Genomic DNA, 69,917 nt, shown 5'->3' on the forward strand with positions numbered 1-69,917 from the left:
GAGATCTTTATTGAGAATATCTTTGATAGACCACGAAAATACTCTATCGACCAGACTTGTTTTCTCGTTCTGGTCCATGACCCTTCGCCTTTCTATAAGATTATTCATCGAAGCGACAGCAAGAACTAACCTGAGTTATGTTGGAAATAACCTAAATACGTATCTTGGTTTAGAAGGCACGAAAATAGATTGGCAAGTAGAAAGTAAATCTTTATAGAGGATTCAACAAAGACGAAGAAGAGAAATCTGAAGTGAACTCTCACTATGATCAGTTTGGTCTACTTAAAAGGGAAGACGAAGACGAAAGGTCCAAACAAACTTTGAAAATGATGTCAATTTTTCAACAGTTTCCAAGAAAATCTTGTTAACATAATTCGATTTTCTTTATTTATTTATTTGAAATTTAAATATGTAATGACCAATGAACGGAATTTGCATGCATAAAGTCTACATTCATAGTTATTATACTTACATGCATGCATTTCAAATCATTACACTTTTTTTTTCTTTTTTTCATTTTTTTCTCAAAATGATGCATATATATTATAAAATTTAAGAAAATACATAAACATTTACATAGGCAAACCTGTTTGTAAAAAAAAAAAACTAGCTATTAGAACGAAAAGTGGTGATAAAAAATAAGAATACAACATATATGGTAGAAAGACACAAATCTAAAAGAATGGATCCAATTTTCTAAAAAGACACAACTGTAAGACGTAAGCTTAGAGAGGACTGAACCTTTGTGTTTTTAAATCATTCTAAAATATATATTTTACGAAGGGTTAAGATAAAATGACACAACGGTAGAACCTATTTATGAGGATTACCCTTCAATCTTGGGCCATCTCTTTAAAAAGAAGTTGCCGTTTTAAAATTAGTTTAGAGACAACTAGTCTCAGTTCGTGTCAAAGTGTTTCCCTTCTACCAGACGATTAGTTAGTAGTGATTTAAAAATAACTACTTAATCATTGCAGTAATGTTAATTTTAAAATTAAGTAATTAAATTTTCTTTCTAATAATAATTTAAAATTACAAAATAATTACAAAAATAGTTAGCAAAAAATCAAGCAAAAACATTTATGGTTCACAATTTAATATCTTTTTTAGGCACCAAAAACATTTTTCTTTTATTTTATGTTGCCGCTTCAAGTTGCATTCTTCGTTGTCATAATTATATACCATTATATCAGAGCTTTTTATTGATAACAATTAATAAGTGAACAAGTGATAAACAAATAACCTTTCTTTTTTCTTTTTCTAAGATTTCTTAAAATTCATCTTCAAATAATATAAATTAAATATCTTTTGAAATACCCATCAAAGTCAATCAACAATATTTTGTTGAATGTAAGTTCATAAAAACATTAATTAAGAAGTTTCTTTTTACTTTAACACGGAACACCTCATCTTTCTTTGATGAATCTTTTTCTCTTTACATGTTTCAAGATTTCGGCTGAGTTTTGTGTAAAACTAATTAGGGTATCTGAATATATATGTTCATAACATTTCCAAAAAAAATAGGCTTTCTGATTAATTACAAGATAATCTTTGATGAAAAATTATTAAGAGATCTGAAAACACGTTATTTTTCTCCAGAAACTTGACTAAGAGATCTGAAATTTTTTCTCTAGAAGATCTAACTTTCACAAAAGAGAAAAAAGAAAAAATTCAAATATAACCATGCTATGTTATAACTTCAAAGATACATCATCAATGGGATTTAGATTTCAATGTTAAATGGCTTAAATGCCAAAATATATACCTAATGTATAGAATTTTTTAAAATATTTTGTAGTTTATCGCTCTTTGTACTAATGTCTCAAGAAAAGATCTGGAGATGAATGATCTAGGACTACTGGATAGGCTGAAGAAGATGGTTATTATCATTATTGTTAAATATCTCTTAAAACATATAAGGGGAGAAACTATTACAAAATAGCTCTTTGTGCTAATGTCTCAAGAAAAGATCTGGAGATGAATTAATGATCTAGGACTACTGGATAGGCTGAAGAAGATAGTTATTATCATTATTGTTAAAACATTTCTTAAAACATATAAGGGGAGAAACTATTACAAAATAGTAAATGTCACAAATTATTAAGAAAAAAAAAAGTGTTACATAACGAAAGAATAGAAAACAATACTAGAATAACTTAATTAATATGAGTTATTTGTTTTTTTTTGCAGATCTTGTAACAAATACATAAATGTAACAAAAACTTTTATGTGTTAGTGTTTATGCATAAATGGCATATATTTATATCTTGAAATTATTTTAGCATTAAATATTTTTAAATGTTAAAAAATAAAATAAAAAAATGTACGAAAATGTGTATTTGATATAATTTTTATATAATATTATAATTAAATTTAGTCAAAATATACTATACTGTAAATATTTGGATTTGAGAAAAAAGAAAACACATGTCCAAAGGAGAGACAAATGGTGGCTTCTCAAAATTTGTGTTTAAGAAAAACTTTACTTTATTATATAAGATTTAGCTAAAACCATTACAAATTTTAATTGGTTCATATTTATGTTTAAATTTAGCTAAAACCATAAACGAGTATTTAATAATTAAAGGAAAAAAACACATCTTCCACATAAGAGAATTATAAATACTACATGTTGATGTTGTTCTTACTCCAATAATAGTTTTAGATCCAAAAATGAATCATCCCATATTTTTAATGTTACTTACCATATTTTTAATGTTAGTTTTTATTACGTGTTTTGGGCTAAATCAAGCTTGCATCAAAAATCGTGTAGTGATTCTTAACCTACTCGCTCCTGGTCGTATTCTCGAATATCATTGTTATTCCAATGTTGATGATCTAGGCGTGAAAAGATTAGACTTCAATGCCACTCCATTTATAATTGAATTCCATGATGAAATACCCAATTTAACAAAATGGAATTGTATTTTTAGGCAAGGACCTAACAATAACATGGAGTATTCATATGACGTTCAAGTATACAAAGCAGGACCAAGACTTATTCCTCGATGTGGTCAATTACGCGTATGGGCTGCCAGTATTGATGGGATATACTTTGCAAGAAAGTATAATATACCATTGGTACGCGTTTTATTTTGGAACAAATAATTAGTGGCTTCGTGTTTTCTTAAAACTAACAAATGTTTATGTAAATGACATTTATTACGTCTTATAAACTAAGCCTAATTTTGTTTATAATATATTGCACAATTATTATAACAAAATATGAGTTCATTTGATATCCATGTATATTGTATTAATGTTTTACATTGTAAGACAATATCTTTTTTTTTTTTTTTTGGTAGGAAGAGGGGAGCCAATGTCTCCCCCAATTTATTAATAAAATGTATAACAACTACATAGGAACATTTCGAGGTTGCGCAAACCCGTTCATGTCCTCCAAAACAATCGAAGAAATTAAAGCCGGACTAGAATCCAAAGCATGAAAACCCAACAGTAAAGAAAACGCATAGTTAGCTAACCCGTCGGCTAGACGGTTAGCCTCCCTATACACATGAGAAATACGGACTATCCAGTCCCTTGAAAAGAAGCCGTAGCACAAACATACTAGGAATGACAGGGGATGTTGCTCGCTTATCCCTGTCTTTAAAAAACCCACCACAATCTCCGAATCTACCTCAAGTTCCAGCCGCGTAATTCCTCTCTCCCACGCGATGTACAACCCGTAGTAGACCCCCCACAATTCCGCTAAAGGCGCTGAGCAAATGCCTATGTTTAGCGCGAAACCTCCAACCCAATTACCCTCCCCATCCCTCAATACTCCTCCAGCGGCTGCAATCCCCAGATTACCCTTAGACGCACCATCAGTATTCAGCTTCATCCAACCCATACATGGTGACTTAATATACTAAACATACATTATTTTATAACTATATATATATATATATATTGAAATATGTTTAGCTACTTTTAAAATAATTTTTATATATTTAATATTAAAAAACAATTATTGTTACAAGTAAATAATATCTAGAACTTCAAAACTAAACACTTTAATTAGAATTCTCGACGTGTAATATGAAAGATAGTTTTTTCTGTATTAGAATTAAATCTGAGTTTAAGGACACAAAATTATTTTTCTTTGTTATATTAATTATTTATTTCATTAATCGACATTAGTTATGTAAATGTGTTCTCTTTTATAATATGAGTAGCTTAAAAATACTGAAATGTGTTTTTGTAAGAATATCATTGACATTATATTTGTTCTTATTGTGATTTCTCATGATAAAATATATTATTATATTATCAAATCATTTATAGATTTTATATTTTTTTACCATAATACATAGAACTTATGTGTCATTAAGTTGAATATACATAGTATTTTATTTGAAAAGCAAAAGTTTTGCTTATGATGTAAGAGATATATATATCATTAATGGAAAAGGTTTTGTGTGGATTACAATAATACATATGGCTTATGTGTCACTAAGTTGTTGATTAATTCTATATTAATTTATTTGGATGTGTATTTAAAAATAATTTTGTTATTACATGATATGTAAAATTTGAATATCTATATGTAGTTTTTGACTTTTTCATAGAAAATGGTACCCTTTTGATGTAATATTGTTATTAACATATTAAAAATAAACTCCAAAATGTAAATATATATATATATATATATATATATATATATATATATATATATATTATTCTTCGTGTTTGGAAGAAGAACCATTCAGAATGGTTCGAAACGACCCCGGTTATTTTTTTATTATGTTAACTATAAAAGTAAATTCCAGTGTCATATGAGGTAAATTGAAAATCATAAGTACCAAAGAACATATCATAAATCTCATACGCAGTTTTAAAAGGAAACAAAAACATGATCCGATAAAATTCAAAAACAAGTACCAAGTATTTCTTCTCCCAATACTATTTCTGATCGAAAGAGATCCAAAACTCGAAGATACATGCTCAAGCAAAAGATAAACTTGGTGATTACATGATTCATGAACATAATCGAACAAAAAATAAAAGCAAGCTAAAGGCTACAACATTATATCAAGCATAAAATAAAGATAGATGCACAAATTTAAGGAAACTTGAGCTGTAGAACTGTAGAAATGACCTAACTCGAGCAAGCCTGAAAACTAAGCAGTCCTCAACCCGCATTGATCAACTACCTTTAGATTAGTCATCATAACAAGTGACTTTGAGACAAAATCCATAACCCTGGTTTGCATCAAAGTGTTTTTCGTTGTCTTTATCAAAAAATTAATGAGTAGTGATTTAAAAATAACCACCTAATCATTGTAGTAATGTTAATTTTAAAATTACGTTATTAAATTTCCTTTCTAGTAATAATTTAAAACTACAAAATATATACATAAATAGTTAGCATAAAAAACAAGAAAAAAAAACATTTATGTCAACAATTTAACACCTTTCTCATGCTGAAAAAAAAATAATTTTATTTTATTTTATGTTGTCGTTTTAAGTTGCATCTTCGTTGTCGTAATTGTATATCATTATATTAGGGCTTATTATCAATAAAAATAAACAAGTGATAAACCAATAACACTAACTTTTGTTTTATTTTCTTAAGATTTCTTAAAATTCACCTTCAAATAAGATAATTCAAACTTTTTTTCTAAATACCCATTAAAGTCAATCAATAACATTTTGTTGAATGTTAGTTTATAAAAAATAGTCATTAAGTAGTTTGTTTTTACTCTAACACGGAACCCCTCATCTTTCTATTGATGAATCTTTTTCTTTTTACATGTTACAAGATTTTGGTTGAGTTTTTTGTAAAACTCATTAGTGTATCTGAATATATATAAGTTCATAATATTTCAAAAAAATTTAGGCTTTCAGAAAAAAAGATAATCTCTTATGAAACTTATGAAAAGATCTGAAATCAAGCTTTATTTTTTTCCAGCAAACTGAGTAAGAGATCTGAAAAATTTTCTCTAGAGGTTCTAACTTTCACAAAAGAGATTAAAAAATAGATATAATCTTGCTATGTTATTACTTTAAAGATTCATTATCAAAGGGATTTAGATTGCAACGTTAAATGGTTGGAATGCCAAATATATATCTAACGTATAGAAAATTTTGCAAGATTTTGTAGTCTATCGTTATTTGTGGTAATGTCTCTAAGAAATATCTGAAGATGAAAGATATGAGACTAGTGGATAGGTTGAAGAAAGTTGTCATTTGTATGTCATTGGTTTCTCCAAGCTTTTGTTTGCATCTTTAGACACAAAATGACAATCTTCTTCAGCCTACCACTTGTCCCACAAAGATGTTAGGCAATATCTACGATATCGATTGAATTGGGTTTTTTGCTACTTTCTATGAGATAGAAATGGAGTTTTTTCTAATCATAACAATGTGTGTGTGTGTGTGAGAGAGAGAGAGAGAGAGAGAGAGAGAGAGAGAGAGAGAGAGAGAGAGATTGGTGAAACTTCTTATTAATGTGAGACAATGTATTTATATTACATTTATGAGTTAGAAAATTAAAAGAGAATATCTTATCCAATTAACATCAACTATTATGTATGTTAAAGACATTTGTGTTTCTCTAAAAGTATTCATTAATAATAATAGATTTTTTGAATTACCGTTGATTTCGTAGGAATTACCATTTATTTTTCAGAAAATACCGTTGACACGAAGTTTTGTATCTTTTAAATGTTTATCTCTATTCATTTCCTAGTTACAAAATTTTAGAATTTTTTGTTAAATTTTGAATTGCTATTTGTTTTATAGGAATATCAATAACTTTAGTTTTTTATTGAGATTTCTCATAATAAAATATATTATTATATTATCAAATTATTCATAAATTTTATATTTGCTACAATAATACATATGACTTAGGTGTCACTACATTGTTGATTAATTCTATATTTTATTTGGATGTATATTTAAAAATAATGTTGTTAATATATGAAATGTAAAATTTGAATATCTATATGTAGTTATTTAATAGGAAAGGTTTTGCTTTTGAAGTAATATTGTTATTAATACATTAAAGATAAACTCCAAATTGTAAACATATATTATTCTTTGTGTTTTATGATTTTTATTTCCACTTTTATATTTGGTCAACATATATAGCCAATAATACATATATGGATTCTATATTTCTACTTTTATATAAATATATCTAAAATAGTCAAGAATTAATTTATTTATATTTTTATAATTGGTCAACAATCTCTTTCTACTTATGGATTTGATATATCCTGGAACCTTTAATATATACAACAATATAACAACAAAAATAAAATGGTGGATAAACTTCCAAACATAGCACATTCAACTAGATTAGCAAATTATTTATAGATTTTATTAGTGTTACCATAATATGATTTGAACAGAAAACCTAATCATTGAAGTAATAGTTATATAGTAATTTTACTTAATAATGAAGTTATTAAACATCTTTATAATAATAATAATAATAATTTAAAATTACAAAATATACAAACATAATTTTCTTAGAAAGTGACATGTCATGGTTTTATGGTTTTTAACCATAATATAAGTCTTATTTATAGAGTCTTTTTAGAATTTTAAGAGTAACTTTGTGAGCTTAGGTACATATGCAGCTTATTTGGGCGTATTGGAGTAATTTGGAGCCAAACAGTTGTTTCACCAACCTTGTCTCGCACGAGATTTTAAAAATTAATGAACAATTGCAGATTTGCCCCAAAAATTTTATCTATTTGCAATTAAGCCTTTTCATGTTTTGGATAAATAGGATTTTAAAGTCATTGTTTTTACTACGCTTTATTTTTTAGAACGATTTGTATGAGAGCTGAGAGACAAGAATCAGAACTCCCTTAGAGAATATTCTGAACTCCTTTACTTCTTCTATTGATTTCTTTGATACACTCTTTTTTATTCACGATGTTTGTTTCATTCACCATGTTTTAGTTTTTATCTTTTTAGGTTTAGGGTTTTCAAAGGTAGAAGATGAATTGCTAGGTTGATGGTTATTTAGGATTGAATAAATAGAGTTTTTTCAGCTAGATTGTGTTTATTACTGTAACTAGATTCATGACCTAGAATCTTATCTTAGGTTGATTAGCTTTCACGATAGTGTAATTGATTACTTAAACTATCTTAGATAAGCAAAATAACTATTCACAAAGAAATTTGGTTTAGGTATTTTGTGAACAATTTAATATGGAATTAAAGCTTGTTTGAATTGAGGAATGTAGCAAAGAGATTTGGAATTCTAGATTTAGACATAGATAATCTTTGCAACGAGAGTTGATTGATTTTACCATAGTATTTCGAGTTCGAGAACGGATCTTAATAACGATCTTGATAATATCTTTAATCTGCAATTCTGAATTACCTAAGAATTTCCCTAAACATAGCTCTTTTCCTATTGATTTTACCACCCGATTTAATTGCTATCTTATTTTAATTACAATCTTTACTCTTTAGCTTAATTTGAAACCAATAATCTATTTTGTGAACTTGAGAACTTTGTGGAATTTGATCTTAACTATTACATTCGATCTCTTAATTTGAGTGAATAGTTCAAAGGATAAATTTAAAAATATAAAAAAGTAAGAAGAAAATATTTATGTTTGTCATTTCAAACTGCATTGTCATAATTATGTACCATTATATCGTGGTTTTTTTATTGATAACAAATGAACAAGTATGTCAAATATGATAAGCCAATAACACTAATATTTATTATATAAAGATTTTCTAATACTTATCTTTCGATAACATAACTAAAATATTTTATTTAAAATTACACATTAAACTCAGTCAACAACATTTTGTTGAATATAAGTTCTTGAAAATAGTCATTAAGAATTTTTTTTGTGTTTCGATTAGATAATCTTATATAATAAAGTAAGGTTACCTTTCAAACCAAGTTCTAAGAGGATAACACATGACATCTTTCTTTTTGACATGTGTCTTTTCTCTCAAATCCAAATAAATTATTTTCTACATTTGTTTTTCCATCATTTAAAGTTAAAAAATCAAGACCAAATTACTTTATGCTCAACCAAATAGTATTATTTTATTTTACGCCAAAAAATATTATTTTATTATAATTTAAAGTTAAAAATAAAGACCAAATTACGTTTTACTAAAAAGAAATTATAATATTTATTCTATAATTTTTGAGCAAAAAAATAATTTAATTAATTATGAAATAAGTTTAAAATATGCAAAAATATGCTATTTGTTTTCTATTTTTTGAAACATATAGAATTTTTTCTATAATGTATTTATATGTTCTCTTTGGTGTAGTACACTCACATAACATTATTATTATAGTATTTATTATGTTATTTTTAATGAAAAATATATTATCTTGCCTTAGTCTTTTTAAATACTGTTCATTTACATATTTATGTATATCAATATAAATTAAATATAGACTAGATATTGGAAATTTTTTTGATAATTTTTAAACAACTTATGGTGAAATAAGGTTAAATTCAGGAAAAAAACCTTAAATAAAATATTTTAAAATTCTAAAAAAACCGTACAAATTGATTTTTAAACAGATTCATTTTAAGAAAATTCAAATGCATAAGAAAACCTTAAATATCATAAGTAGAAATAAATATATCTTCAAACAATTTCACTCGAAATACATATCCTATGACTAGGTACTCATTTTGCACCTACGACATTCACGTGTCCAACTTAATTCAACACAATGAATCAACATACGATTCAAATCCAATGCCAATAAAAAAACATTTGATTCCATAAGTTCATCTTAAAGGTATCACATGAATCTAACTTAAGAGCATTTAAAAATTATAGAGAACCCATGTAGATATTTTCCATGTAATTAACATAAAATTTTTAAAAGAAAGCATGACCTTCATTAATTAGGCCCAACTAAACATTCAAATTAAAACTCAAAACAGAGTTGGTTGTAAAACGAAGAAGACACAAAACATAATTTTTCCAAAGTACATAGAGCGCTATCTAAAACCAATCAAACCCGATAATTCACTTATTCTTCTTCTTAGGTGGCCATTTTGGATATGCTCCTCAATCTGGCATCTTGTCCCAAGCCCACTCGATATTTCCAGTGTGTGTAAATTTTTCATTTGTCTTGCCGAATATGGCTAAGAACATGATGTATCGTTTTTCTTTTAAAACTCCATAGAAAGCTTAAAATCAACATCTTTCGAAACTGGAAGGATGAATCTTAGCGGTGAACCCTCGAGTACGTGGCGTTGGAGGCCTTGGAGGATCATACGATTAGCTACCTCCCTAACATGCTCATAATAATCTCTAAATTCCCTCTTTTCGCCACCCTTACACAGAGCACTTAAGACCGTATTAACGGAATTCTTCATATCAAAATGCATTTTACGAAGCTTCTGTTTATTATATCTAACCAACTCCAGACTTTTATTATCATTAATTTTTATTTGAAATCAAACAAAATTAATATATATTCGAGTGGTAAAAGAGTTGTTGGTTGTTGTTAGGTTCCGCATGCGTGATCCAAAACATGATTAAACTAAAGTTAATAAGTAAAATTTGTTCATTGCATACCCAAATGTATGTTGAATAACTGAGTGATGATAAAGGTAAAATATAAATATTCATTATATGTCACGATCATGACGTGTTTATATCTTAGTGAAACTGTGCTCTTGTCGTGCCAATAACATTTTCAAAACTATTAAATTTTATATTCTTTAATTTTAACTTTGGCACCTTCTTTCGCGTTCAAACTTTTGTCTTATAGAAGATAGACGCGGTAAAAACCGCTAGTCACATACTGCACACCCAAATTGTCATGGAATTTAAAATATAAATAATATGATAAATAAATTAAAATTATAATAAACATTATATTCAACGTCCTCTTAACCAATTATATTACATTATGAACAAACCAAACATTTATCTATAATGATTCATTTGAATTTGAATTTTAAGTAAAATTTGTAATCAAGAGATTCAAAATTCTTGTAGTTGTTTTTAACAGCCGCATCTGTGACAAATATTTTATTGCATACGTTAATTACATACCTATATACTACATGAAAATAATTTTAGTGAGACATAATATTTCATCACAATAATAAATTTGATCACGTATCAATCTTATTACTCTTTACTATAGTCTAAATCATCAATGTTAATGAATAATAAAAATGTCACTTCCCCATAATAATGACCGATTAAAGATTTGTCTCAAATCAATCATTTTATTACTAAACAACGTCTTAATGTCGTAACTTATTATGAAAAAACTATACTCTTAAATCGTCACAAGTGATGACAAAAAAATCACAACTATCCTTCATAAATACTAACTAAAAATATTTTCAAGACCATCATATTTTACTCCCACTATAATGATTCATCTTTTACTCATTATGATAGGCTTATAGTCTCAAAATTGTCACAAAGATTGACAAGAAGTCGTCATCTATCTTGATTTGAAGTCTTAAAGTTGGCTCTTTTTTAATTAAATTATTGTCACTATGCTTTAATACATTTTAGCTGTAGGTAGGTTTTAGTGAGTCCAACCATTACAAATATTAATTACACAACCATTAAAACCAATAAAAGTTATAACATTATTACATAACAAAAAACACAGAGTTCCTATAAATAGGAAGACGCACATTCTACTATTCATCATATTTTAATTAATAAATACAATATAATTTTGTGAATTCTATAACAATTTGTTTAATACAGCTAATAGAGTTCTAAAATCAAAAATATTATATATTATTTTAATTTCACAGTTTCAATTATGTAACAAGTTTTTTAAAAGTTTTTTAATGGGGGACAACATCACAATACAAAGTGCTTCTGAGTTTTACTTCGAGTTCGAAGTTTTTACAGTATCATATCAAACACTAATAATTAACTATTATAATGGATATAATTAATATTATTTTTCTTAAAAATATACAATTTGAGTTATGGAGGATATCTTTTATATTTAGTATCTCATTAAGTTATTATCATGTATGTGTCATGGTAGATTTCTATGTTATTTTCTATGTTTAATTATACATCATTTTTATTTTAAATCATATGTTTCAAGAATGGAGTGGCGGAAGAAATCATGTCGAAAAAGATCCAATAGTGAGGTTGGTCAAGCATTTCAAATTATTAACATTTATTGTGTTTGATTATTTACTTAATAGAAAATTCAAAATTTGTATATATATATATATATATATATATATATATATTTAGTGAATTTATCTATGTTATAGCATTTCAATAAATAGGTGGTGGAGTATTTCTAATGACAAATTAAGGTTGAAATGATATTAATTGTGTATGTTAGTAATATATTCAATATAACTATTTTTTTGTAGGGGATTAAGAGATTTCAATAGAATTATTTGTGTTATGGAAAACATCACATTACATAGTGCTATTTGAATATTATTTTAAGTAATTAGGTTATTTTCTCATTTTACAATAACACATTTATATTTACTTTCATTACTAATATCATGTAGTATTAGCCTTTTCTTATATAACTAGGGGAAATCCGGGCTACGCCCGGCATATATATTTGGCAGTTGTTACTTTTAAAATTAGTTTTTTTTCCTCTAGATTTATTATTTATTGCAAATTATGAGAAATGTTACATAGACGATTCTACAACTGACAATTCCTTCCGACCCTTATTAGATCCACGACAGACGTCACCTCTTTCACCTCCTTCATGCTCACCTCCTTCACCTCCTTCTTCATGCTCTTGATGGACACTTCACTCTCTGCTTAGAATCCTGGCGAACGGCTAAAATTGTACATCGCTGGAGATCTCATGCACACTTGCCTCCAATAATCTGCAAATATATTAATAAATCGCAGTATCTGGGCATCGAACCTCAGACCTCTGGGTGTAGAAGCATTAATTAACCTTTGATCAACCAATGGACCAAGAGGGCTTCCACTTTTAAAATTAGTTTACTCTTTTAAAAAATTAATTTATTTCATATACATCAGAAAAATCATGGTGTATTAAACATTTTAATGGAAAGAAAAACTATATTGTACAATTTATTTGGTTATGTACTATTATTTTGATTAATTTTAGCCCTTGATCCTCGTTTTGGTTCCTAATTCTATTATATCGATTGAGTTTATGAACCTAGCGCTGCCTCCAATTTTCACCCTCACAGATTTGGCTGCTCTTCAATGTACAATTTGGTGAAGGTCAATGTCCATCATCATTTGCGTTGTAAATATCCGTAGACAAATTCCTTTACGGAGGTGATAAAATTCTGCGATTCCAAAAAATCATTGACCATGAGTGAGTTTAGAGAAGAGAGTGTGAGACCTTTAATTTAGAAAGTCAATAACTTTTAAGACAGAAGCTGGATTTCACGGAAGAATATCAATATCATATGCATTCAATTTTTTTTTTTTGTTATGTTCCCTTTTGTCTTCAAGTTCATAGCCTGGCTGGAAAAATGTGAGAAAATTAAAAAGATATCAGCCAAGAACCTTTACAGAGTTGCAACTAAAAAATATGTAGTGTGTTGAAAAATTAGGGAACATGATAGCTAGACGACCCATATAGCAACGAAGGTAGTACTTAAGTCATAGTTAAATCATTGTTGCAGCAAATGTGTTGATAACATAAGAAACATGTGTGTATCTATACATGTATGCATATTTGAATCAACTTTAAAACACAAGATATGAAACTATAGGAGAATTACCCATGTCAATTCTTATTGTTCTGTTTCTACTTCAACACTCTCGTTATTAGCTTAAGCCAAGTGTAAGCTGATAATTAAGCTGCAATGTGTTGTACCATAAGCATTTGATTCTTAATTGCGGAGCTATACTATAATACTGATTAAAGAACCAGTTAGTGTAGTATTTAAAATGTCATATAGCAAAGTTCGAGTAATTGTGGTAAGTGGTAAGGACAAGAAAGAGTTGAAAGATGCATAAAAGTGAGAGAAAATGAATTTAAATTCTAAACCTGATCAAGTAGGAGAGGTTTTATGGTTATTTTCTTTTTAGCTAAGCTTGCTGCAAATTCCTCAACTGTCATAGGCTCCAACAATGCATTCGGATGAAGCTCTGATATTGGGCTCACAGATGTTGGCTGTGATAGCAAACATAAATAAACAATTCACTAACAGAGAAGCTTAACAAAGAAAAGCAACTTAAGAGTTATGCATTTATACATTAGCTAGAAGTCGAACTTTGGCCAATCTCCTCTTATCAGTAATGGAAAGCTCCAGACCATCATCAAGCTGTATACAAAATCATAACTCATTGAAGCACATTTTCGGGTTCGCGATCAGTTAAAAACTTAAAATTTTCTCAACCTGGACTAAGAACTTTGAATACTTAGATGGCCACTCCTCTGAGACCTTTACAGCAGACCTATATAAAAAATGTAATACAAATCAATCTTGTTCTATGAATTTTATACTGACCAAAGCAAATGTAATAATCGTGCTTCATAAACCGCACCTCTTATACTTAGTGACAGCGACGCCTTTGATATAAATAGCATCAGCCATACCTGAGGAAGAACACACATAAACCAAAATCAAAATTAAATAAAGCCAAACACTTTCACTCCTTCTTTACGAATGAAAGCAAAAAGGTCTTGCATTGAACAATGAACCGTCTTGCATTTTAACAAATCTTCGATTTTGATGTAGTTTATTCCATCAAAGGCCCTGAATTTAGATAAATTGGAGTAAGAAAAACCTTGAATTAAGTTACTTGACGAACACACATAAAACCAAAACCAAAACAAAATATAAGTTCTAACAAACAATAAATCCCACTTTCACTCCTTTGATAATGAATCAAAGCCAAAAGGTCTAGCATTGAACTGTCCTGCATTTTGTTAAATTTTCAATTTTGATGTAATTGATTCCATCAAAAGCCCTGATTTTTAAGGTAAAACGGAAATGTAAAACCATTGGCATCAGCTTGATCAAATTTCAACCAAATAATTTGGGATTCAAAAAAAGATTGCAAACGTAACCTAAACCTTATTAAAGGGAGATTACCTGAACTTAGAAGATGAAGCACTGATGGAGATAAGGCAGTCACATACTTGAATCTTTAGTCATTCTGGATTTTTAAGAGGAATCACATGACGCTTCAATTCACAATTTAAGATGCCGTTTGGATTTAGAAATATCTGAGAGAGGATACAAAGCGTTTATGGAAGAGTATCAAACGATATCGATGGTGATTGTGAAAAATATATCCATAAAAAAAATTGTAAATGGCTGATGTGGCATGATTTTAGGAACTCTTTAGATTGCTGATGTGGATTGCTTTAGAAGCCTCAATGATCTTCTTTTATTAGTAAGAGATGTCAAGTAAAAAGTTTAGGTTATTATATGGAAAACTAAATGATGATAATATTATTTAGATATTTAAAAAAAAAATTATTAACAATTTGAGTGATGGAGGATAAGCAAAACTTTTAAATCAATGAAAATTGAATCACTTAAAAAGTGTATTATATAGCTTCAATATCAAACTTTATAACATTCGGTTGAAAATTTTTTTGGGAAAAGAGTTAACTAAGTTACAGTAAAAAATTTTTTATAAATTGGCTATTGGGCCACTTGGCATCTTCTTATATTAAAATATTTTATTTTATTCTAGTTACATATTTAGAATTGAATTAATTAACACATAACTCCAAAATGAATAGTTGTATTAAAAGTATTAACATTTGCTGTGAATTAAATTTAATTAATATTCAAATTAAGAATTTAATACTCCATCCGTTTTAAAATTAGTTGTCATTTAAAATTTTTTCACACAATTTAAGAAAACATTTAAATTCTGTTTTACCCTTAGTTAATGTGTTTTTTTTTTATTTGATATCATCAATTAATCAGCTAGAACAGCAAAGATAAAATTGGAAAATCTGTCATAAATATGTATTGAAAACACAAAGCGACAACTAATTTAATATAAATTTAACTTCTAATACGACAACTAATTTAAAATAGAGGGAGTAGTAGGATGATGAAGCTTTTATAATTTATTAATTGTTTAAATTTTATTATTTACTTATTGTAAGAATTAAGTATTTACATATGATTTTTAGTGAATTTATCTATGTTAAGAGTAAAAATGAGTGGTGGAGCATTTTAAACTATCATTATGGTTGAAATGATATTAAGTGTAGGTTAGAATTTCATTATGAGTGTTTTGATTATTTTTTTCTTTTTAGAGTGACAGAATTATATATTTCTTTTTTATTTAGTATCAAGTAAAAATTTTAGATTATTGTATGGAAGATTAAATTATTTTAGCTCTAATTAACCAACATATTTAACATAAAAAAAAATACAATTTGAGTGATGGAGGATAAGCAAAGTGAAGTTAATGAAAATTAAATCATTAAATATTGAAAGGTTTAATTTGAGGAAATAGTTAACTAAATTAAAGTAAATATATATTTACACATCAGCCCATGATCCCAAACCTTCTCCAACGGTGGTTCTGGGTCGTCTATGGTATTCAATAGTTTACATTTTACAATCTGAGTTATTTATTTTTCATGGCTTGTAAATCAACTATTTTTTGTTGATTAATAATTTTATCATTTCAAAGAATATATATATATATATATATATATATATATATATATATATATATATATATATCACTATCTCACTATTGGCCTGTTTTGCATCTTCTTAACTAAAATATATTATTTTATCTGAACTCTATATATATAATTGAATTAATTTTTAATATGAAACTCATAATAAATCCTCAATTAAAAAAATACGATTTTTGTTTCTTATGCATATAATATCGAATGAAATGTTTTTACCAATCATCATATCAGATAATTTAAACTTCACCAAAAAAAACAAATATCAGATAATTTAAATACATATTCACCAATCATCTTTCTATACCATATCACTACTTTCATTTGTGTTGTCTATTTTTTTTAATCATTATTTTTTAACAAAAATGTATGATCATATGTTGCATTTGAAAATTAATTATAATAGAAATTTAAGTATTTTTCAAAAAATAATTAATATAAAAAATTAGCCTTGAAAACAACTATTCAATCTAAACAAAAAAATTGATTTAATATTAAATATATTAATGATTAAACTTTTTAAAAGTAGCAAAACATTTTTAATGTATATTTAGTCACAAAGTATTTACATATATTATTTTATTAATTTCAAATCCACTGGACACCTTCTAGTAGAATAATAATATGGAGAATTTACCATCAGGTTCTTGTTTTTGTAACGTGAGAAAATTATTAATCATTGCGTTACTTTCTCTATCTCTTAGCTTCTAGACTCTGAAAGAAACAAGGGTTGAAGGAGAAAGGTTTTGATTTTATTTCCTTTGTTCTCTCTTAACTATTACATGAGGTTTATCCTCTTATTTATACACAATGTAAAACCCTAATGCTCTTGACAGATGTCATCATGCGATAGAGAGCTGAGAGCGTCAAACTTGTTGTTTGTCTTTATCTCTGGTACAAATGCACAGCTCACTCGCTATCCTTTTGCAACGGCATTGTTATCGGCAGCTTCCTTTCTCTTGTCGTTTGTGTGAGAAGATGACTGTTGCTGACTGGGCTTCGTGGGCTCAGATGTGATTTGAATCTTGTTGGGCTTGACATCACGATCCATCGGTTTGGCTTGGGAAGACTCTGCTTGGAACAGAGGATTTGGCTTGGGAAGACTCTGCTTGGAACAGAGGATTTGGCTTGTTCTCTGTTGACTTGAGCTTCTCCTTAATAGACTCATCGTGTAAACGTTGCAAAATCTCATCTGTGGCTTTGCCTATAGCTTTAACCTCCTTCACGTATTTCTTTCCAAACAGTTTTAGCACCGGCAAGTAATCACCGGAATGATTCGCGCCGCTATACACGGCGATATCATACACGAGCATCTTGAACAGTTATGTTTCTTCCTGTTGTTAACATCTTCTCCCTACCTTTCTTACTATGTTGTTGAACGTTAGATCGGGTAAGAGCGGTTCGAGTTCGATATGAGTGAAACGGCTTGTGTCATCGAAGTGAGTGTGTGAGCATTAGCAAGATCTTAACGGATGTGGAGGAAGTTGTAGAAGCGGTGAGAAGAGAGGATTTCTATGGAGCAAAATGCGGTGGAGGTTACGACACTGATCACCGCAAGGAGCGGTTCCAATGGTTGTGTGGTTGTAGGCTGATCAATGCATACTTGGTTAATATAAGACTTTTAGTGAACACTCATATTGGGCTTCTGAGTGTTAGACAATTTATGGTGTTTAGTTTATGTTAATTATGCTTTGTTTATTAAATGGATAAGTATCAATTTTGTAGAGACTAGGATTAGTTTTTTTGTTTCTCGATTCTTATATAAAGGATCCTTGCGTTGTAGAATGGATGAGTTTTGATTATTGAATAGAGATATATATTTTAAAGAGTTTGCTTGTGTATAGTCCTGACTCTTGAGAGAAAGATTCTCAACCCTAAAAGCTTATGTGTTAACTCTCAAATCCTATTGTTTTCAACGTCAATCCGTCGTTGTTAACAAGATCAGGTCGCAAACCAAGATCCCTTAGAGATCGTGAGCTTCTTGTTCGTTAATTAAGTTTCCGCTCTCTATCATAGGCGATGTGGTTGGCGGTGAGTTGGAGGGTCCGGTTGAGAGAACAAAGTCGTTTTTGGCCGGTGAAGAATATTCTTGGGCGAGGGAAGAAGAAGATATACTACTACACGAGCCAAAACGGAGGGAGAAGATTGGTCCGTACTCTTTGGAGGACAGTGGTTAACGACTGGACGTGACAGTGGTTGCCGAGGGAGATTGAAATGGTGTGTTTTAGAGGAGAGGAATTTGTAAGCCAAAAGAAGCAATATGAGAGGGAGAAGTACGAAATAAAACATTTCGTCCTCTATCTTTTTTTCCCTAATTTTAGGGTGTTTGTGTTTCGACTTGTGAAATTGGCTTATGGTTTGGTTTACAACTCTCTATATATAGAGAAATTGGAGTACTTAATGACATAACTTGACGTACCAACGTAGAGCGAATAATCTATCTGATCGCACCAACAACATAGATTATTGTACCCAAGAAAATCTTGTTAACATAATTCGATTTTTTTATTTATTTAAAATTTGAATATGTAGTGACCAATGAACCGAATTGCATAAAGTCTACATACATAGTTATTATAGTTATAGGCATTTTTAATCCTTACTTTTATTCTTTCATGTTTTCGAGAGAGATTGATTAAACTCTAACGTTGATTTTCCAAATGGCACGGGGAAGAAGAAAGATCGGGATTTTAGGAACAAAACATTCATGGTAGTTGCACAAGTTGTCCGCTTCTAGTCGTCATAACCAAAAACTAAAAGATAAGAGAGTGTTTTCTATTTCCTATTGCATCAAGGTTTCGAAACTAAACCTAATTTATAGTCCATCGACATGCATATTACATAAACTATTTTAAAAAGTAAAGTTGATAAAATCGAGTGGTTAGTTTCATGTCAAATCATTATGTATTTTTCTGGGTACAAATGATTCAAAACTACTCCATTTTGAGGAGTCAAAACGACTCCATTTTAAATTAACACTCAAAGCTAATTTTTAACAATTTAATAAAGAAAAAGTTTAGAAAATTTCTATTTCATGAATTATTATCAGACAAGTAGTAATTTGTTTTTATTTCAATATAAAAGTGAATCGATTTTCATAATTAAATTGAAAACCATAAATACCATAAAAATACCATACATAGTTTAACAGGAAAACACATAAACATAAAACAAGATCAAACAAAACACTACCAAGCGTTTCTTTTCCCATAGCCATTCCTAATCGAAAGAGATCCAAAACTCGAAGACACATCCTCAAGCAAAGCATCACTCATGGAATCTCTTAGATTCTTCTCATCAGTAGCATCATAGAAACATCCACGTGTCCTAGACTCACTTATCAGTTTAGCCCAAATCGAACCACTTAGAGCCAAAGTTGTCTCATTACCAACCACCCATAAACAATGCCTTGCTCGAGTAAGTGCCACATTGGCTCTTTGACGGTTGTTGAGAAATCCCACTTTTCCATTACCGTTACTTCTAACGGTAGAGATGATGATAACATCTTCTTCCCCACCTTGAAACCCATCTACCGACCGAACATTCAAAGTGAAAAGCTCACCTGATAAAGAGCTGTACTTATTTTTGGTTCTCTCTTGGATTGCTCTGACTTGTCCTTTGTATGGAGAAACCACTCCAACGCTCATCTTTATTCTTCTTTCACTTGAAACTGTTTTGAAAAATAAGCAAAATTAATTTAAAAAAGAATAATGAAAAACAGATTAATATATAAAGATCAATAATACCTTTGAAAAGACTGGATATGATTTCAGAAATCACAGCAACTTCAACCATGTTTTTAGGACTATGTCCATCACCAAACTCTTCTTCTCCAAGTCCAACATTGATAAAAGAGAAAGAACCAAACATGTTCCCTTGAAGAAACCTCTTTTGATAAATGCTTTCTTGAACATTCGCAGCATCTTTGATTTTCCCACCATAGAACTCTTTATTAGGGAAACGACTAATCGAAGGATGCATTCGGTATTGAACATTAAGAAAATGCTTGTTGTGACCAAGCAGAACCAACCTCTCGAACAAACTGCTTCCGAATTTTGCCTTTTCACATATCTGCCACATTATTCCGTGATTAGAAAACTATAGTATATATAACTAGAAAATAGAAAGACACTTTTGTTTATAATAAGAGACTACCTCGTTATGAACCATTGCAGGCAACTGAAGCTCATCTCCTATAAGAACAGCATGACGAAGTCCAGAAAGTTGCAAAGCAGCAACTTGTTGAGGGAGAGATTGGGCTTTAGAAGTATAAAGGCCCAATCCAAGAAAGAAAGCCCATCAACGGGCAGGCCTTAAAGCCCATCAACGGAGCAGGCCTTAAAGCCCAAAAGCATCAAAGCCCAGACGACCTCGCCGCCTTACGGGCCTGCCACGTCACCGGACCCAAGGGGTAAAACCGGTAAAAGCTGTCAGGGTACGCCCTATTCCGCAGGGTTATAAAAGCAGGACGACTAGTCCTGTCACATCCATCGAAAAAGACGCTGACACGGCAAGGACGCGAAGAGCTCGGCAAGGATACAAAGAACTCGGCTAGGACACGAAGACCGATCTCAATCTAGAAAAGGAAAGCGACCTCAATCTTCATTCAGCTCGGAAAAGCGACCTCAATCTTCATTCAGTTCGGCCTCATCGACGACCTGGAATCCTTAATCCGAAGTCATCAATCTCGGTTCGCCTAACGCCATTTGAACTCTCGGCTCGAATTGTTTTGGGAGATTCTTTTTACTTCCCCAGAGAAACCCTATTTCGTACTTGTGTGATTCGTGCATCAACAGTTGGCGCGCCAGGTAGGGGGATAGCTCAGAGATTTCTCCAGTCAACAAAACGAGCCCGCGACAACACGATGGCAACCGATGGAAACCAGGGAACCAGTACGGGCCTCCGAGACGACAACGCATCCTCCACGGGAGGAGAGACGGTGACGCCGATCCCGTTAGGAGCACTTCCGACAAGGAAGGCCACCCATACCTCGGTAGCTATTCCCGCATCGCTACCTCAAACGCCCGAGGGGCCAGCGGAAGCAGCAAGGAACGAAACGCCCCCGGCACACCAGGAGGAAGGCGAACCGACCTCTCCCAGCAGACGACGTCCAACGAACCTCGAAGAAAACCGTGCAGAACGGCACGCTGCGGCAACAACTCCCGCCGAGCCAAACCGACTGCTCCAGAACATCCTCGACCATCTAGGTCGACAGGACGCACGAACAGATGCTCGGTTCGCATCTCTGGCCGCGGCTCAAGCGTTCTCCATGGACGAGATCAACCGTCTGCAAACGAGTCGGAGTGCAAACGCAGTCTACACTCCAGAACTCCCCGGACGTCCCCAGGCAGCTCAGCCCGTCCAAACCATGGGCAGCACCAATCCGCGAGATACGGAGATCGCCGAACTAAGACGCGCTGTCCTGGAAATGAGTTCGAAAATTCACCGTGCCACTAGCTCGGCTCCAGAACTCGACCGTGTGCTCGAGGAAACTCAGCAAACCGCTTTCACCCAAAGAATCACAAGCATCTCCGTCCGCGGATCCAAGAAAATCAAATTAGAAAGGTACAACGGAAAAGGCGACCCTAAGGAATTCCTGCAATCTTTCAGCGTCGCGATTAACCGCGCCGAGCTGACTCCAGAAAACTTCGAAGCAGGGCGGTGCCAGATCTTCATCGAACATCTCACGGGCCCGGCTCTCAACTGGTTCTCCCGCCTAAAGCCAAATACAATCAGCAGCTTCAACCAATTGTCGTCGTCTTTCCTAAAGCACTACTCACCTCTCATCGAGAACCAAACGTCCAACGCCGACCTATGGTCCCTATCGCAAGGCCCCAAGGAATCACTCCGATCGTTTATCGATCGCTTCAAGGTGGTAGTAACCAAAATCACCATCCCTGACGAAGCCGCGATAGTAGCCTTGCGCAACGCCGTCTGGTACGATTCAAAGTACAGAGACGATATCACTCTTCATGCTCCGAACACTCTCGAGGACGCACTTCATAGAGCCTCGCGGTATATCGAGCTCGAAGAAGAGCGGCTCGTTCTAGCCAAAAAGCATAATCCGCCCAAAACATCTGTAACCAAGGAGACTGCTTCGGCCATACCTAACACGGCAAACAACGCCGAGCCAAAGCAACATTCCAAAGGTAGCATCGGCCAGGCACGACGACCTACGACCTTCGTCGTTAACAGCGAGACACCATCACCAAGGCCGTGGAACAAGTACGTAAGGGACCCCGATTCCCCGGCATCGACATCAATATTCTGTGAATACCATAAGAGTAGAGCGCACGCCACTGAAGACTGCCGGTATCTACAAAGCTTGCTGATGGCAAGATATAAGAGCGGAAGCATTGCGATCGAGTGCGATCGCGCCCAAGGAGGTAGAAATCAAAAGCGTAACGAAAGCACGGCTCGTCAATACCTACAAGACCATGCGAAAGCCGAGGAAGTCGAAGATGCGAATGATTCCGCCAAAAGACCTCGGAATGGAGAGGCGCCAGCCGAAGCTCCGGTGGTCGTCAGACAGGTCCGAATGATAATGGGCGGACTGCAAAACTGCAACGATTCGGTTCGATCAATTAAACAACATCGCAAAAAAGCTGAAATGAAGGAAGTATGGCCGTCCACGAGCGCGCCATCAATTACGCCCATCGACGAACCCATATCATTTACCCAATCCGACCTGGAAGGCGTCGACACACCGCATAACGATCCTCTCGTCGTCGAACTCATTATCGGCGATAGCCGAGTAACTAGGGTGCTCATCGATACTGGAAGCTCAGTCGACCTCATCTTCAAGGACGTTTTGGCTATAATGAATGTCAGCGATCGGCTAATAAAACCCGTATCGTGCCCGTTGGCCGGATTCGATGGTGACTTCGTAATGACAATCAGAACGATCAAGTTGCCCATATTCGTCGGAGGAACGATCTCGTGGGTCAAGTTCGTCGTAGTTGACAAGCCCGCAGTTTACAACGTTATTTTGGGGACGCCCTGGATGCATCAAATGCAGGCGATCCCGTCCACATACCACCAGTGCATCAAGTTCCCAACGCATAACAGAGTATTCACCTTGAGAGGAAATCAACAGATCGCAAGAACATGTTTTCTCATCGAACACAAGAACCGCGTCACTAAGAAGTTATAGCAATTAACGACGCCAGCGTCATCGACCGTCCCGACCCTGAAAAAGTCCCTCGAAGAGCCTCAGCTGAGCAGAACAGAACAAGTGAATATTGACGAGACGGATAAGACAAGATGCGTCGCAATCGGGGCCGAGATAGTACCATCGGTTAAAGAACCACTCATCGCGTTCCTAAAAAAGAATTCTAAAACGTTCGCCTGGAGCGTAGACGACATGATAGGCATCGATCCTATGATCGTTACGCACGAGCTTAACGTCGACTCAACCTATAAACCGGTAAAGCAGAAAAGGCGAAAATTGGGAACGGAGCGAGCCAAGGCCGTAAATGACGAAGTCGAAAAACTCTTAAAGGCTGGCTCGATAACCGAGGTAAAATATCCGGAATGGCTAGCGAACCCGGTCGTTGTGAAGAAGAAGAACGGCAAATGGCGTGTTTGTGTAGACTTTACCGACCTCAATAAGGCGTGCCCAAAAGACAGCTACCCACTCCCCCATATCGACAGGATAGTTGAAGCGACCGCCGGGAACGAACTTCTGTCCTTCATGGATGCATTCTCGGGGTACAATCAAATCCTCATGCACAGAGATGATAGGGAAAAGACCTCGTTCATCACAGACCGAGGAACCTATTGCTACAAGGTGATGCCATTCGGCCTCAAGAACGCCGGTGCGACGTACCAACGTTTGGTAAATAAGATGTTCGCTGATCATCTCGGACGAACCATCGAAGTTTACATCAACGACATGCTGGTAAAATCTCTAGTAGCAGCCGACCATGTCCGACACCTAAGCCAATGCTTCGACGTACTGAACGAATACAATATGAAATTAAACCCCGCAAAATGCACGTTCGGCGTAACATCCGGCGAGTTCCTGGGGTACATGGTCACACAGAGGGGGATCGAGGCTAACCCAAAGCAAATTCGCGCAATCCTCGATCTGCCTTCTCCAAAGAATGCACGCGAGGTGCAGCGACTAACAGGACGGATCGCCGCACTCAACCGCTTCATCGCCAGATCGACGGACAAGTGCTTACCCTTCTATAACCTCTTAAAAAGGAAGGACAAGTTTGCATGGGATGAAGCGAGCGAAAATGCTTTCAACGAACTCAAACAGTACCTCACGACGCCCCCGGTTCTCGCTAAGCCAGAAAACGGTGAAACGTTATTTCTGTACATCGCGGTATCAAGCTCGGCCGTGAGCGGTGTGCTTGTTAAAAATGACCGAGGCGACCAGAAGCCGATCTTTTACGTCAGCAAGTCCCTTATCGAAGCCGAGACACGTTATCCCACAATGGAAAAAGCTGCGCTAGCGGTCGTAACATCTGCCAGGAAATTACGTCCCTATTTTCAGTCCCACACAATCGCCGTTCTCACCGACCAACCACTACGAACCGCCCTACACAGTCCGAGCCAGTCCGGGAGAATGGCTAAATGGGCAATCGAGCTCAGCGAATACGATATGGACTTCAGGACCCGACCAGCAATGAAATCGCAAGTGTTAGCCGACTTCCTTATTGAACTACCGCTCATTCCAAAAAACCTAAGCGGCGACCCCGAGCCTGGCGACCCTCAGAACGGCGTCTGGATGCTGTACGCCGACGGGTCCTCGTCATCGCATGGCTCTGGCGTCGGCATACGACTGGTCTCACCAACCGGGGAAATAATCGAGCAATCGTTTCGTCTGCGCTTTACGGTAACAAATAATGTCTCCGAATACGAAGCACTCATTGCCGGTCTACGCCTCGCCCTAGGAATGAAGATCAAACGAGTCCAAGCATACGTGGACTCACAGCTCGTCGTAAATCAATTTAGCGGCGAATACGAAGCCAAAAACGACACTATGGAAGCATACCTCAAGGTCGTCAAGAAGTTATCCTCACAGTTTACACATTTCGAACTAACCAAAATCCCGCGAGGAGATAACGCGCCGGCTGACGCTCTCGCTGCATTAGCATCCACGTCGGACCCCGACCTTCGACGTATTATCCCGGTGGAAAGCGTAGACCGACCAAGCATCGAAGCAATCGATACTGTCAATTTCGTCGGAACCAATCACGATCCGGACGCAGCCGACCCAACAGATTGGCGGGTCGAAATACGCGATTTCCTCACCGATGGAACGGTCCCAACGGATAAATGGGCAGCACGTCGATTACGCATCAAAGCCGCGAAATATACGACCTTGGAAAATCGCCTCCTAAAGCTCAGCGCAACCGGAGCATGGCTGAACTGCCTACACAGCGAGGATATCACAGAAATAATGAAGGAAACACACATGGGGGCCGGCGGCAACCATTCCGGCGGACGAGCTCTCGCATTACAAATCAAAAAGCAAGGTTTCTATTGGCCGACTATGATATCGGACTGTAAGGACTTCGCGGCCAAGTGCGACCAATGTCAAAGACACGCGCCCTCGATCCATCGACCAACCGAGCTACTCAAGGTCGGTGCGGCACCATATCCATTCATGAGGTGGGCTATGGACATCGTCGGCCCGCTACCAGCCTCCAGGCAAAAACGGTTCATCCTAATCATGACGGATTACTTTACTAAATGGGTGGAAGCCGAATCGTATGCGGCAATACGAGCCAAAGATGTCCAGAACTTCGTTTGAAAATATATAATATGCCGACACGGCCTTCCATACGAAATCATCACCGATAATGGCTCGCAATTTATCTCGCTGACATTCGAGAATTTCTGTGCGAACTGGAAAATTCGTCTAAACAAGTCCACACCGAGATACCCGCAAGGCAACGGGCAGGCCGAAGCGACCAACAAAACTATTCTCGCCGGCCTCAAAAAACGCCTCGACGACAAAAAGGGAGCTTGGGCAGACGAGCTAGACGGAGTACTTTGGGCGTACCGAACTACACCCCGCAGTGCCACCACGCAAACACCATTCGCGCTAGCCTACGGCATGGAAGCAATGGCCCCAGCCGAGGTCGGATACTCAAGTCTTCGACGTTCTATGATGGCAGTCCGTCCCAACCTCAACGACCAGATGATGCTTGACAGACTCGACGAACTTGAGGAAATGCGCAACACCGCACTATGCCGAGTTCAGAACTACCAGCTTGCTGCCGCCCGATACTACAACAAGAAAGTACACAACCGCCACTTCGACGTCGGCGACCTCGTACTCAGGAAAGTTTTCGAAAATACAGCTGAACTCGGCGCCGGCAAACTAGGAGCAAACTGGGAAGGGCCGTACCAAGTCTCGAAGATAGTTCGCCCCGGCGACTACGAACTCCTCACCATGAGCGGCACCGAAGTCCCACGAACTTGGAACTCCATGCACCTCAAGCGATACTACTACTGACGACCTCGCTCTCCTTATATATAAAAAAAAAAAAAAAAAAAAAAAAAAAAAAAAAAAAAAAGGTAGCTCGGCCTTACCGATGCCTCTCTATGTAATGTGAACTACGAACGGCTTGATCCCTCCGATCAGAGGGTACGTAGGCAGCCCTGCTTGCAGGGCGCAGCTATGATATTAATAAAATTTTGTATTTCCATCTAATTTTGAAATACAACCGAACCGAAATATACATCGATACCCTGGCCAGGCAATTCGATCGAACACGTTCGAACGAGAACGCACACCCTTACTTAAGTCTGCCAAAACAAGTAAAAAAGTCTTGGAAAAAACCTACACTTAAGGGTCTGAAAGCCGAGCTCCGTACTCGCAAAGCCTCGATAAACTGGGTAGCATAAGCCGGGGACGAACCCGCACTCCCAAAGATTTATCAGGCCAATACAGGGTAAGCCGATCACCGCGCGTCGCACCTCACGATGTCTCGAGCCCGTCTCGAACACTCCGAGCAAACTCGGAAAAGCCGAAGTAGGTAAAACTTCGCACAAGCCAAGTCCAGCACTTGCATCTTACCGACAGAATAAACGTATAGGCCGAGGACAGACTCACAAATTCCCAACCGATCAAGCCTACCAACAATCAAAGTAACCTAGGCCTCGCATCAGCTTGGTGAACTCGCACCAAGCCGATCACGACCAGGTTTACACAGAAACCGGCCGCGTCCCGTCCTACACAGGAGCCGACCCCTGAAGAACAGGCTAAAATAAAAGAAGGAAAAGAAGAAATAAATGGCGAAAACCACATAAAATAAGCCGACCTAGCGGCAATCATGTTCAAACAAACCGACCCAGCAAAAGTAAAGCTAAAAACCGAGTTAACGGCACGTGTTCAAAAGCCGACAAAGCGGCGACTAGATAAAAAAAAAGTCGTCAAAAGCGGCAAAACGACAACTTTAAAAACGACCTCGCGGTCAGCCTTCGATATCAATGTCCTCCCCGTCTTGGACAACCTGAGCTAACGGAGTAGCCACCCGCGGAACCTCCTGGCCGTCGCCAGTCTGCTCAGCGCCTGTGGCCTCGGTCCCAAAACCACCACCATCCTGTAGTTCGGCCCCGGTCTCACGAGCTTCAACTGCGACCTCCTGCTGAGTGTCCTGATTAACGGCATCTTCTTCGACCTCGTCATCTCCGACGAAGTCCCTTCCACTGGCAGCCGAAGCGGCATACTGAAGGTTCTCAGTAACCTCGTTCCGGTCCGCGAAGAGGGTATAGGCGTCAAAATCGCCATCCTGAAGTTCAGTCACGTCGAAGGCCGCAAGATCAGCTCTGTACTGCGCCACGTCGGCCTCAACCCTGGAAAGCGTTTCCTCCGACTTAATGACGACCTCGCCGTCTTCCACTAGAGCCTTCAGAAAACCAAGGTTCCCGACTGCCTGGTTGTAAAGCAGAAGAGTGGGCTGCGCGGCACGGGTATCCTCAACATGAGCCTGTAGACGGGTGAGACGAGCCTGAAACAGCCGGGCCATCTTCGCAAGAGCTTTACCTCTACAGTACTCGCCGTACTCAGCACGACGTTCTCGCAGTCTAGCCTTTTCGGAGCGGAGGATCACAGCGAGCTCGTCATACCGAGCCTTCTCTGCCTCCACTTCGGCGCTCAAACGGTCCCTCTCCGCAATCAGCCCATTCCGGTGATGATCGAGAAGGTTGACCTTCTCCCTAAGCTTCACCGCCTCGTCCTTAACAGCACCCAACTCTCGCGAGACTTGATCTACCCGCTCCTTCTCCGCAGCAATGGCAGTCTGATAATCACTCGAATTTGGGTTCTCGGTCGAAAGCCGACGAACTCGGCGCTCGTAGAGATGAACCATGCGGTTCATCGCGAAAGTCGCCTGATAAAAATATATATAAACAATCGACCGAGGAAGGGTAACAAAAATATATATGCACATATATATAGTAATAACCTCGCATGATTTCCTGGCCGCCTCGGTATACGCATCCCGCTCTCGAAGATCCTCAATTAGAGGGAACGAGCCGGGGCCATGACCCATCTCGCGGAATAGAGCAGCACAGGCGTCAGCATTAGATGTAAAGGGAACATCCCTATCAACATAGCGATACGACCACCGGTGGTCGGCGACCCAAGGCCTCTTCTGGGCAATCGGACGAGCTCCCGTATCAGCCGGCCTCTTCCTGTTCAGAGGCTCGACTGAGCCACTCCGGGCTTCTACGGCCCGAAGATCGTCACTTGGGGGAAGGATTACAGCTCGGTCACCTCCACCAGCCTGCTGAGTTGAACGAGCTGCGAGCATCTCGTTCTTCTTTACCCTCTCGGAGTTAGGGCTCAACGGTCGAGAACTTCCGGCCTAGAAGGCGTGACGCCCTCCTTGATCTAAGAGACTCTTCTTCAGGGCCTCCCTCATTTGTCGCTCCTCTGAGCGAGTAGGCTTTGCCACAGGAGTCTCCGTGGCCGGCCTCTTCTCCTTGTAACGACTGGCGTAATCCGGAACCACACCAGGTCGAACTTACCCATTGCTTTACGACCTAAAATCAAAAAAGAAAAAAAAATATATATGAGCCAAGGGAACGAAAACCCGCAGAGGCGAACGATATATGTGATACCTGGTTTTGATGGAGCGGAAACTTTGGAACTTTGACGAATTGGCCCTCGACGAGAAGAACCTCGGCGACCGCGTGAAGGATTCCAAGAGGGGCGGCGAGCAACCTTGTTAGTAGACGGCCAGATATACGTACCCTCGGCGCGAATCTTTTCGAGATCCTTCTTGAGCTGCTCGGGAAATGGATCAAATATCGTCGGGAAACGAGCTGCATAAAAAAAAAGAAGATATAAGAAAATCGAAAACAACCAAAGAAGAAGTGTGAGGGCGGAAGACGAGCTCAAGCTACCGGGTGAAATTTTCCACCCTGTATAGATCGGAATTCTAACGTCCTCAACAGATTCTGCCGAAATCCTAACAAAGAAGTATCCCGCCGACCAGTCACTAGTTTTGCTCTTGGCCTCGTCGACAAGCTTAGGAGTCGTGGATGACTGAACGTAGTGTAAGCCCGGCTTTTTCTTGCTGAGGCTCTTAATCTTAGTCACCTCCTCGTAATGAGAAGAACGAACAACCACGCTGCACCTACTCGCCAGCCGAACCAGGCCTACCGCATTCCGGATGGCAGCAACAGAAAGCTGAGAAAGAGCCATCTCCCGCCTCGCTAAATATTCAAGCAGGAAGCCCGGAATCGGAAAAGTGAGATCGCATTCCGTAAAGAAACTCTCATAAACACAGAGGAAGCCGGCCGGAGCGGACCAAGGTCGCTCGAATAAAGCCGAAATGCGAGTTTCAATCAAGGACGGAGCGTCACAGTAATGGAGGGTATACGCGAGGGTCTCAAATGACGTCCGGGTCGGCCCCAGGAAGTCAACATGATAGGGAGACGGTTCGGGAACCCCGAAAGGCATCTCAACGAGCTCAGGCTCAGCCTCCAGATCGTCAAACTTGACATCACCAATATCCTCATCTCGGAAACTAGGAACGAATGGAACGATCGAGGTAGCCCCGACAAGATCCCGTTGAGAGGGCGAATCGCGACGTTGCAGTTCGGCCGCGAGAATCGAGGAACCGGCGTCAGACGACCTCGACGAGTTCTGTCGACGAGGGGACGAGTTGGACTCCAGGTCGTCATCAAAAGAATTGGTTCGGAATCGATCAACGGATGATATACGACCCGTAGAATCAGACGATGTACGAGAACGGAAGTGGTCGGAGATAGAACCGTGAGAACTAGCGTCGGAAGACATCGCAATAAAACCAAAAAAAAAACGAGATAAAGCGAGAGAAAACGAAATAGAAAGGAGAAGATTATACCTTTAGCAGAGGAAGAAGAATGAGAAACAGACGAGAGAAGAGGAAGTATTTATAGAAGTGGAAGGTGATAAATAATCATTATACCTACGAAATTAAGCAATGATTACGAGCTAAGATAGCTTCACACGCGAAGGGACGCTTCGACCTCCAAACATCGGGAGCAACGTCAGACGAATCGATTCTCGCGTCTCTCCCACGCGCGCGCGTCGCCGAAACTCGTAAATCCGAAACGACGCGGAGAGAGGCGACCTCTTGCGTCTCTTGGGAAGGAGAAAAACAATCATGACCCTCGCAAAAAACGATGAGTCATGATTGGGGGGCAACTGTTGAGGGAGAGATTGGGCTTTAGAAGTATAAAGGCCCAATCCAAGAAAGAAAGCCCATCAACGGAGCAGGCCTTAAAGCCCATCAACGGAGCAGGCCTTAAAGCCCAAAAGCATCAAAGCCCAGACGACCTCGCCGCCTTACGGGCCTGCCACGTCACCGGACCCAAGGGGTAAAACCGGTAAAAGCTGTCAGGGTACGCCCTATTCCGCAGGGTTATAAAAGCAGGACGACTAGTCCTGTCACATCCATCGAAAAAGACGCTGACACGGCAAGGACGCGAAGAGCTCGGCAAGGATACAAAGAACTCGGCTAGGACACGAAGACCGATCTCAATCTAGAAAAAGAAAGCGACCTCAATCTTCATTCAGCTCGGAAAAGCGACCTCAATCTTCATTCAGTTCGGCCTCATCGACGACCAGGAATCCTTAATCCGAAGTCATCAATCTCGGTTCGCCTAACGCCATTTGAACTCTCGGCTCGAATTGTTTTGGGAGATTCTTTTTACTTCCCCAGAGAAACCCTATTTCGTACTTGTGTGATTCGTGCATCAACACAACTGATTCACATTCTTTAAGCTGAGCCGCCTCATCAACCACAAGAAGGTCGATCGATCCTGTCCTTACCGGATTCATATCCGCAGCACCTGATGCTGTGCAGAAGATTATATCTGCATTCTGTAGACAAAATGTTTTTGTATCTTTGTTTTCCAACAAGTCTGAAATCTCAAAACGTTGCGGAAGTAAACGTAGAGTCTGAACGCAATCAGCACTGATTCTTTTAAAGCAATCAAATTTGAAACCTCCCTTCTTGAGATCATATCTAGAAAAATTCTCTTGCAAGAAATATCTTACGCGCTGAAGAACTTGACGAGCTGCGACCATACTCTCCACTTGTTCAGACGAAACGAAAGACTTGGGAAGATGAGTGTACAAATCAACAATATTTTTCTCCAACTCTTCACTGAAGCCATCAAAAGTCTTCTTTACAAACTCTCCAAATGTAAGAATCTTTACGGCTTTCGCCTTCTTTTCAGCTTCTTCCCTCATTGTTTCGACTTCTTTCAATAAGTCGACGTAATGCTCGTACTTGGCCTCTGTATTCTCAAGAAAGTTGATCAGTGACTCTAATCTCTGCTTCCATCCAGAAGTTGGTGAAAACAGGTTAGCGAGTATTCCAATGCGCTCATCAAGAAACACATCGAGAAGAACATCATTCTCTTTAATCCCCATTCGAGCCCGGTTTCCAGAGAGAACAATATTCCCCAGCCCATAAGTAGAATGTTCTGGTGAAGAAGTTTCCTTAAATAAGGACATGGGCCTCGATGTTACTTCTACAATAGCTGTGTTTGTAGGAGCACACACAACTGTTTTGCACTTTAGCTTGAGAAGGCAAAAGAGAAGAGTTGCGACCGTCTTTGTTTTGCCAGTACCAGGAGGTCCCCATATCAGCTTCACACTGTGCTTGTGAATACAGTTCCTTGTCTTAAGGCAGCTCAAGATTGCAGCTTCTTGGGAAGAGTTCAGTTTCGCAGAACGGATTATATCCGAAACACGGTCAGAACCATCAGCACCATTTGCACAACAAACATATTGTTCTGTTGCCTGCAACATAAACATAAAATAAAGATTTATGAATATGCTACAAAAACATAAATAAAGATTTATGAATTTGCTACAAAAACATAAAAAAAAAAAAAAAGGATTTATGAATTTGCTACAAAGATTATTTTAAAAAAAAAGATTAAAAGATTATTGGTATCACGTACCAGAGTATTTTCCTGAAGCACACTCTTGATTAGAGTTGAATTGGCAGCTTCGTTGTGCAAAGCATTCCAAATTCGAGTGTTCGTTGTTAAATTCATGAGGAAAACACCAAACTGAAGTGAAGTCTCCTCGAGTTGGTGGTTCAGTTCATGATAAGATATCGATCTAGACGAATGAACAGAGATTATAAGATCATAGTCCGAGGAAACGTAGGCGAGAAGTAAAGGATTCAAGACATCAATTCGTCTTGGCCTTTCCTTTGTTAGAGCAATAAGATCTCCACATTTTGGCTGATAGTTTGCACCAATAGTACCCAATGCATTACTTATTTTTATATCGTAGAAGAACTTGTTTGATGAGCTTCCACTTGCTTCCTTTGTCTCCACGGAACATATTTGAAAGACAGGAGCTTTTGATAAAGATTTGAAGCTAGAAAACAACTCGGTCCGTGTTTCCTCAAGTAGATGAGGAACAAAACACTGAAGGTATTCATCAACAGATCTAAACCTGTCTGGTATTGTCTTCATCTGTTACAAAATATACAATTGGTGAGGAATATAACGTATAAACATACCAAAGTTCAAAGCTATATATCGAAGAAAGTTTTAGAAGAGAACAAAACCTTGTGCTTGTGGAGATCTCTATTGAGAATATCTTTGATAGACCAAAAATACTCTATCGACCAGACTTGTTTTCTCATAATCATGGTCCATGGCCCTTCGTCTTTCTATGAGATTATTCATCGAAGCAATAGCAAGAACTATCCTGAGTTACGTTGAAAATAACCCAAATACGTAACTTGGTTTACAAGGCAAGAAAATAGAATGACAAGAAAATAATTTTTTTTAGAAGACAAGGCAAGAGACGAAGAAGACAACTCTGAAGTGATCTCTCACTATTAGTTTGGTCTACTTATAAAGGAAGACGAAGGCGAAAGGTCCAAACATATTTTGGAAATGATCTTAAATTCTAACATTTTCCAAGAAAATCTTGTAACTTGTTGATATAATTAGCTTTTCTTTAATAGTTTATTTAAATTAAAATATGAAGTGATCAATGAACCGAACATGACACTTCTCATGCATAAAGTCTACATACAGAGTTGGATTTTAGAATCATTACTTTTGCACCCAAAAAAAAAAACAAAGAATCATTACTTTTTTTTTTTTTTCTTTTACTTTTACGAGAAATTTATTCAACCGTAATGTTGTTTTTTCGCATGGGGAAGAAGAAAGGTCGGGAGTTTTAGAACAAAGCATTCATGGTTGTGGACACAAGTTGCCTGCTTCTAGTCTTTTTTTTTTCTAATAATCAAACAAAAGGATTGAGTTTATAATTTAGAGGAAGTTCTAATTAAATAAAAGCAAATATTATATGATAATTATAATTTTTTTTTTTTCTCATTATAGAACATCAACCACATTTACAACATCTTCATTCTTTCACGACATCAAAATATTCAAGATTCTCGAGGAAAAACATGAAAATCTTATATAGTTTTTGTTAATAGATACATATTTGCATAAATTAAAATTTTATATGGATAATTGTTTTCTCAGATTTTTTTTGTTAAGAGTTATTAGGCGAGAAAACAACAAGAAAATCGTTGCTCTGCATGCATGATCATGAAACGCAGTTGCATATTTGCGCCATATTTCCCGTCGACTAATCTCGAAATGTTTAAAAGCCTTCACAAAATATCGGGAACAGATAATATTTTTAAGATTCTTCTTAATAACTTCCACAACGTAAAATTGTTGTAAACGCTTTGTGTTACCAAACGGAGGCTCATGAATGTGATCCCATATGTGGTTATGTTTGCATGTTCTACCATTACCAAAATCAGCTCAAAAATTTAGAAGAACAAATCAATTCCCCAAAGAATGAGTTGCGGACATCATTAGAACTGATAAAATGTCACAACAATTAAGTCTTCCTATGCCATATTGCTTTTTAACTACGAATTATTCTTTTTACATGTCTTGTATTGAGAAAATACAAAAGCTAAACGAGGTTCAAAAGGTATAAAGAAAGTAAAGAAATCTAGGAAAAATCAGTAGTATTCAATTTCTACGTTTATGTTTTAGTGTTTTTTGGCTAACGTATATTGTTTAATATACGGAGAAAAAAAAATTAAGTTATACTCAGCAGAGTACAAATATCGTTGAAAAAAAAAAAAAAAAAAGAAGAAAAAAGTATAATTGGTTCTTAAGAAATGTTAAAGAAAACAAATCCGAGAGGTTCACTTTCGTTGGCTAGTTTAACTATGCTAAAAATAGGCGTTCTTAAGGAGTGAAAAATATAGATGGTGACGTAAATACCGCAAAACATATATGTTTTATTTCATTTGATAAACTAATACGAATAAAAATTAATAAAAAAAAATAGTGATGATGAAGAAAATGAAGAGTAAGCGAAAGACTAAAATTGTTCCCGAAATGACGCACGTCCACATCTGTTGAAAAAAACATCAGTCATGGATCTATCGTCTTCTCTTGGATCTATCGTATTCTCTCTCTATCGAAGATCATTATCGTTTGTTTTACGTCAAATCTTGATATGAAAGATTAGTTTGCATGGTTAGGCATTTCCCCATCAATGACGACCAGAGTGTCCTGCCTACCCATTTTGGGTTTTGGCCGGGTAATTCAACCACCCCGGGAGAGGTCACTAGTCGTGTCTTCTCTCCCAAACTTCCGGTGGTATGCCGGCAACTTCATAGTAAGCAACCGTTTGGAATGTTCAAAGGCGAAAATGCGATGAACTATGCATTTTCGACTTTTTTAATCGAAGCAATCATCATCATTTTCTGCATCAAATTCGTTAGTTTCGTCCTTCGACCTCTTCGCCAACCTCGTATAGTCAGCGAGATCATTGTTCGTCACCGATCTTATATTTGCTTCTTTTTGTAGTTGATAAAATCCGTTTTGGAGCTAATATGGACGTAATGTGTTTTGTGTGTTTGAAGGGTGGAATGATGATAGGACCATCAATGCTTGGAGGAAGCCGAAATTTCAATTACTATCTGTTCCCACCGATCGCGAACTACATATGCGCAAACATAGGACTAATGGGATTCTTCTACTTCCTCTTCCTCACGGCCGCGAAGACGGATGTTGCATCCATTGGGAGAGCACCAAGAAAGCACAAGTACATTGCTGCCATTGGTGTTATCGTGCCAATTATCTGCGTGGGAGCCGTGGGGATGGCCATGCGAGATAAAATGGATGAAAACTTGAAGAAGCCTTCGTCCATTGGGGGGATCATGTTCGCCTTGGCTTTCACCTCTTTCCCTGTCATTTATTCTGTTTTGAGAGACATGAACCTTCTTAACTCCGAGGTGGGCAAGTTCGCCATGTCGGTGGCTCTCCTTGGAGACATGGCAGGGGTCTACGTGATTGTTATTTTTGAAGCCATGACGCAGGCTGACGGAGGAGGAGCATATGCTCTCTTTTGGTTTCTAGTATCGGTGGTAATCTTCGCGGCTTTTATGCTTTTGGTTGTTAGACGAGCCTTTGATTGGATTGTTGCCCAAACGCCTGAAGGAACACTTGTGAACCAAAACTACATTGTCATGATTCTCATGGGTGTCCTTGCCTCTTGTTTCCTCACCGACATGTTCGGTCTTTCTATAGCCGTAGGACCCATTTGGTTAGGGTTGCTGGTCCCTCATGGCCCACCGTTGGGTTCGACGTTGGCTGTTCGGAGCGAGACCTTCATCTATGAATTTTTGATGCCTTTCTCTTATGCTTTGGTGGGACAAGGCACCAATATTCACTACTTTAGAGATGAGACATGGCGTGATCAGCTCTCTCCTCTCTTCTACATGACCCTCGTCGGCTTCTTCAGTAAGTTTCTCTCTACCGCTGCCACTGCTCTCTTCTTCAAAGTCCCCGCTAGGGACAGTCTCACGCTTGGGTTGATGATGAACTTGAGAGGCCAGATGGATATCTTGGTCTACTTGCATTGGATCGATAAACGTATTGTGGGCTTTCCAGGTTTCACTGTCATGGTTTTGCATTCGGTTGTAGTCACGGCCGTATCGACGCCGCTCATCAGCTTTCTCTACGATCCCACTCGGCCATACCGAAGCAGCAAACACCGCACCATCCAACACACTCCTCAAAACACCGAGATGGGACTGGTTCTTGCAGTCTCCAACCACGAAACCTTATCCGGCTTGATAACTTTCCTCGACTTCGCCTATCCCACTAAAAGTAGTCCCTTGTCTATATTCGCAGTCCAGCTTGTGGAACTAGCAGGGAGAGCCACGCCGTTGTTTATTGACCATGAGCAGCGAAGGGAGGAGGATGAAGAAGAATACGAGGAGGAAGAAGAAGACCCTGACCGTACAACGCAAAGTGGGCGAATAGACCAAGTCCAGAGTGCCTTTAAGTTGTACCAAGAGAAAAGAGATGAGTGTGTATCGCTTCGTGCCTACACCGCTCATGCTCCAAAACGTCTCATGTACCAAGACATTTGCGAGCTGGCCTTGGCTAAAAAAGCCGCTTTCATTCTCTTACCTTATCAGAAAGAGCGTCTTGAAGACGCTGCCCCTACCGAGCTACGTGACTCCGGCATGCTATCTGTGAACGCAGACGTATTGGAACACACACCTTGCTCTGTATGTATCTACTTTGACAAAGGACGGCTTAAGAACGCGGTGGTTCGGTTATCCATGGACCTACAACACTCAACAAACTCAAGCCGTATGAAACAAGAAACATACCGTTTCGTGGTTTTGTTTCTAGGAGGAGCTGATAACAGAGAAGCTCTACATTTAGCCGATAGAATGTCGACAAACCCGGACGTAACCTTGACGGTGATCCGATTCTTGGCGTTCAACCACGAAGGAGAGGATGAGAGAGAGAAGAAGCTAGACGATGGGGTAGTCACGTGGTTTTGGGTCAAGAACGAAGGAAACGATAGGGTTAGTTACAAAGAGGTTGTAGTTAAAAACGGTGCTGAGACATTGGCTGCGATCCAAGCAATGAATGTCAACGACTACGATCTATGGATAACCGGAAGAAGAGAAGGGATCAACCCAAAGATTCTTGAAGGTTTATCCACGTGGAGCGAAGACCACCAGCTTGGAGTCATCGGAGACACCGTGGCTGGAAGCGTTTTCGCCTCCGAGGGATCGGTGTTGGTGGTGCAGCAACAAGTAAGGAACCAAAAAGGTGGTGATGGTTTCTTGAATGGCAAGTTTGATTACAAGAGTTTCTTATCTCCTTGGTCTCACTCTCATAATTGATTAGGTTAAATTTTTGTTTGAGGATTCGTGTGAATCAAAAACCAATTGATTAGGTTTCTTTTAGTTTGAATATCGTGTTGTATAATCTGTATTATTCAGTGGTTTCGCTTTTTTTTTAGTTGTGTCTAAATTCGATACACGACGTAATAAATAAATTCCAATATAGAAGCAGCTTCATTTCTGAAAATAGGTAGAAAAACATTTACCTTTCTTAAAAAACATATAAAAAATCTTCACTTTTTTTTTTTTTGGATTTTTAAACCCTTATATTTTCATAAATGGTACAATAAATCATATTATTAATAAACTCAATTTAAATTCAAACAAATCTTTACACTAAAACATAAATAAATATAAACAATTTGATTTAGGATTTTTCTTCTAAAATTCTAGTTTTTTTAAAAAAAAATTTTCTAAATTGAAGTTTTTTAAGTCATGATATAAAAAAGTTAATTAATTAAAATTGTATTCGGTTGTGTTACAAAAATTTATCAACCGGAAACCAAACAGATTTTATTACAAATAATATATAAATTTTTGTAGCACATAACCTTAATTTTAGAAAGAAAAATTGCAAAAAAACAATTATTTTTGAAAAACAGTCAAAAATTAAATTATTTTTGTTTTTAACTGTTTTAATATAAAGATTTTTAAAAAATTAAGTTGAATTTATTAATATTAAGATTTGTTTTCACTTAAGAAAAAAATGAGAGTTTAAAAACCTAAAAAAAAAAAAAAGTGAGGGCTTTTGGGGATTTTCTACACATTTCCCCACAATTTCACTTGCAAGTAGAGCTTTAGTAATTTGTTAAAGGCCCAATGGGCCGATCAGACTATTTCTAAGAAAAATAACCTAAAAAGAGTCACCGTCGTCGTCGTCTGTCGACTCTGAAATCCGCCGCTGCGCTTCCAACGTCGCCGGCAATCTAAACATTTTCCGGGATGGAGGAAGAGATGTCGAACCGTCGAGTGTCAAATCGGACTCGTAAGGTCGCTACGAAGATGGCGGCGGCTCTTACAAGCAATGACAATCGAACTCAGGTGATTTCGGAATCAGTTTTTGATTTTTGTGTTGGGAAAAAAAAAATTGAATCGTCTTTCAAAAATGATTGATTCTAGGCTGCTATAGCTCGGCTAGAGGCTTTAGAGAATGATAATGGTGCTATTGAAGTGGTAGATATGAACGATGATGACGAAGCTTCTCTCGATGAAGACGATGATCTCGGTGAATAAATCTTTCACATTTGAAGATATCTCTCTGTGTGAATATATAGTTTTAGTTTAATCTCTGTTTTTTGGGTGTAGGTTATGTACAGAAGAAGCAACACAAAGGATCAAAGCGTAAAACTCGACAAGCGAAAGCTTTAGAAGCTCGTAGAGCTCCTAAATCCTTCCTTGAGCTGTTGCAGGAGGTAACTAACTTAACTCGTTTGCAGCTAAGCTCAGTTATTAGTAGTTTGGTTCTAAGAATCATTTGTTTTAGGCAAATTTGGAATCTTTACCTGCGCATGTACCGACTTACTTGAAAGCAGCTGTTGGACCTCCGAGTTCGTCTTCTCGTCGTCATTTCTGCTCGGTTTGTGGTTACATTGCAGGCTACAATTGTTGTTTATGTGGGATGAGGTTTTGTTCTATTCGTTGTCAAAACATTCACAAGGATACTCGTTGTCAGAAATTTGTTGCGTAGGAAAGAGTGAAAACATATGTAACATATTTTTCTAAATGTATTTGAAACATCAATCAATCTCCATGTTCCTGTCATGAATTTGTTTTCAAAATGAAAATAGCTAAGGAAAGCAGCTATCTTTCTCTGAAGTGTTATTATGATTAAAGATCAAACATGGGACATTTGTTGCTTGAGAGTTTCCAGTAGCTTTCTCTTTTAGATTCACAGCTCTGGAGAAAGTCACGGAGGACTCTTTCTTGCGCCATGGCTGTTTTACATGCTGTATCTGCCGTGCTCCATAATTTCAGTGCTTCAAAGATGTGATTTGCACCGTATGATTGTTTGCTAGATGCAATGAAACTCTCTAGAACCCCAAGAACCAGTCTTGGTCCTCCTGTTGCGTCTCCATCTCTCTTCAGAGTTGACAGAAACAAGAGTTTTTGGAGCAGAGAAGAGTTGTATTGGAGAAATACTCGCGCAGGCTATATGCACACCCTGTTATTAGGAACAGTGAAGAGTGGAAAGTGTTTCTTCAGGTGCAAGGGAAGTTGCCACTACCAATGGGCACTAATGTGGCCTCTAGGATGTTGGATGGCGTGGTGAAGCTTCCGAAACAGTTGTTTGGTGACGGCAGAGCCTCTGCCGTGCCAGTGCATGAGGTAGTTCAGCCTGCCAGAGGAGGTAGGGATATGCTGAGATTATTCAAGGAGCTGATAAACCACCAGTTGTAAAAGAAGATAAAGAATTTTTTGGAAAAGATGGAGAAGATGCATGATGTTGAGCAACAAATATCAATGCCTCACAACAGGTAAAATTTCATCCTTGTTACTTGAATTATGCATCATTCTGTTAGTACATACTAGTATACTGCTAGGAACAAACCTTTTTGCGGATTCTTCTGTAGACAGAATCCCGTGAAGGCACAGCAAGACATGAACTAGGATTAGCATTTTTATTAAGCTGACTAAGTTGGAGAACGAAGAAGCTGTTTCCAACGCCCAAAGAACTCGTGCTAATGAAATCAAGAATTTAGCCACTGCGGCTGTAAAAGCAAGCAGATTTTATAGAGTTGAATTCCCAGACTGTCAAACATTTGGTAAATATCTATTGAACTACGAAAACATACAGTTGCATCATTACTCTGAATCAAATGAAATGTTGTTTTCTTTGATTTCTAAAATCTCCTCATGCTTAGCGTGCATCCTTATTATAGACTAGTGAACTGTCGGCTTATATATGGAGATTTTGCTGGACTGTAAGCTTCCCTAAGAGCTGTTCTTTGATTTGAATTGTTCATTTCAGGACAGACTCCATGAGTACCTTGACATGATGATGGCTGTCCAAGGCGCATTTGCAGAGGGTGCATCATCAAAGGTATTTGGTGGTGACAAATCAAGGATCTGAGGAAGCAAAAACCGTTGCCATCACAGAGTATGAGCGGGTCAAGGTATTCAGTAATAAAACCCTGCGCATATCACAACTTGTGCTGATGTAACCAACAGCAGCATGATATGCATTTTTTGGTTGTGCTCTGGGTAAATTTCTATCACTGCAGAAAAACAACTGATCTGGGGTTGAGAGGTTGGACAGAAAAAGGCGTGCAGACTTCAGGAACATGAAGGGTTTTGTTGTTAACCAGGTACGCTATCACTATGCAGCACATTACCATTAGAAGGTTAAGCCTTTCCTTGTTGCCAATAAAAGTTTGTCTGTGTAGAATGAGTAAGAATGCTAAGGAGATTGTTAAGGTTAAGCATAAAGTGTTTGCTTCCATAATTTCCATTCTTAGTGAGATTTCAAGTGAAGAATTTGAAAAAGTAAAATAATAAGATGTCATTCTTCTAGGCAAATGAATAGGAATAATAATTTATAAATTTGGTAGTGATCGAATAGAGTCCAGAATGTAAAAAGAAAGAGTTGTGTTCTTGAATTGGATGTAGAGAAACTAGGAAACGTCTGGGAAAAAGTTGCAGAAGAAACCAGCCAATACGATAGATAGAGAGACAAGCGCTAGAGATAAATTTTCTTATAAACCACTTCGTTTCAGTGAGTTTGATTGAGAGAGAAATTGATCCATTGAACTTGAACCATCATCTTACTCATAAACCGGCCGGTTAATCCCCTGCCCGGTTAGCAACAATAAGAAGCGAGACCAACATTAGACTAATAGCATACAGAAGACAATTCGTATTTTTTCATTTTTTTTTTTTGTTTTTAAAAAGTGACATTTTATGTAAATTGGTGAAACTAGGAAAAAAAGAAAGAAAAACTCTTCGAATTCTAGCTAGACCTTTCGACTTCTTCCTTACATAGACCGAGCAACTCACTCGGCTTTTCACTCTTGTTTTTATGTACCAATCTTTGGCTTGTTCTTTGTCATAATATCGCAAGAAAGAAAGTTAGTAAACTTCAAAGATCATGGACAAAAAGGAGAAAACAGGTCTACTTGATAGAATCTTTTCTTGGTCTATCAAAGATATTCTCAACAAAGATCTCTACAAGCAAAAGGTTTTTCATTTCTTTTAACCCTTCTTTCCTTGGATGACATCTTATTTGGTACTTAAATTGGATAGTCTATTTTTGTAACAGATAAAGACAATACCAGACAGGTTTAGTTCCACTGATGAATACTTCAAGTGTTTTGTTCCTCACCTACTTGAGGAAATGAGAACCGCGTTATGCTCAAGCTTCAAATCTATATCGAAAGCTCCTCTCTTTAAAATAAGTTCCTTGGAGAAAAGTACACATGAATCCAGTGGAAGCTGCAACAATTTTCTACACACTCTAAAACTAATGGATGGAGAGAATGATGCAAAGTACCAGCCACATTGTGGAGATCTCATTGCTCTCACGAAAACAAAACCAAGAAGTTTCCGTGACTTGAACCCGTTGCTTCTTGCCTATGTTTCTGTGGATAATCATCCCAAAATCTGGGACGAAAAAAGAGAAAGGCATCCAAATATCTCTGTTATTTTGTCTAGATTAATGTCCCATGATGAGAAAGTTTCACTTGGTTTCGGTGTTTTCCTCATGAATTCAACTACAAACAATCGTATATGGAATGCTTTGCACCATGAAGCTCCCAACTTTGATTTCATCCAGAGTATTCTTCAGCCAAATACAGCGGTATGTATATAAGAAATGGTCTTGCTTCTCTTGATTTTAAATGATTCATATCAAACCATATAACTACTGTCTCTGGATGTCTATCAAGTCTAGCTCGAACGTAATCCCTTTAGTTCATGGATCCACCAGAAAGTTTTTGTTTATCAATTGTGAATTTGTTATATTTCAGGGTATCAAACAAACTGTTTCGTCTAGGAATTTGGGACAAAATGTTTTGGATATAATCCGTTCAACGAACTTGAACTCTTCCCAAAAATCTGCAATCTTGAGCTGCCTTGAGACTAGAAACAGTAAACATAAGAACAGTGTGAAACTGATATGGGGACCTCCTGGAACAGGCAAAACAAAGATGGTTTCGACTCTTCTCTCTGCCCTTCTCAAACTACGGTGCAAAACAGTTGTGTGTGCTCCTACAAACACAGCTGTTGTAGAAGTAACATCGAGGCTATTGGCTTTATCGAAGACTTCTTCAGAACATGCTAGTTATGGATTGGGGAATATTGTTTTAGCTGGTAACCACAACAGAATGGGGATCAAAAATGATGATGATCTTCGCAATGTGTTTCTTGATCATCGCATCAGTAGTTTTCAGAAACTGTTTTTGTCACCTTATGGATGGAAGCAGAGATTTGAGTCAGTGATACATTTTCTTGAAAACACAGAGGCCGAGTTCAAGGAATATGTACGCGGATTAAAAAAGAAGGAGAAGAAGAAGGAAAAAGTTGAAAAGAAGAAGGAAGAACTTGAAAACATGAAGGAAGAATCTGAAAAGAAGAAGGAAGAAGTTGTAAACATTCCAACATTTGGAGAGTTTGTAAAGAAGAAGTTTAATGGCTTAAGTGAAGGATTGGAGAAAGATATGGTTGATTTGTGCACCCATCTGCCTAAGTCTTTGATCTCGTCTAATGATGTGAAGAAAATGATAGAAGCTCGCCAAGCTCTTCACCGTGTTAGATATTTCTTGCAAGAGAATTCTTCTACGTTTGATTCCAAGAAGGGAAGTTTCAAAAGAATCATCAGTGTTGATTGCATTCAAGCTTTAAGTTTGATACCGAAACGATTTAAGGTTCCAGAATTGTTTGAAAATGAAGAAGATATTAGGAAATTCTGTCTACAAAACGCGGATATAATCTTCTGTACAGCCTCAGGTGCTGCAGAAATGAATGGTGAAAGGACAGGAAATGTAGAATTTCTTGTGGTTGACGAGGCGGCTCAGCTTAAGGAATGTGAATCAGTTGCTGCATTGCAACTTCAGGGACTGCGTCATGCTGTTCTACTAGGAGATGAGTTTCAGTTACCTGCAATGGTTCATAACGATGAATGCGAAAAGGCGAAATTCGGAAGAAGCTTGTTTGAGAGATTGGTTACACTTGGTCATAGCAAACACTTGCTTGATGTTCAATATCGAATGCACCCTTCGATTATTAGTTTCCCTAATAAAGAGTTCTATGGTGGGAGAATCAAAGATGCTGCTAATGTTCAAGAAAGCATTTACGAAAAGCGATATCTTCAAGGAAACATGTTTGGCTCCTTCTCGTTTATCAATGTAGGTCATGGAAAAGAAGAGTTTGGTGATGGGCATAGTCCCAAGAACATGGTTGAAGTTGCTGTGATTTCTGAAATCCTATCAAATCTTTTCAAAGGTATAATCTTTCCATCTTTAATTCTATATCAGTATATATTAGGCTGTTGCATTGTTCTTTTTAATTAATTTTGCTTAATTATGAAACAGTTTCAAGTGAAAGAAAGATTAATATGAGTGTTGGAGTGATTACACCTTATAAAGGACAAGTGAGAGCAATCCAAGACAGAATCATAGATAAGTACAGTTCCTTATCAGGTGAGCTTTTCACATTGAATGTTCGGTCGGTAGATGGGTTTCAAGGTGGTGAAGAAGATGTTATCATCATCTCCACCGTTAGAAGTAACTGTAACAGGAAGGTTGGATTTCTCAGTAACCGTCAAAGAGCCAACGTGGCGCTCACTCGAGCTAGACACTGTTTATGGGTGATTGGAAATGAGACAACACTAGCTCGGAGTGGTTCAATTTGGGCGAAACTTGTAAGGGACTCGAAGAGACGTAAATGCTTCTATGATGCTAAAGATGATAAGAGATTGAGAGATGCCATGAATGATGCTTTGCTCAAGGTTGACAAGTCTGATGTGTGTGCACGTTTAAGTAATCTTTGGATCAAAAAGAAAGGGAGAAAATGAATTATTGGTACTTCATTTATGTCATTCTTCTATGTAAGTTTTTCCAACATTCTTTTGTCTTTCGTGTTCTATGTCATTGCATTTATGGTAACATTTGTGATTAATGGTTTGTGTTTTAATGATTTGGCTGGTTTGGTTTCACACCTTATGGTCTCACAAGTGTTGTTATACGAGTTCAACCAAAAAAAAAGTGTTGTTATACGAGAAGAAGAGGAACAAAATACTAGAAAAGTTTAGTTACCTGAGACAACTAATAAAGGTTCTTATGTTTATGACGAGAGTGTCTGTCTAATACAAGCTAAAGTACGCCCAAAAGTTTCAGGACCCATACTTCACAAATATGATTATGTTTCTTTCTAAAAACGTCAAAATGAGAGAGATGCGAACGAATGGCATATAAAGATCAGTGGAAGTGTCTTCAAACGAAAACAAAGGCTCCCGCAATGTAGCAGGATATAGGATCTACACCCAAACAGCTTCTAGAGATGGGTCGGGTTTTGCGGGAATGACCCACCACTGCCTTCACCATGATCTCCCATTTGCTGCACATCTTCCGGCGATAGTATCTTTATGTACCAAACGTTATTCACAAATGACCTGCATGCCACAAGCTTTTCAAGATCTATCACAAATTTAAATCAATGTATATGAATAGAAGAAAAGTACTTTACTTACTCCCACGGGTCATCGCCAAGGAGAAGAATATCATTTTCCTTGTCAACGAATACAAGCTGCCAGCCTGATCTAAGGGGGTCTTCCAACAACCCTTCGATAGCAAACATCTTCCCTAACTCTTCTCGCAGCTCGTGATAGCTGCTGAATCGGGAGATGTCTAGTGAACGCCCAACCGAACCAGATTTATAAACCTGCATTTTTGGATTTGTAAGCATATCAGTATTTTCTTAGAGACACCAGAGCCACAGAGAAGTTGGTGAGCCCAGAACCAACCAGCACACCTTTACAAAGTTCTTGGTTTGGGTGGACGGGTTAATCTGTCCAGCTCCATGCAATAACTCATGAGTGTCTTGCATGCAGCCAAATAAGGAATTCTGAAATCCTGAATCTGTTAGTGACATAGGGGAAGCTTCAGCATCTCCTGATGAGGAAGCAAAGCGAGGAACCGTACTGGGGAGGAAGAGTCCAGAGTCAGGATCAACACCAAAAAGAGAGGGATTTCCAGGTTCTAGAGCAAGACTTTTCCCAGGATAGGCTTGTGGAAGTGACAACGGTTCAGAAAAAGTGTTGGATGCTTTTGGAGACCAACCTTCTGTTGTTAACTGCTCAGGCAGTACAGACTGACCGGTTATAGAAAAATTCAAAAGATTGCTGCCATCTCCAGAAGCCGGAGAGGCAGAGTTCTGTTGCATTGGACTAGCAGTTGTTGCAAATTTGTTGCTTGAGTCAGGAAAATCTGACTTCATGAATGAAGGTGACGGCATCTCCGAATGCTGCCACTGTTGAAGATGGCCATTTTGCATTTTGAAAGCATTAAGATATGCATTTTGGTCCGCTTGCTGTAGCTGCTGCTGTCCAGCTGGTTGGTTACTAACTTCTTGTCGCATATTCTGCTGCGGAAGATTCTCACTCATAATCTGGGATTGAGCATGCATGAGATGGCGCGCTTGTTGATGCTGCTGCTGCTGAAGCATCAAATCAGGATTATGGGAAGCTGACTGTTGAAGATATTGTTGGTGAGGCTCTTGCAGCTGGACAAACTGTTGTCTAAGAGGATCTCCACCGCCGATGTTCTGCAATCCAGCAGCTAACATTGCTTGGTATTGCTGATTATTATCAGTCCCCATTTGAGTGAGATCCAGCCTTTGTTGCATCCATGGAAACAAACCAACAGATGGATAATTTAGAGGAAGCAAACCTTGCTGCTCTCCACCTCCTCCTCTTAGCCATGTTAGACCACTTCCTAAATCACCCCTTCCATCTGTAACATCATAATGGTTTAAGTAAATAGCTAAGAAGAGTAACTACACTTTGTAAATAAATTATAACAGTAAGACCCTCTTCAGAGCTCGTAATACATTTCTTATTTATCCGAACTAGCAACTAAGTTAACAAAACAAAAACTGGATATCTGAGTGACAGTAAGAGACTTCCGGAACTTGCTACACTAGTTAATAACAGTTAGGAGAAGAGCCAAAAGGTGGATACCAGGTAATGATGATGTGCCAGCATGCCATGGACGTTTTAGTCTGAGAGGAAACAGAGATGGATACATAGGAAAGGTAGTAAGAGGCTCAATCTCCCATAAAGAAACCCTTGGCTGTCTCTCCCCTGCAGTCGATTCATCCCAGCCAACCTACACCAATAATGCCAATGTTGATGGAATTTCAGTGAAATATTGGACTATCAGAAACCTGTGGCGTTTCATGGAATCTAAATGAGGTAACAGGCTTAATAGTATTACCTTGACAGACCGCCAATGAGAGTTTGGCCAACGAACAGAATCTAGATCACTGATACCAGTTATAGTACCCATGTACCTGGAAAGTTCCCCATGCCTCTGTCAGAAAACATGTTAAAGTAATATGTGTAACATAATGATATAGTTTTCTCAGTTTCAACATTGCATGTCCAGATATGTGGCATCATCACCTGCGGACACTCGACTCTTCTGTCTCGAAGAGCATGCGAAAGCGCATCCCAACTGAAATACGCGTGTGAAAAACGGCTTTAATGTACTTGGAAAGTTGTATCACAAACTCAGATTGGCTAGCCCTGAACATGAAGAGAATATTAGCCGGATGTATTATCGGATATACCGAGAGATGAAAAAAGATGCAAGTGGGAGAGATTTTCCAACCTTGGATGAAAGAAAACAGTGAAACAGCTATTAGTTGCAGAAGCATGTGCAGCAGCAGCAAGGAGTCCAATATGCATGCTATCACTAGATAAAACAGATGATGGTACAATAGTCTGTGGCCGAGTGGCATGACGTATTCCCAAAAAGAGTTGATTCTTTTCATTCCTGGAAACAAGTAATAAGGTTACAAATATAATCACAATTTACAAAGTGAACGTACAACAAAAGAACTAAACCTGATGAAAATGACAGAATCTCCAGCTACTAGTCGCTTAGCACTGACAAAGACACTCCATCCAGTAGTTAGGAGATGCCGTTTGGGCTGTCCTGCATAATCACACCAAATCCATGTAAGTAATTGCTTTCAGACCAAGAAGAAGGATTCAAATCAACTGGCTTAATATGAACAAGTAAATAATTCCAGACAACGACAAGAACACAGAGCGTCCGTAGTTTCTATAACTTAACCAAACAAGGGTAGTGAAAATAACAGCAGAATGCTGCTTCAGGACATACTTAATAAACCAGTTGACATTTTTACACTGGCGACTACAGTTAAAAAGAATGTCATCGAAGTAGTAACCAACCAAGATAGAACAAATCTATGCTATTAAAGGGATCATCAACTCACACCAAGGAAAGGTGAAACCTACCCCGAAAGATATGCCTAAACTTCCATTCAACATCATGGAGATCCCTTGCAATCAGTTCTTGAGCTGGTGGCTGCAGTGTGTAATCCTGCAACAGGGAAGATACAAGATATCAAAACGAGTACATATATTGCCAATAACAATTTATAGCAAGTAAGCTAAAGAAAAAGTATTATACCAATGGAGGAAAAACTTTCTCAGCAGCACGTCTAGGAACAGAAAACCCTCCATGTGTACTAGTATCACTAGCTGTGAGAGTCTTACAGAAATAATTGCTAGGTTGCTTGCTCGGGATCCCCAACTCAATCGGTACAAATGTTTCCTTCTGCTCCTCCTATAAACAACACCAATTCTAAAACTTTAAGTTACTTATTCACAGACTCAACTAAATGAAAAAAAACCCGTTATGGTATCTACCGGTGTCAATGGCTGAAGTGTCATTTGAGCATAGACTTCATCCGTCTCGACATCTGCCTGAAAAGTAGAAACGAAACCCATACTTACAAAGCACATCATCCCAAAACTAGTTACAAAAGTAAAATTGAAGTTGGAAAAGGACAGGGAACTAACTACGCACATGCATTGTAACATTATGGAGCTGGCATATCAATTGTGGTGGTAGGCTTGGGTAATTGGGTATGTGACCATCAACTTCCTTATTAGTTGTAGCAGCTACCTACAAGTACACTTCAATTTAAATGGAAATGCCCAAATATAAACAAGAGTAAAAAAATAAAGCTCCATACTTCACACAAAGAAAAAAAAAACCAATCTTAAAACACAAAAGAAAAGCTTGAACCTGTTCACTGTGACCCTGTGGAAAGTAAACAACTCGACTACCAGATGATGGAAGAGAGACTAATGGTCCAGCACAAGCATGCCATAGCTCAGAATTCAGACACTTCTCTCCTGTTAGAAAACACAGACACAAGAACTAAGAAAACTTGTCAAGAAACAGAACTATGAAATCAGAGAAAAACAAGTCACCTTCATGACCCTGTTGACCCAATCCAGATGTTGACAGCTTCATGATTTGAAAACCAAACTTTTGAAAACCCTAATTTTCCGTACAAACTATAAAATTAATCTTCACTTCCAGCTACTACAGTAGCTATAACTCTTTAGCTCCGGAAGTACAAACTCGTCTTTCTCCATCTCCTTTGTTCAAACCCCAAAAATCCTCACTCACCATAAGACTCAGTGAAAGCTTTGAATCAAACCATCCATAAAACCCTTAAACACAAGAAACAGAACAAACCCCATTTCTTCAAATCAAGAATCTGTTTCTTCTCATCATCAAACCATGAACAACAACACAAGCTCTACTAGTACAAGTACGCATTGAGAAAGCAAACCCAAATGAAAAGTTCTTCTCTTTGAGATCTTTGTGAAGAGAAATGAAAGAAACAAGACAAAAGAACAAATCTTTCCTCTTCAACTTGGCTTGGCTTCTCTCGTGGGTAAGTAAATTAAATCTCTTGAAGCAGTTCCATCACTGTCCAAGAGAGACACTTTGGCTTTCAAAAACAGAAAAGAGAGAAAGAAATGGTTAGATAGAGAGAGAAAAAGATATGTGTCAGAGAGAGAAAAAGAAGAGTGCGTGGGGGTGAAAGAGAGAGAGTGAGTGAGTGGTTTTCCTCTTCTTATAAGAGACCCGACCCGATCTGACCCGACCCGGATTTGACCCGGATCCGACACAGTTGAGAGAAGAAAGAGGAAGAAGAGAGAGTGAGAGAGGTCCTACTAACGAGAATTATGAGAGGTGGTGTCAGTACCAGAGTCACTTGTTTCTGACCGTTGGATTTGACTCTTGAGATCTTGATCGTTGAAAATTAATAATTGTTTTTTTTGAGGTCTTGGATTCGATGAAAAGGACAATGAATTATAGTATTTGAAGAGAGAGAGATAGAGATAATAGAGTTGTCATAAATGTTAGCGTTGTTTATTTAATTGTATTTTATTTTGATCCATTCATTGATGAAAGAAACACCAAATAGGCAAATACTCCCATAATTTGTTTTTTTTTTTTTTTTGGGATTTAAAATTAAATTGTATTATTATTTACAAAGTTTGGATCTTTTTATGAGTCGTTGAGAAAAATGGTCAAAGGTTATCTATTGATATAATTTGTATATTATTAGTTTTTCAATTCTAAATTCTAAATTAGAAACAATCATTAGCAAATAGATGCCCAACCAACAATCCAACATTTTTCGGATACTATACTTACGGTACCCAAAAAAAAACAAATAGACATGGTTCTTGCTTGAGCAATACCGATGGAAATTTTTTATTCGTTTGTCTATCGATGGCAATTTTAATCAATCTACAACAAAATTTTATTCGTTTGCATGTTGCAATATCGTGTGATACGTCGCAGTGATTTATATAACCCAACGGTTGAATTCTTTTGTTGGGAAAATGTTTGGCAAGTATACGAAAGACGTCATCACATAATCACACATGCAGATTTTAAAAATGTTTTGTTGGGTCTGATTGGTAATAAGCTGTTAGCTGTTAGCTGGAGCTGTTAGCTGTTAGGGAATAGTGTAAAGCTGTACAAAAGAATAAAACATGAAAGCTGTACAAAAAAATAACGCAGAACAAATTTTAAAAATTTACTCTGATTAGAAACATCATAGCGGTACACATAATAAATAATATTAAGAATTTAGAAAGAAAAAAAATTACATAGAAATGTACTTTAGTATATATTACATATGAAAATTAAGATTATATAGACTGAACAATATTTTATTGTTAGAATAATAATATGAATTTTACTAGTCCTATAATAAATAAAAAATTTCTTCATTTTGAGCAATATAATATTCCAAAATAATTATTTGAGAAAAAAACCATTATTTCTAATGAGATTTTTTCATAGGCTGTATTATTTACTTTTTCGGAAATCTTTATCTGAACATTCGAGACTTTTTTTTTTGCATTATACATAGTTACAATTATATTTTATAAAGTTTAATTATGCGGTTAATAATACGGTTAACCGTGCGGCTAATCGTTCGGTTAAATAACGGTTTTGATACGTTTCCTGTATATTAACGGTTACGGTTAGTATATTTTTTTAACCATAACTAATCTAGTTTTACGGTGAATGGTTATGATTTTTAACCGTTTTATACAGTTACGGTTGAAAAACGGTCCAGTTACGATCCAAAATACGGTTACGATAAAAATTTAAAGAGTAAATTAATTCAGCTCATTAAGGATAAACAAGTCAAATACTAATTTATGCAAAAAATGACTAACATATAAGATCTGATATCTTACCATATTAATTTGTTATTAATCATTATACTTCACCTCTCATCTTTATATGATTCTATTTTTATGAAACAAATAAATCATCATATCATCAATATAACAAAAAAAGTAAATTTTTTCTGCATATGCCAAGATTTTAATTTTTAAAAATGAATATAAATTGTTACATCTATGAAGAAAAAAATTTAACGGGTCTAAAATTCACATTTGAGTAATATTTTTCTTTTAACCAAAAATAAGTTCAACAAAATTACGACTGAGTAACGGGTTAGAATTTGAATATTTATATTCAATTTCATAAATTTATTTTATGAAATGTAATATTTTATATACTACAATAAGATTTTTAAATATTATAATTTGCAACATATAAAATTAGTTTTACTTGATATTTTTCAAGAATATCATCAATATTTAAAGAATATCATCAATAAATACTCTAATTTGATTTTTTAAAACAAATATTTATAATAGGCAGTTGGTTAAATATAATATATTATATTAACAAATGAGTTATGATCCTTATAACTGTTTGAATATTTCTATTTAATTTCATATAATTTTGTTTTGAAATTCATAATTTTATATACTACAAAAAATATATTTAAAGATTTTAATTTGGAACATTTAAAAATAGTTTAATTTAATATTTTAATGAATATCATAAATATTTAATAGATTAAAAAGATAAAAAAATTATAAATACTTTAATTTGATCTTCTAAAAAGGTATATTTAAAATAGTTATAGTAGGCGGAGGGTTAAATGTAATATATTATATGATATAAAATTATGATCTTTATAATAGACGGCATGTTAAGATTATATGATCAGATAGATTAAATAAGGTTGACACCACAAAATATTTGAAAATTTGATTGTGCAAGAAATTTTGGAAATAACGAATAATAGATTATGCACGCAATATTTTCATTAGGATTCTAAGATAAAAATATAGACTCCACGCACGGGTTGAATTTGGTATATTATATACTAAATATATGTTCATAACATATTCGATTACGCAAATAATTGGTAAATTCCGTAGTTACCTCAAACAAATCTCTATTTCAACAACCAAAGAATTAGAAATTGAAAAAAGAATTTCCTAAATTAATTCAAAATAATAGCTAACTTTTTTAATTAATTAAAAATAATCTACGTTTTAAAAGAGATTCATTTATAATATTTTGATTTTTGATCTAATTGAATTATATACAATCTCATTTTGTGGTTGTTAGTATAAATTAACTCATTGTTCAGACCATATTAATTTATTAAAATAATTTTATTTTTCGTTTTCGTATCTTAAAAAAATATATCCATAATTGAGTATAATTAAAAAATATATATATTCATTCTAATATTATATATATGGACTGGCAAAAATGAAATTATATTTTTTCAATTACTATTATAATATATCACAAATTTATTCTAAAATATATAATATATAAATTTTGTAATAAATAAAATTTAACTCGTACTGTAGTACGGGTGATGATCTAGTTAAGGTATATATTTTTGTAATATAAGTAAATATACCACAAAAACAGAAAAAAAAAAACTAAATATATCACAAAATAGACCACAATTTTTTTTGTGCTATATTTTGTTATAAAATTTTGGTAATATTATTTTTGGTATATATTTTTATATTTTATGTAAAAATATGTAATAATTTATTATTTTTAATTATATATCAAAAATAAATTAGAAAGAAACAAAAACATTTTTTTGAAATAATTTTTGGTCAACGTCGGTCAATATCGGTCAACGCCGGATTCCGGCAACTGGAGCACTTGAAATGGATAGTTATAGTGTTTGCAACATAACTTATGTTAGTTCAAGAGATGTATGTACGTATAGCTAACGAGATATTTTTAAAGTATGCATGTGTGGCTATGTAATGACATCTCTTTCGTGTAGCTGCCAAACATTTTTCTTTTTTTAAACAACATGATATCAAATTATATTAGCTTATTATCATGCGACAGCAAAACAAACGCTATTAAATTAATTATTTTCAGTAAATGTAACTATGCATATTTACTCATCAATAATGCAATAAGGAGTCTATTCCACAAAGTCTGGATATTTCATCACAAGAGATAAGGAGTGCATGAAACAGAACAGACCTCCTGCTGTGATGATAGATTGGAAAGCAGAAGTGTGAAATATTAAGACTGCGTCAAAGATAAATTAAAGACCTTTCTCAGAAAAGTACTACTTGGTGCTCTAGCTACAGGAACCCAATTGGCTGCTAAACATATGGATGTGGATACAGATTGATGTCGATGTAATGAACCAAAATCTATCTTTCATGTCTTATTCTTTTTCCCATTTGCATCTCAGGTATGGAATTTGGCCTCGTTCTCATTGGACTTCGACTTTTTCTCTACGCAGGTTACAAGATTTGGATTTTTAAAAGCAAAAACCCTGGTTTGTTTACCACTAGTGGGATTAGTAGGTGTTACCTTGGCCTCTTGGATTCTATGGATTCTCTGGACAACAAGAAACCAAAATATTTTCAATAACAAAAGTTACACCATTGAAGATATCACTCTCAAATCTATCGAATGCTGACGCTGTAGCAAAGAGTTCTCTCCGATTGTGTGCTCAAAAGTTTAGTTGAGTTTAATATAATTCGGGTGAACAAAAAAATCCCTTTATTTGTCAGGTGTCAAATTTTGAGGAACTCTTAAATGTGAAAAACCAATTTCTCACATTCTCCTAAAATCTACACATTTCTCTGTTTTTAATGAGCCAAATACAAATATCCCAATTTACTCTTAGAAAATCGATTTTTTAAGAAAAAAAACCAATTTCGACTAATTAGAAATTATTTTTTCGACCAATGAAAAGGGAGACTCCAACCATTCATAACATTATACATCAATCCGTCCCATCATCTTCTCTTGTCGATCCTCGAAGCCATCCCTCGTCGACTGAAAATTGCAGCCGTCGCTGCCAACGTTCTCTTCCACCATTACTCAAACTTTAGGTCAGTTATGTTTTATTATTGAAACATTTTTTATTTTTCTCCTTATGGTAATACTTACCGTTTTTCAATTATTCTCTTCCGCCGTGAAAACATTTTAATAGTTAAAAGAAAATTAATATAATTTATTAAGTTGCCATAAATCATTATTCCTAATACTTAGATGTCAAAGAAGGTTTTTTTTTTTTGCAGATAAAAATCAGAACTTAACTAAGTCGAGATTTTTAAAAAGATTGTGTAGAGATTTTTGGTAAATTGTTGAAAACATATTTGATTTCAAAATCTTTACTTAAATAGATAAGGAAAGATTTTGTAGAGACTTTTGCTAAATATATGATAAATGAATTTCATTTAAAAATCTTTACTTAAATAAAACAAATCTAAATAATTAATGTTAATGGCATGCCATTGTAAATACTTCTCAACTTCAGGATTTATTTGCTAATTGTGATCCAAAAATGTATATATAGATATTTTTAATTAGAGTAGAAACATATTTACATATTTTTGTTTTCTACTGTAGTAAACAAATTCTATTAATATATATTTCATATTATTATTAACAACAATCTAGTAATGTTGAATTGCTAATCACGAAAAACTTGACCAAATATCTTGACAACAATCTTTTAAATGGGGTTATAGGTTGATCCGATTCATTAAAAATTCGATAGATTAATGGGTTAATCCGATCAATTTAGTATATGATTTATTTATGCTAAACTGATAAGGATAATGAATTGGGTTTTATTACCCTTAAATTAATGTTCTTTCGTCAAATAATTTGGAACATGTAATAAATTTATGCTCAAAACCAAAAAATAGGAAAATTTGAAAATTTAGGGGGGTGTATTGAAACAATGATTTTGGAAATTTTTGGTTTTTTTTTTTGTTAAAATCACCTGTTATCCAATTAGTAATTTTAAAATCTCTTCCCAAATTCCATGTTATTGAAACTGAAATTTAGGTAAAATCATTCCAAATAATTCCAAATCTCTTGTTATTCAATCAAAAATTTATAAAAACCAAATCAAATCCACTGTTATTCAAACTTAACAATTACAATTTTTTTTAAAACAAAAACTGAAAACTGATTTGGAGAGACTTTGGACACCTTTTTAGTACAAAGACAATCACACCTCTAGATGGTATTTGATTAAAATAAAGAACTCCAAAAAAAAAAAACATGGTTAATCTAGCCGGTGGCTAACGTAACTAACAAAACAATTTTCTCTCTTCCTCCTCATCTTTATCTCCTTCGATCTCAATCCCTTGAACAAAAGTAACATAAGAGATCTAAAGTCAAAGAGCTTAAACTCTTTTATGTCTTTTAAATATATGTAATTCTTGTAGTTTACGTTAGAATAATGGTGATGAATGATAATATAGGAATGATTAATTGGTACTTCATCTATGTCAATCTTCAATCTAAGTTTTTAAATAAAAAATCTAACAAATCAACCCAAATATCCTAAAAATTACTCAAGTCTCTCAAAAACCTAAAATATGGAAATTTCACTAAATCCCACCAAATATTTAGTCCAATACACCCCCCTTAAACTTAAAAATTAAAGTGAAATTTTTTATTGAAAATCAAATAAGAAAAAAAAACATAAGCAAATCTAAACTACGACGAAACCGTCAAACATTTGTCACAACCGCCTCAGCCACCTTCACATCTCTCCTTAGACCAAGCTCTCATATGCCTCTTTCTCCAATAGCATCAATTAATCGACCAAGTTGAAGCCAATTATCGGACCAGAAGAGAGTGTTACGTTCATTTCGCACCTCGATTCTTATGAAATCTACTTCTTGAGGAAGACTTTTTAAGAGCTCCCATATCCATGACTCCATAGTTGTTGCCTCCTCATCCCAAAACGAGTTTCTGTGAATTAGATATTGTCTTACGTACCCAAGCCACCCTCTGAGAACCCGATATAGTGAACAACTTCCAAATGGGACGTCCTGCAAATGACGAATATCTAGCCCACCTTATTTTTTCGGTAAACGAACATCCACCCAGCCTACCTTAGCCTTAGTGAAAATGTTTGGTGGTCCACTCCATAGAAAGTATCCACACATTTTTCCTATCTCCTTGAAACAGCAGTTAGATAACCGAAAAACCGAGCACCAAAAATTATATATGCTGGAAATTGTAGAAACAGAATACTAGCACAGATACTAAACCAGAGACAAATTACAAAAACTAAGCTTTATTAGAAATCTCTTCAAATCAATCCAACATAGATTGTTTAATCAGTGTTACACAACATCACCTACAGGCGACTTGACCCTGAAACGATCCTAATCTACCCAGCTCACACACAGCAACAGCTGCGATCACTCTTTGTTCACTCACCAGTGAATCCCACAAAGAACAAATTCGTTCACAAAGATACACACTTTTTCTCTTCTAAAAGTGCTAACCCTAATAAGCAAGAACACCTTCTCCTTATATAGAGTCTTCAGATTCCAAGCTATCCTCTTTATCCAGGGGACACTTGGAAGCTTTAAGTCACACTCAAGTCACAACACAACTTGTTTGACTTTTGGGACACCTTTTTCTTCTAACAGTTTCGCCTGCTTGTCCAACCTCAGCATGCTCACTGTTACCAACTCCAATGTGCCACGTCACCACGAACCCATTAGCTTTTCTCGCCTCCTCTTTACTCCTTCAGACACACCTCTGTTCGTCCTTCAGAGACTCTGTTTCATCAATCTCCCCCTTTTTATCTGAGTGTGATACTCAAGCAACCTGCAAAATGTTAGTTCAAAAAACAAATGCAGCCATACAAATTATATACCAGATCAACCAGAGAAATGAAAACAGAGAGAGCAAATCAAATTCATAACTGCGAAAGCAATCTTCAAGGGTTCCAGAAAAATAACCAAAAGATAACCGACAATTAGAGTTTAAGAGTCATAGAAAGTACAGACCAAAAACCATCTAAGCAAGTCCTACTCTACTCTTAACTCCCCCTATCTAAAAAAACATCATACTACTTAGCCACTTTCAACTTCATCCTCATCCTCCTCTCCTTCTTCTCCTTGTGTACCTTCATCAGAGTTATGAGAGACAACAGGAACCACATCCGCATAATCTCCCCCTGCTTGAGTGCACACTCATATAAAAACCAGAAGCAGAAATAGAGGATGAAGGACAGAACCAGAGAACACTTACCTGTAAGACGTTGCAGAACAGTCTTGATGGTTGCCATGAGGAGTGCCAAATCAGCAGTGAGAGTCGCTGGACCAGTGGGGACAAACGGTTCTTTGATCTCAAAGGTAAAACGTTGTGGAGCTGCAGATGTCACATCAGTATCCAGGACAATGCGTTGAAACCGGAGCAGCTGATCAATCAGGTTTGGGAAGATCAAACGCCAGGTGGATAAAGGACTTGCGACTTGTTGAGAGCAATTACAGACTTCATCATAGACCAAATTCCCAAAGTTAATTTCATGTTTCTTCACCACCATGTAGAGGAGAGTAGAGCGACCCGGTTTCAATGTATGAGAGTTGACAGTTGGCATCCAGTTCTGATAACAGATCTTCTGAAGTTGAGACATGGTATCTCCCATAAGGCGTTTGGTCAGATTGACCCAAGCAGTGACACGGCCTGAGGATAGGACAGCAGCTACATCATCCAGATCAGCAGCAATGTCCGTGACATGGACATTCACCGGGAAGATGGGGTTGGACAGTTGGAACATCTGATTGATGATGGTAGGAGAGAACTCATACATTAACCCACGAACAAACACCATGAGTTCTCCAGTCTCACACACTTCAGCATCAGGAAGATTTGCGTAGAACTCCATGACAACCTGTTCAACAAAGGTGTCAATCTCTGTAACAGTAGGAAGGAGACCAGCATCGGAGGTGATTTTGTAAGCCGCCTGAGTAGACACACAATCCGGAGCAAGGAAACTCATCTCATTGAAGCGACGCTTGAAGATTCCCTGGTAGCGGTCACGAGCAGCTTCTGTGATAAACAGAGTATTAATAGAAGGAACAGAGGGAAACTTCAACTCCGGGTACTTCCGTTCACGGATAGCAATGAGTTTCCGGTTAGCCTGGTATCTTTCAAGGAAGGCCGGTGGAGGAATCTCAGCAACATCTTCATCATTTGCATCCCTAGTGATATCTTCAATATCATCAGATGCACGAGCAGCAGCAGCACGACGCGAAGGACGACGAGTGATTGGAACAGGACGATTCGATTTAGGTCGGGAAGATGAAGCAACACCACAATGCTTCTTCTTCGGAGGCTGCACAAAATTCTTTGCCCTAACCTTTCTTGCTTTAGTAGCATCCGGTTCAGATTTTGGAATAAGAACCGGAATCAGAGAGGTTGGATTCGGAAGCAACGATGATGGAGCTGACACAGACAGAGCAGCAGTGGAAGTCGGAATAGCATCAGTTCTGTTAGCAGAGATCGCAGAATCAGTAGCCATGTTGAATCAGAGAGGAAGAGGGCATATTTTGCTTTGAGGTTGAGACAGAGAGTTTCAGATCTGCGAGAGGCTTTAGGGTTTTGAGTGAGAAGGAGCAACTGAACAGTCCAAGAGAATAAGTAGAGAGAGAAGCGGCAAAGTTCCCTCCAATTACTGTAACATTGCAGATCTCGAGATGTCTGCACACTAAAGCACTCATTAAACGCAAATTGACTCTCACACGTTAACACAAAACGAGAAGGCCAACCCAGATAAATAGACCCAACCAGATAAAGCCCAATAGACCCAATCCGATATTTTAAGCCGGCCCACAACATTTCACAGACCAAATCAACATTCTTTTCAAACACAAGGCATTTCCGAAATTTAAACAACCATTTCACAGACAACCACATTCACACATGAACCAAGTTTCAACAGACAGAGACAAAATCCTTGTCCTCCTCAGATAATCTTAGTACATAAGAGATATATATCTATGTATATATCTATATGCATATACGCATTTTTTTCTGAGGTGAATCAATGATACAAAAGAACACAAAGGAAGTGAGAGCACACCTGGGGTTTGAGTCAGACCTACTGCAACAGATTCCCATATACAGAGGTACACAACTTCTGTACTTGTAGTTGTAAAAAGTATCAGCCTTCTTAGCCCACAGAGATGACCAACATACACCATGATCACTTCAGACTAGACTACACCCCTCATATCCTTCCAGATTTGATCCTCATGGTGTGTGTGTGCTTCAACGGCGAGGGGGTTGATGGATTTGTTGTAATGAAGAAGGAGAAATGAGGTACAAAAGTTTGATTGCATTGTACCTCTTGAAGATATGAAAGAACATCAATCCTTTTCCTGCCCAACCTTTCATTTGGTTGCCTTTCCTTTTTTATTTTTTTCTCTTTTTTTTTGTTTCCCTTATTTTGTTTTGTTTTTTTTTTTTTTTTTCTTTTAACAGACTTGCAACACACACCCTTTTTGGACATCTTCGAGGAAGAGCATGAGAAGCAGCTGTTTTCCTGAAGCAACTTGCCAAGAAGGAGGTTTTCATAGTCTTTATTAAAAACAAAAAGCTGATGCAACTCTGTACAGAGGAACCTGTTGCACTAGCTTAAGACACAAAATGCATTAGTGTTCACACAGGCCAATGGATTTTTGCAAATTCATATAACTGTTTAAATCCAAAGGTTTAGTAAATATATCAGCAAATTGCTTTTCAGAGGGGACATGAACTATCTCAATAGTCTTGTTTTCAACAAGTTTACGAACGAAATGGTGTCTGATATCAATGTGTTTAGTGCGAGTGTGCTGAACAGAATTTTTTGAAATGTCTATAGCACTAGTGTTATCACAATATACTAACATGGTAGAAGGAATGATACCGTAGTCAGACAACATTTGTTTCATCTAGAGCAGTTGAGTACAACAACTACCAAGAGCTACATACTCAGCTTCAGCAGTTGAGAGTGTGACAGAGCTTTGCTTCTTTGAATACCAGGATATCATGTTGTTTCCAAGAAAGAAACAACCACCAGATGTGCTTCTACGATCATCCAGATTACCTGACCAATCAGCATCACAAAAACCTTCCAGATTTTGATTAGTCTGTTTAGAGTAGAACAAACCTCTGTCAGTGGTACCTTTTACATGCATACTTGATGATGCGTTTGACTGCATTCAAATGTGACAGACGCGGATTAGCTTGATATCTGGCACACATGCCAACACTGAGGCACAAGTCAGGTCAGCTGGCAGTAAGGTACAGAAGACTTCCGATCATTGCTCTATACAGCTTTTCATCCACACGCTGACCATATTCATCTTTGGACAACTTCACAGTGGTGCTCATGGGAGTTCTAGAGGTCTTGCTTGTCTGCATTCCAAACCTCTGTACAATACTCTTAGCATAGGTACCTTGAGATATGTGGACCCCTTCTTCAGTCTGTTTGATTTGTAGCCCCAAAAAGTAGTTCATCTCTCCAACCATACTCATCTCAAATTCTTTGGTCGTAGATTTGATGATGAAGCGGAAGCTCCTAGGGATAAAACTAGATCCATTGATTCTGAGAATATCCGGAAACTAGGGTTTGAGAGTCCTCCTCTCAGGGCTTTCGCAAAAGCTCTTAGGGTTGTGAATACTCTTTACAGTGGTTTATAAAAACTTTTTTAAATCTTTCGATTAATCAATTTAATAACAACTGAATACAATAGGAGGCCTTAGAAGGCTATTTATAATAAAGCATAAAACCCTAAAACATAGAATATTCTAGAACAATAATTATTAATTAATTAAAATATGATAATAATAGATATTTGGAATATTTCCAAATATCTCGCTGCATCAGGTCTCGCCGGCCAAGAAAAGATTTGTCCTCGAATCTTGTTTCTGCGCTGCATCAGCTCCCTCCGGCCAAGAAAGATTCGCCCTCAAATATTCAATAGGGTTTTCAGCATAGGAGATCTTCGAAGATTCATCTTTATCTCCATCTTTTGATTCTGCCCGATTATTGCACGAAATGGATCTGATCCGAAATTTGCACGAATCTGATTTGACCCAGAATTTGCACGAATCAGATTTGACCCGAAAATTACACAGATCTTATCTTCCATGATTTCTGTAGGAAACCCGAATTTTGCACAAGTCTGATTTTGCACGAATTTTTACGAGTCAGATTCTCGAACACATCTTCTGGAAAAACGAAATCAATAACTATAACATCATCTTCATAGATGTCATAGATGAGATCACCATAGATCTCTCTGTAGATCTCATGGTTTTCTTCTTCTTCAGAAAACAGACTTTCGCCTGTGATAGGGTAGACGTTTCCGGTCAACATGACATCTAGAATCGAGCCTTGACTTAGAAATCAAAGCACTGTCTCTGATACCAAATGATGAAGCGGAAGCTTCTAGGGATAGAACTAGATTCGTTGATTCTGAGAATACCCGGAAACTAGGGTTTGAGAGTCCTCCTCTCAGGACTTTCGCAAAAGCTCTTAGGGTTTGTGAATACTCTTCACAGTGGTTTATAAAACCCTCTTTAAATCTTTCGATTAATCTATTCAATAACATCTAAATACAATAGGAGGCCTAGAAGGCTATTTATAATAAAAACATAAAACCCTAAAATCTATAGAATATTCTAGAATAATTATAATCAATAAATTAAAAGGTAATGGAAATAGATATTTGGAAATATTCCAAATATCTCGCTGCATCATTTGACAAACAAAGTAACCAAATCTTCTTTAGTGCTTCCAAACACAATGTCATCAACATAGATTTGGACAATGAGTATGTCTTCCTTTCCTTGATACACAAACAGGGTCTTGTCTACACTTCCTCGTTTGAAACCTTTTTCAACCAAGAACACTGAGTGTCGTTCATACCAAGCACGAGGAGCCTGTTTCAGTCTGTAGAGAGCCTTTTTGAGTTTGTACACATGATTAGGAAAGTTTGGATCTTCAAATCCCTTTGGTTGAGCCACATAAACTTCTTCTTGGATTATACCATTCAGGAAGGCACTTTTAACATCCATTTGATGTAGTTTAATGTTTAACAGACATGCCATTCCAAGAAGAAGCCTGATAGACTCCAGACGTGCAACAAGAGCAAATGTTTCATCGAAATCAATTCCTTCAACCTGAGAGTAACCCTGAGCAACCAGTCTTGCGCGATTTCTTGTTACATTTCCACCTTCATCGATCTTGTTCTTGAAGATCTACTTTGTTCCAACAATGTTCACCTGCGGTGGCTTTGGAACAAGATCCCACACGTTATGACGACCAAATTGATTAGTCTCTTCATGACACACTCCAAACCAAAATTCATCTTCTAGTGCAGTGAAGATATCTTTAGGTTCAATGGTTTACACAAAACTTGAAAACTGAATCATTTCCCTGAAGTTAATCTGAACACCTCTAGTAGTTCTTTCATCTTCAAGATTTCCAATAACATCAGCTTCTGAGTGACTTTTTGGAACAGTGAGGGTAGTGGTTCTAATTCCAGTTTCTTGTTCTTGTATCACTACTTCTTCTTGATTCTCTTGATCCAACTTTGGTTGTTCAGCCTTATCTTTTTGAGCAGATTCTTCTTCATCTTGAGTAACAAGAAACATCTGAGTTGGACTCTTATCATCAAAGACAACATTTATAGATTCTTCAACCCTCTTCAACCGTTTGTTGTAGACTCTGTAAGCTATACTGTTAGTAGCATAACCCAGAAAGATTCCTTCATCACTCCTTGCATCAAACTTCCCCAAGTGGTCTTTATCATTCAGGATATAATAGATACATCCAAAGGTGTGAAAGTAGCACAAGTTGGGAGTTTTACCTTGCCAAGTCTCATAACATTGAATTTCCTTTTTCTTACCTGAGTTATCCTTTTCAGCTTTGAAGAATCTTCCACCAGATTTGTCACCTTCATTACTGTTCCAACGAGCTCCATCTCTATTCTGACCTCATTCTACTCTCTTCAGGGCTTTTCCAAAGTTTCTAGCAAGCAAGGCTAGACTGTCCTTGATGTTTTGAAACTGATCCACTTCTTGTTCAGCTTGGAAGGCAACGGATTTTGACCCTTTGGTCTTGTCCTCATTTACTTCCATTTCTTCAGACTTCAAAATACCAACAAGATCAGCAAATTTCATTGTGTCAGTATTACCTGCAACTCTCATAACAGCTTTGTGAGCAGCAAACTTTGCAGGAAGATACCTGAGAAGCTTCTTCACCAGCTTCTGTTCTTTGTACGTTTTTCCAAGAGTCTCAGCTTCATTGGCTATTGCACTTATCTTCGAGCTAAACTTCACAATGGTTTCATCAGGTTCCATCTTTAGATATTCAAACTGAGTTGCTAGCTGATCTAGCCTTGTTCTTTTCACACATGTAGTTCCTTCATGAGACTGTTGAAGAATATCCCACGCTTGCTTCGCAGATTTGCACCCTTAAATGAGTTTGAACTCATCTTCATCAACAGAACCAAAAATAGCATTCATGGCTCTAGCATTGAATTTTGACAGACTCTTTTCTTCATCTGTCCATCTGTCTTTTGGTTTTGGAATCCTTATCCCGGCTTCAGTCAATAAGGATGGAGATTCCCACCCATCTTCAACTGCAGTCCAAGCATCTTCTCCTTGACCCCTGATAATTTGTTGCATACGAACTTTCCAATAACCATATCTCTTAGTATCAAGCACAATATTCTTGCTTGTACCAACAAAATCAGTAGTTGGTTCCATCTTCAGGATCTAACCTGTTTAGAGACACAATCTCTCAAATCGGTTTCCTGCTCTGATACCAATTGTAGAAACAGAATACTAGCACAAATACTAAACCAGAGACAAATTACAAAAACTAAGCTTTATTAGAAATCTCTTCAAATCAATCTAACATAGATTGTTTGATCAGTGTTACACAACATCACCTACAAGAGACTTGACCCTGAAACGATCCTAATCTACCCAGCTCACACACATCAACAGCTGCGATCACTCTTTGTTCACTCACCAGTGATTCCCACAAAGAACAAATTCGTTCACAAAGATACACACTTTTTCTCTTCTAAAAGTGCTAACTTTAATAAGCAAGAACACCTTCTCCTTATATAGAGTCTTCAGATTCCAAGCTCTCCTCTTTATCCAGGGGACACTTGGAAGCTTCAAGTCACACTCAAGTCACAACACAACTTGTTTGACTTTTGGGACACCTCAGCATGCTCACTGTTACCAACTCCAATGTGCCACGTCACCACGAACCCATTAGCTTTTCCCGCCTCCTCTGTACTCCTTCAGACACACCTTTGTTCGTCCTTCAGAGACCCTGTTTCATCAGAAATTGCCGCATCGGTAAGTTGTAGGTGTCCCGCAAAAGACAAATGTCTTGATGTCCAACTCAATAATCTGCTTCGTATCTTATCCAGTAGAGGCTCATAATCTACCCCTGTCATCGACTTTGTAGTAAGAAGAAGACCAAGGTACATTACGGGAAACTTACTAACCGATAAAAAAACAAAAATGGCCGCTGCTTCTACCGATTTTTATCGCTTCATGCAGCAAAAACATTTAACTTACTTACATTTATGTCAAGTCTAGAGATCTCACAAGCAAATCTAGCAAACACGGCCTATAGAAGACCCTTAAGAAAAGCACATTGATTTGAATCCATAGATGCTGGGAGTGTCTCCTTGAGTCGTCGTGCTATGAATTTAGATATAACATTGTAAATGTTACAACAAGCAGTGGGTCAGAATTCCGTAATCTTCTCTGCTCCTACAACTTTCATAACTAGTGTGAGAATAGTTGCATTTGTGTTACGGGCATAAATCCATCGTCCATTGAGAAGAAAAGATTGTACTGTCGTGACAATATTATTCCCCACCACTGGCCACACAGCTCTATAGAACTCAACCCGATAGTGATCCGGCCCCGAAGCTTTGTCTCGAGGCATGGAAGAAAAACACATCTCTAATCTCCTCTACAATCACCAGTAACGAGCTTAGCAGCCTTCTCATGAGAACAACGATAATCAAGAAAGTTCTAAAGAGCCTCCACATAAACGGTCTCAAACTCATCCGGCACTTGTTGGAGAAATCTTATATAGTAATCAACTGCCTCTGTTTAAATGTCAGATGGTTTAGTAAGGCGCACAGTATGCCTAGGCAAAAAAATCGGATCCAAAAAAAGAGAAATCGAACGAACAAGACCAAAGAAGAGAAATCAAACCGAACCTGGAACCAACAAAAACATCTTGGAACCCCTTTTATGTAACATAGCACCCATACAAAAATCTCTTGGAACCCCCTTTTCTGTAACCCACAAAATAAATTTTTAAACCAAAAAATAGTTAACCTTGTCAACACAAACATGATTATATTTGTTGAAAACTCAAAATCTTATTTTTGTCCACAAAATAAATTAAAATGTTTCATGAATACCCATCGACTAAACTTGTCTATAAACATCATGGTTTCATGTTCTCTTCCTTTCGGAAGATAGATCATGTAATACCTTTGTAGTTTTCAGTGGTCGAGTGCTCTTCTTCACATAGTTATCGTCAAGGGGTTTTAGCAATTGAAACGAGAATTAAGAAAGATTCACACCTTCTCTTATGTATTCGGGGTGATCATCTTTCAACTACATGCAAGCTAGTAATGAGGTTTATATGGGTGTGAAGAAGCTATCAATAAGATACTGAAAACAAATTGGTAAATCACTAAGCTTTTTTGTACCATTGTTGTTGATCTCAAATGCTTCATGAAAGTATTATGAAATTAGGGATGAAAACTTATCTAATTTCGTGGGATTGCACATTTTCTTTAGTGAGCAAAACAAAGGCAATGGTTCAGGTCTTTTGCATAACTGCATAACTCGAAATATCACCACAAAACAACACTTGAGGTTTTTTATGATTCTTACATAATTAGACGTAAATTTAGAGAACTCAAAGGAAACAAACTATTATCCTATTAGATGAATGAAAACGAGAAAAATAATTCTAAGGAAAGCATTATGATTTAACATCAATGAAAAAAAAAAGAATAAGGAGGGACTAAAATAACGTAGATGCCTGCGAATTTTGTGTATCCTTCACTTCTAATATGCACCGAATGTCTTCAGTCGGTGGGTAGGAGAAAGATGCTAGGCTATGTATCACATGTTGTTCCATCTCTCCAATACCCACCGGTCGGAGACGTGCTATTAGAAGTGAATGACCCATAAAAATCAAAGATGTCTATGTTCTTTTAGCCCCTCATTATTCTTTTCATTGATTTCAAATCATAAAGCTTTTTTATATTGTTTATTTCGTTTTCATTCGGCTATTATTTTCTTCCATTAGGAAAGATCAAAAGCTAATATCGAAATGTAAGTTTTTTCTAAGAAGCGTTATGTAATTTATAAAAAAACTAATACTATAACTTATATGCAATCTTTCTAATTCCTGGTTTAGGAGAATATTTGGTTTTTTTCTTTAACGTCTAGATTTATTATTTATTGCAAATTATGAGAACTGTTACATAGACGATTCTACAACGGACAATTTCTTCCGATCCATATTAGATCCACGACAAACGACACTTCTTTCTTCATGCTCTTGACGGACACCTTCAATGATCCATGACCTGACTACACTTCCCTCTCTGCATAGAATCCTGGCGAACGATTATAATTGTACATTGCTGGAGATCTCATGCACAATTACCTCAAATAATCTGCAAATTTATCAATAAATCGCAGTATTTTAGATCGAACCCTAGATCTCTTGGTGTAAAAGCATTAATTAACTATTTGTCAACAAATGAACCAAAGAGGCTTCCACAGAAGAATATTTGGTTTACTTTTAGTTTTTTTTTTTTCTTCCAAAAACAAAAAATTGTTTATGATTATGGTACATATAAATAGTGCTAAAAAACTTATAAAAAATATTATGTAATTTAAATACACCATCACTATTATTTGATGGAAGAAGCAAAAATAGTCCTTGTTGATGCAATTCAAGAATAGCAACTCGAAGGAGCCAACTAAGGAGACTTGGATTACAGCAATTATCTTTAAAGATTTGTTTTATGAATTATGATACATTTAGTTTAAAAGTATAGGTAAATTTTCACTACGAGATAGTGATTGTAAAAAATTGATAACTGAATTAGAAGGAACTCATTGCACCCGAGCAGTTTATGCCACTGAAGACAAGAACATAACATCTCCCAATTCAGCATGTTGTAGAAGATGGTTGTCAGTAAAAATGAAAATACAGAATTATCTCATATTGTTTTATTTGAACTATAGCTTGTACCCTAGCTTTTAAATCTATATTATTTCATTTGATTATCAAACGAAAATAAATAAACAAAACTGAGAATGGAAATTACACTTTATATTTATTAATGACAGAATATTTTTATCAAAAACAAAAAAATTGACGGAATGTTTTTGTCTATTTGTCATTTGGGCTTTCGATTACTTCTTGTTTTCTTTTCATGATGGGCTTCAAAATAATTATCTTATGTTTGTTTTTGTTTTTCATTACTTTAACTGTGAAACATTATTCATAATTATTAGTTAAGTATCATTCAAATGAATGCCATTTATCTGTAGTTACCAAGTCCTTCCAAGATTCTTTTCATAATCAGACAAAAAAAACACATAACATGCATTTAGCCGTTGGAAATTTAAACTTGCATAATTTAAAGGTTATTTCAAACTTTTAAGAAAATGTATTCACTTTTGAAAAAAAAAGAACAAAAAAAAAAGGTTCAGAGGACTAATTTGGTAAAATATTAATATTCATCGATTGCTCTATCTCTCTTCCACACGTATAACGGCTCTCTTTTACCAACTGTTAAATATTTCAAAATGTCATTGTCACCTACCTTTAAACAAATAAAGTCAATTTCAATTCACCCCATAACTTCTCAAAGTTATCAATCTAGTCCACAATTTCGACTCAAGACTAAAGAGTGAAGAGAAGTTTCTTATTTGGGGAGCTATATGTAAATAATGAAAGTAAGTAGACATATTCAAGATATTAATAAACTAAAGGGACCTGTCTCTTTCTCTAATAAACATTTCTAAAAAAGTTTATTCTCCTCAGAATTTGAACTTTTGAATTTCTTCATTCTCTCTCAAAAACGCTCTCTTCATCTTCTTCTTCAAGCGTCTGCTTCAAATTTCTTCAGCAAATGGGTTGCTGTCTCAGCAAAAATCCTCCTCCAGCTTCTTCTTCTTCTCCGATTAACGGATCTTGTTCCGTTAAATCACCAGATCCGAACAAATCCGCCATTGATAAACCTCTGAAACTAGAAGCACAAGAGAAGAAGCTCACAGTAGAGGAATCGAAACCAAAGAATGAAGAAACAGAGATACAAGAAGAGAATATCAAGCCGAGAAAAGAAGTGTTCGTGATAAAACATCGGAGAAGCCATGAGAAATCATCGAAGACGACGACAGATCCGGAGGATTCTTCTGTTTCCGATGTGAAGTCAACTGGTTCGAATCATAATCCGGTTGATGTTGATGCGATTTTGATTCAGTGTGGGAGATTGAGTCGGAGTAACTCAGCCGCTGCGAAAACTAGGAGATATTCTGGATCTAAGAGGAGTTTTGATTTTGATCAGAACGGTGGTGACGCGGATGCAGAAGATGGCGGAGAAGAAGAAGAAGCTGAGAGGAGGATTCATCGGCAGCGTCAACGTGGTGGAGAATCGCCTCGGGAACGGAGAAGACGAACTCCGAGTAGAGAGAGGGATGATTCGAAGAGTTATAGATCGGGAAGTAGAGAGAGAGGAAGTGGTAATGGTGGTGGTGGAAGTAGACGGGTGAGTAGATCTCCGGGAAGAAGATCGGAGATAAACCCTAATTGCAGTGGCAATTCTGTGAATTCGAGTAACAATAGACCTGGGAAATTTGTATCTGTTCCTGCAACAGATAAGGCTTTAGGTAACA

At 36.6% G+C, this 69,917-nt stretch overlaps 8 protein-coding genes across 17 annotated transcripts in view; 4 read left to right on the forward strand and 4 right to left on the reverse strand.

The window, feature by feature from the left end:
* LOC9306578 (ATP-dependent helicase NAM7) overlaps nt 1-952 on the reverse strand; it is a 4,083-nt gene extending 3,131 nt beyond the window's left edge. The window contains 1 exon segment of the mRNA XM_021016628.1: nt 1-952. This exon segment is cut by the window's left edge and continues 12 nt beyond it. Within this exon segment, the coding sequence (XP_020872287.1) occupies nt 1-108 (108 nt within the window). The 5' untranslated portion in view covers nt 109-952.
* An 11,992-nt stretch (nt 953-12,944) lies between these two features.
* LOC9304571 (formamidopyrimidine-DNA glycosylase) lies at nt 12,945-15,259 on the reverse strand. 9 transcript variants are annotated; one of them, XR_002330858.1, is made up of 7 exons: nt 15,012-15,259; nt 14,461-14,512; nt 14,313-14,370; nt 14,169-14,237; nt 13,961-14,086; nt 13,330-13,427; nt 12,945-13,250 (listed from the first exon to the last, which is right to left on the reverse strand). XR_002330858.1 is itself a non-coding variant. In XM_021020029.1 (7 exons), exons 2-6 carry the CDS (start codon nt 14,508-14,510, stop codon nt 13,351-13,353), a joined length of 384 nt encoding a protein of 127 aa, XP_020875688.1. In that variant the 5' UTR covers nt 14,511-14,512; nt 15,012-15,259; the 3' UTR covers nt 12,945-13,250; nt 13,330-13,350. The 9 variants fall into 9 exon arrangements, 8 of the variants coding, with proteins under 8 accessions (XP_020875688.1, XP_020875693.1, XP_020875689.1 ...); XM_021020029.1 differs by having other exon boundaries at nt 13,330-13,431; XM_021020034.1 differs by lacking the exon at nt 13,330-13,427 and adding an exon at nt 13,692-13,770 and having other exon boundaries at nt 15,012-15,258.
* A 4,452-nt stretch (nt 15,260-19,711) lies between these two features.
* LOC9306581 (helicase sen1) lies at nt 19,712-33,794 on the reverse strand. 2 transcript variants are annotated; one of them, XM_021020083.1, is made up of 6 exons: nt 33,017-33,794; nt 31,809-32,852; nt 31,771; nt 20,744-20,826; nt 20,335-20,647; nt 19,712-20,258 (listed from the first exon to the last, which is right to left on the reverse strand). In XM_021020083.1, the coding sequence occupies exons 1-6, from the start codon at nt 33,539-33,541 to the stop codon at nt 19,777-19,779; spliced, it is 2,448 nt and encodes an 815-aa protein (XP_020875742.1). In that variant the 5' UTR covers nt 33,542-33,794; the 3' UTR covers nt 19,712-19,776. The 2 variants fall into 2 exon arrangements, with proteins under 2 accessions (XP_020875742.1, XP_020875740.1); XM_021020081.1 differs by having other exon boundaries at nt 20,335-20,659.
* An 855-nt stretch (nt 33,795-34,649) lies between these two features.
* LOC9306582 (cation/H(+) antiporter 24) lies at nt 34,650-38,411 on the forward strand. The gene is made up of 2 exons (XM_002868453.2): nt 34,650-35,890; nt 35,983-38,411. The coding sequence occupies exons 1-2, from the start codon at nt 35,591-35,593 to the stop codon at nt 38,266-38,268; spliced, it is 2,586 nt and encodes an 861-aa protein (XP_002868499.1). The 5' UTR covers nt 34,650-35,590; the 3' UTR covers nt 38,269-38,411.
* A 669-nt stretch (nt 38,412-39,080) lies between these two features.
* On the forward strand, nt 39,081-40,077 carry LOC9304572 (SWR1 complex subunit 6). Its single transcript, XM_002868454.2, has 4 exons — nt 39,081-39,309; nt 39,388-39,493; nt 39,574-39,680; nt 39,752-40,077. Exons 1-4 carry the CDS (start codon nt 39,211-39,213, stop codon nt 39,953-39,955), a joined length of 516 nt encoding a protein of 171 aa, XP_002868500.1. The 5' UTR covers nt 39,081-39,210; the 3' UTR covers nt 39,956-40,077.
* Nucleotides 40,078-40,115: 38 nt separating this feature from the next.
* LOC9304574 (helicase sen1) lies at nt 40,116-45,396 on the forward strand. The gene is made up of 7 exons (XM_021017413.1): nt 40,116-41,030; nt 41,237-41,381; nt 41,490-41,573; nt 42,330-42,442; nt 42,524-43,060; nt 43,230-44,703; nt 44,793-45,396. The coding sequence occupies exons 4-7, from the start codon at nt 42,353-42,355 to the stop codon at nt 45,272-45,274; spliced, it is 2,583 nt and encodes an 860-aa protein (XP_020873072.1). The 5' UTR covers nt 40,116-41,030; nt 41,237-41,381; nt 41,490-41,573; nt 42,330-42,352; the 3' UTR covers nt 45,275-45,396.
* Nucleotides 45,397-45,487: 91 nt separating this feature from the next.
* On the reverse strand, nt 45,488-50,448 carry LOC9304575 (auxin response factor 8). Its single transcript, XM_021017414.1, has 14 exons — nt 49,727-50,448; nt 49,539-49,648; nt 49,317-49,415; nt 49,157-49,213; nt 48,918-49,073; nt 48,743-48,827; nt 48,326-48,416; nt 48,090-48,254; nt 47,882-48,004; nt 47,694-47,769; nt 47,438-47,585; nt 46,231-47,210; nt 45,950-46,140; nt 45,488-45,871 (listed from the first exon to the last, which is right to left on the reverse strand). The coding sequence occupies exons 1-14, from the start codon at nt 49,767-49,769 to the stop codon at nt 45,754-45,756; spliced, it is 2,442 nt and encodes an 813-aa protein (XP_020873073.1). The 5' UTR covers nt 49,770-50,448; the 3' UTR covers nt 45,488-45,753.
* An 18,505-nt stretch (nt 50,449-68,953) lies between these two features.
* Nucleotides 68,954-69,917, forward strand: part of LOC9306584 (uncharacterized protein At1g65710) — a 2,331-nt gene continuing 1,367 nt past the window's right edge. The window contains exon 1 of the mRNA XM_002868457.2: nt 68,954-69,917. This exon is cut by the window's right edge and continues 290 nt beyond it. Coding sequence (XP_002868503.1) covers nt 69,155-69,917 — 763 coding nt within the window. The 5' untranslated portion in view covers nt 68,954-69,154.

This window comes from Arabidopsis lyrata (assembly GCF_000004255.2).
Source record: "Arabidopsis lyrata subsp. lyrata unplaced genomic scaffold ARALYscaffold_7, whole genome shotgun sequence".
NCBI classification, from domain to species: domain Eukaryota; kingdom Viridiplantae; phylum Streptophyta; class Magnoliopsida; order Brassicales; family Brassicaceae; genus Arabidopsis; species Arabidopsis lyrata.

What these genes read in the sequence shown, in the direction of transcription:
- LOC9304574 (XM_021017413.1), top strand. Translation starts at nt 42,353, where the DNA reads ATGGACAAAAAGGAGAAAACAGGTCTACTTGATAGAATCTTTTCTTGG. An exon ending in AAGATCTCTACAAGCAAAAG is followed by an intron (nt 42,443 to 42,523) that starts GTTTTTCATTTC and finishes TTTTTGTAACAG; the next exon opens with ATAAAGACAATACCAGACAG. An exon ending in CCTATCAAATCTTTTCAAAG is followed by an intron (nt 44,704 to 44,792) that starts GTATAATCTTTC and finishes ATTATGAAACAG; the next exon opens with TTTCAAGTGAAAGAAAGATT.
- LOC9306581 (XM_021020081.1), bottom strand. Translation starts at nt 33,541, where the DNA reads ATGAAGACAATACCAGACAGGTTTAGATCTGTTGATGAATACCTTCAG. An exon ending in TGCTTCAGGAAAATACTCTG is followed by an intron (nt 32,853 to 33,016) that starts GTACGTGATACC and finishes TTTATGTTGCAG; the next exon opens with GCAACAGAACAATATGTTTG. An exon ending in CTGCAATGGTTCATAACGAG is followed by an intron (nt 20,660 to 20,743) that starts GTAGTCTCTTAT and finishes ATAATGTGGCAG; the next exon opens with ATATGTGAAAAGGCAAAATT.
- LOC9304575 (XM_021017414.1), bottom strand. Translation starts at nt 49,769, where the DNA reads ATGAAGCTGTCAACATCTGGATTGGGTCAACAGGGTCATGAAG. An exon ending in GTTTAGGCATATCTTTCGGG is followed by an intron (nt 48,417 to 48,742) that starts GTAGGTTTCACC and finishes GTGATTATGCAG; the next exon opens with GACAGCCCAAACGGCATCTC. An exon ending in GAAGAGTCGAGTGTCCGCAG is followed by an intron (nt 47,770 to 47,881) that starts GTGATGATGCCA and finishes GGAACTTTCCAG; the next exon opens with GTACATGGGTACTATAACTG.
- LOC9306582 (XM_002868453.2), top strand. Translation starts at nt 35,591, where the DNA reads ATGGTTAGGCATTTCCCCATCAATGACGACCAGAGTGTCCTGCCTACC. An exon ending in GTATAGTCAGCGAGATCATT is followed by an intron (nt 35,891 to 35,982) that starts GTTCGTCACCGA and finishes GTGTGTTTGAAG; the next exon opens with GGTGGAATGATGATAGGACC.
- LOC9304572 (XM_002868454.2), top strand. Translation starts at nt 39,211, where the DNA reads ATGGAGGAAGAGATGTCGAACCGTCGAGTGTCAAATCGGACTCGTAAG. An exon ending in GCAATGACAATCGAACTCAG is followed by an intron (nt 39,310 to 39,387) that starts GTGATTTCGGAA and finishes GATTGATTCTAG; the next exon opens with GCTGCTATAGCTCGGCTAGA. An exon ending in CGATGAAGACGATGATCTCG is followed by an intron (nt 39,494 to 39,573) that starts GTGAATAAATCT and finishes TTTTGGGTGTAG; the next exon opens with GTTATGTACAGAAGAAGCAA.
- LOC9304571 (XM_021020029.1), bottom strand. Translation starts at nt 14,510, where the DNA reads ATGGCTGATGCTATTTATATCAAAGGCGTCGCTGTCACTAAGTATAAG. An exon ending in ATTCAAAGTTCTTAGTCCAG is followed by an intron (nt 14,238 to 14,312) that starts GTTGAGAAAATT and finishes TTTTGTATACAG; the next exon opens with CTTGATGATGGTCTGGAGCT. An exon ending in AACCTCTCCTACTTGATCAG is followed by an intron (nt 13,432 to 13,960) that starts GTTTAGAATTTA and finishes ACATTTTTCCAG; the next exon opens with CCAGGCTATGAACTTGAAGA.